We start from the raw sequence: 72089 nt of genomic DNA on the forward strand, positions 1-72089 counted from the left end.
GGGCACTCGAGCCCAGTCTCCGATAAGAAACAGTAGAGATGACTTTGATTAAAAATACAGATAAAATAGTGCAAAGGAGACGGGATGAGGGTAAATGGAGCAGAGAGCAGGAGATATTCTGTCCCGTGGAACCCAACTGTCCCAGCAGCACAGGGCTCCGCAAAGCAGCTGTAGAACTTGGTGTAAGTCACTCTTGAGGCAGCCACAGCATTGGGGTCCCAGGGCTGTCGTAACAAAGTACCACACACTGGGTGGCTTAACCATCAGAAATGCATTGTCTCACAGTTCCGGAGGCTAGAAGTCTGAGATCAAAGTGTTGGCAGGGTTGGTTCCTTCCCAGTCCTTTGAGGGAGAATCTGTTCCATGCCTTTCTCCTAGCTTCTGGTGGCTCGCTGGCATCCTTGCGGCTCCTTGGTTTGTAGATGCATCACCCTGTCCTCAGCCTTCATCTTCCCACAGCGTTCTCTCTGCGTTCAGGCCTGCATCTGTGTCCAAATGTCCCCTTTTGGGCCCACCCTAATGACCTCATGTTAACTAGATTACCTCTGAGAAGACCCTCTCTCCCAGTCAAGTCACATTCACAGGTCCTGGGAGTTCGGGTCTTAATGTCTTTTTAAGAGGACACAATTCAACCCCTGGCAGACATGGAAGTTTGAATCCCAACGTGGCCACTTTACTGGCTGTGTGGTCTTGGGAAAATTACTGGCTGTGTGGGCTTGCAAAAACGTCTTCATGTCTCTCACCCCAGGAACCTGTCTAAAAGGGGATGAAGAGCACCCTTGGTAAAAGGATTAGCACAAACTAAGCGCCTAGTAAACATGGGTGGCTACCAGGTACTACTGCACACAACAGAGGTCAAGCCGGCATCACTTCTAATTCAGAAATGCAGACAGAGGGGCCACTGACAGGCCCCGATTTGACTCATCTCTTGTCTCCACCCTCCACCCCGGGTGCCTAGCCCAGTGCCAAGGATCTTAGGGACTCGGTAAATATTTTCGGCAGCTTATGACTCTGTAACTCAACTTAATGTTAATTTTCAGCCACTATTCTCCCAGGGTGAAAGAAACTGACACTGTCAATTTAGGGTTTCCCTCTCCCTTTTCCTAGGGTTGTGGCGACATTTTAGTCAATCACATCAGGCCAGGACCTAGAGCAGAGGCCTGGAAGCTGGTTTTTATTTCTCTGGCCCACCGGGCTACTGATGGGACCCCCCAGGATCCTGATTGGTCCTGAGGCAGCAGGCCCCATAGACCTTGCTCCCCTCCGAATGCCCCCCAAGGTCTGGCTGGGCTCTGGAGCAGCTCCAGGCCGCTCCTGGCACAGGACCCCTCTGTGCCCTGAGTGTCAGGCCCAAGCTCCGAAGTTTCTCTGGGTCTGTCTGAGGCTTCTCTCTGCAGCCTCCCCTTCATGGGGGCTCCCTGTTTCCCTCAGGCCTCTGCCTGGGAAGGAAATGGGACAACCCTGCCTCTGGAATTCCCAAAGCTTTTGGAGGACCCACAGCCCACCCCACCCCATCCCACCCCTTCTCTCATTAGCTTCCCCATCTACCTCTGCACGCCCAGCCAGATTGGAGGAATCTTTTCGCTCTCGTTACTGTATTTCCCCAGACATTTTGGGGATGTCCCAACCCTCTCCATTCCCTTAAGGTTTTGGAAAGCAAAGCCAGGAAGACACCTGCCAAAGGCTCTTAGGGTCTTCCTCCTGTACTTCCCCTCCCCAGGCATGGACCCAGACCAGTCTATTGCCTCAAAGGGGAAATACCAAGAAAAGAAGGGAAAAAAAGTTAATATTTAAAAAACATTATCCCAGCTTGTTTTGGTGGAAAAAAAAAAAAAAAGAAACATGAACACATGGTACTTAGGGGAGCTCTGGGGAGATCCTGGGCCAGCTTCATGGGAAACCTCTCTCCTGAGGTGCTATTAACACGTGCTCCCCCCCCTTCCCCCGCCCCCACTTTCCCACCCAGAAGTCTGAGCTCCTGCTGCAGCATCGGAGGGGAGAGTGCGCCGGTCCCGCTGCCCCTCGTGGGCCCACAGGTTCCCTCCCCTGCCCCCAAGCGTGCCTGGCGGTCCTAATGAGCAGCCAGCCCTGCTGCCTGGTATGATTACAGTTAATATTTTACATGACTGACCTCCTTCCTCCCTGGAACCAGTTCTTACTCAACCTCTGCAGCGAAGTGAAAGCTTTGCCACCTACTGTCCAGGTGACCTTGGGTGACGCACCCGGCCTCTCCCAGCCTCGTTTTGCTCATAGGTAAAATGGGGATACGAACACCCACCTGCGTGATTGCTGGGAGGATTAAGTAACATGACCTAAATAGAGCCCCAGCCTGTGGCCTGACAGGCGGCGGCTGCTGCTGTGAATAACTGTGGTTGTGGCCTCACCTGTGCAGAGGGCGAGGGGGCCGTGCCCACAGTGCGGACTCTGCTCGAGGACCTCGCCCCGCAGAAGGGCAGGCAGGAACACCCACCCCTGCCTGAACCACCCCCGATCGAGACCAACGATGGTTCACTCATAGCTAAGCACTTGTGGCAAATCAATTATGAGCCTGGCATTTTTAAAAAATATATGTTTACTGAATTCAGAGAGGAAGGGAGAGGGAGAGATAGAAACATCAGTGGTAAGAGAGAATCATTGACCGGCTGCCTTCTGCATGCCCCACACTGGGGATCGAGCCCGCAACCCAGGCACGTGCCCTGACTGGGAGTCAGTGACCTCCTGGTCGATGCTCAGGCTCCTCCCTGAGCCCCACCGGGCGGGCGAGCCTGGCATTTTAATACACCTGAACGGGGCTCCACGGGGAGACAGACACATCAGAATAATAATGAAATGGGCTAAAAACAGCTGGGTTTAAAGAGCTATGGAACTTGGAGGGAAATCGTTTGCTTGCGGTCATTCCTTTACTCATGCCACCTTCATAGCCATCTGTGTTTCCAGATGGGATTTAAGGAACCTGACCCAAGAGGTCCTCTGTGAGCTTGGCCCCGAAGGCTGTCACTAGGCATAGCAGGGAGGACAGAGGTTCTCCAGGCCAGGGGACAGGATGTGTAAGGGCGTGGCCGTGTGGACACACCAGATCCAAGATGGTGCTTCTCCAGATAACTGCACGCCTTACACCAGCCGTGGGCAAACTACGGGCCCGTTTGAAATGAATAAAACTAAAAAAAAAAAAAAAAGACCGTACCCTTTTATGTAATGATGTTTACTTTGAATTTATATTAGTTCACACAAACACTCCATCCATGCTTTTGTTCCGGCCCGCCGGTCCAGTTTAAGAACCCATTGTGGCCCTCGAGTCAAAAAGTTTGCCCACCCCTGCCTTACACCCTCACCTCTTTCAATTTTCTGTCAAATGTCATTTTCTCAACAAGGCCTTCCCCAACCACCAGTGGTCTCCTGGAGCCGGCTAACAGCAGCTCTCGAAAGCTGATGGTTAAATTTTCATGGAATCTGTGAGCCAGATCATATATGTAGTCACTAAGGAAAAGTTAAACTGTGTAAACTTCAAATTTAAAAAAAACTGTAGTAGAAACCAAGATTTAAAGTACCCCAAGTCATCACTTCTTGATTATTTTATATTTACCATCACCTAGGTTATTTACATCTACTGTATCTGTATAGTAGATTCATATAAAATGTTGTGCTACTGTGCACTTCTTCCCAATTTTATGTTTAATGATGTTACATTCATTGCTTGCAATCTGTCGTGACTGGCATATTTACACCATTGCAATTGGCCATGTTACAAATCAGGTCAACCCTCACCAACACCCCCCTCCCCCACCAGAAAATCGTTCAACATTTACAGCACACCCCTCCCTGCTAACTACCCTATTTAAAATTGCAGTCACTTTCTCATTTCCAGTCCCACTTATTCTATTTTTTTTTATAGAACTTATTGCTCTCTAACATATTGCACAGTTTGTTTAGGATCATTATTTTCTCTCACTGCATCAGAATGTAAGATCCAGGAGGGCAAAATTTTTTTCCTATTATGTCCTTCATGTATTCCCACAGCCAGAAGAGTGCCTGGCACCTCGCTGTTACTCACAAATCTGTACTGAATATTAATTGTTGGTGATATAAATGTTGGTGAAGGCTGGAGTCTCTGTGGGTAAGACTGGTGGGAGCAGAGGCCCCTCCCACCCCCTTGCCTTCATTCGGGGTTGTCTTCCTAACAGGCAGGCCAGTCTGACTTGAGGTGGCCCTCTTTCTCCTCCTCCCTCTGTCCCCCTCTGTCCCCACAGTCTCCTTGCTGCCTGAGCCTGAGGGAGAGCCTGTGTAAATGTGTTCCTCGAGGGCCCCACTCTGGGGATGTCTCTTCACGCGGCCAGCTCCAGTCACTGGCCAAACTTACTCAGCATGACCCGGAGACCAGTGCTCCGCCACCTCCAGGGCAGGGGTTCCCTCCCAAGCAGCCCTGGACTGGCAGCACCAGCAGCGCCTCATTGGAAATGCCCATCGCAGGCCCCACCCCAGACATACCGAATCAGAAATTCTGGGAATGAAGCTTCGTCTGTTGGGGTTGCTATAACAAAATGCCACAGACTGGGCAGCATACAAACAACAGACGTCTGCGATCAGAGCACCAGCAGGGCCGGTGAGGGCCTCTCCCGGGCTGACTTCTCACTGCACCCGCACATGGTGGGAGGGTGGGGGAGCAATGTGGGGCCCCTGCATAAGCTCACTGATCCACTCCAACCTAATACCTCCCAAAGGCCCCTCCTAATAATATCGCCTTGGGGGTTAGGTTTCAACGTAAGAATTAGAAGGGGACACCCTTAGGCCCTAACAGAGGACCAGCAGTCTGTTTCTGAGGTTTCAGGGCAGGAGATTCCGATGCATGCTAAAGCGTGCAAACCACCCATCTAAGCCTTAGAGCAGCGGTTCTCAACCTGTGGGTAGCGACCCCTTTGGCGGTCGAACGACCCTTTCACAGGGGTCGCCTAAGACCATCCTGCGTATCAGATATTTACATGATGATTCATAACAGTAGCAACATTACAGTTGTGAAGTAGCAACAAAAATAATTTTATGGTTGGGTCACAACATGAGGAACAGTATTTAAAGGGCCAGAAGGTTGAGAACCACTGCCACTCTAAGGCAGTGGCTCTCAACTGGAGTTGTTCCTGTGGGTCTCCCCCACCCCCCACTGGAAGGCATTAGGCGCCTGGAGACATGCTCCGTCATCACAATGCTGAGGGTGGTGGTATCACTGGCATCCAGTGGGTAGAGGCCAGGGATGCTGCTAACCAGCCCTCCTACCATGCACAGGGCAGTCCCCTCAGCAAAGAATTATTGGCCAAAATGTCAGTCAATGGTGCCAAGGTGGGGAGCCCTGCTCTGAGGCACCCTCACCCCCCACCTCCATCCAGCCTTCCCTTCCTCATTTCCTACCCCATTTTCTCAGCATCCAGCAGCTTATAATAACTGACTTGCCAAGCTCAAACAGTCAGCCATGAGGAAGACAGATGAGACTGGAGACCTGCTTCCTGCAGGATCCCTTGGCCATGGGCTACAGACACTTCAGCGGACCTTTACACGCCAGTTTGTAAAGTGTTACGTTCGGGGAGATATCAAAGAGCTGCTCCCAACCAACGCTTGGAACATCAGGGAGGACTTCCTGGAGAAAGTGGCCTGTGTGCTGAGACTTCAAGGCAGAGTTAGAGTTAATCACGGGAGGGGTGGATAAAGGACAGTTTTCACTATGGAGCACTTTCTCTGTTTTAGCCACCGTACTGAGTATGTCACCAACACTATCTCATTCAACCCCTGAAACGCCTTCCAAGGTTGATACTCTTGTTATCTCTATTTTACAGATGGGGACGCTGAAGCCTACAAACACAAAACAATTTGCCTAAAGCCACATATCTAGGACACATTAAAGCAGGATTTGAAACCAGGGCCATAGATTCCAAAGCCTGACCCAAGGTGATTGCTGTTTACACAGGGCAGTGACTGGGAATTGTTTTTTAAACACAGTGAAACCTTGCATTATGGGCCGGATTGTGTCCCCCTAGAATGCATATGTTGAAGTCCCATCTCCAGTAAGCTGGACTATATTTGGAGATAAGGTTCTTAAAGACATGACTATGTTAAAATGAGGTCATTAAGGTGGGCCCTGATCCAATATACTGGACATTTGGACACAGAAAGAGACACCAGGGATGTGCACGTGGAGGAAAGACCGCATGAGGACACAATAAGACGGTGGCCCTTGCACGCCAAGGGGAGAGGCCTCGGGAGACATCAAACCTGCTGACCACGGAATCTGAGACATCTAGTCTCCAAGACGTTGAGGCATAGTCTCCAAGACTTTGAGGCAATAAACGTCTGCTGTTAGGTCTCCCAGTCTGAGGTATTCTGATCTGGTAGCCCTAGCAAAATACTAATACCACACACCTGTTTCTCCTTTGGGGCCATTGCTTTGATGGTGGGGAAACTTCAGGCCTGTTAATTGTGTTTTGTTTTTCTCTGCTGCAGAATGAAAGATCTGGCTCTGACCCACTGCATCTCTTGCCTCAGGGCAGCTGCTGGACCAAAGCTGCTAGGAGACTATTTCTCTTCCTAGCTTTTGTAAGAGCCAAAATGTATTGAGGAGATTGTAGAGTGTGTCCTAGTGTGGGGGGCGGGGAGGGGGGAGACATGGGAGGGCCTTACGTGGTAGAGGCAGATTCTCCGAGGTGAAGAGGTGATGGCAATCTAAGGGTGCCACCAAGGGGCACCCAACCTCATTTCCTTGTAGCAATACAGGGAGTGGCCGTTGGGCAACGGACTTGGCTGACCAGGCCTAAATGTTCACGCAACAGAGCACTGGACCCTCAAGCACAGAGCATGGGCACTGCAGCACCTGCCGGTACAGATCCAAGACTGCGGGCAGGATCCACAAAGAAGTGTTCTCTGCGCTGGGGCCTTAGAACTGATATGTTCCCCGATAACTTGGATGCATGTAGTCCCAATATAAGCTGCGATTGTAGCTCCCATCAGCTCAGAGAGTGAAGGGCCCATGTTAGACTGAGCTGAACTTAAAGCTAAAAGGAAAACAGCCCTAACTGGTTTGGCTCAGTGGATGGAGTGCTGGACTACAGACTGAAGGGTCCTGAATTAGATTCTGGTCAAGGGCACATGCCTGGGTAATAGGCTTGATCCCATTGATGTTTCTATCTCCTTCTCCCTTCCTCTCTGAAATCAATAAAAATATGTTTGGGGAAAATAATAAAAGGAAAACAACGTGATATTTTTTCACACCCAAATGTGTGCCTTGAGATTCAAACTGACTATGCATTATTTCCAGACTTAGGCTCGGCAAAGCTGAAAGCACTTCTGTCAGCAGGAGAGACAGTGAGCCAAGGAGAAGGAGGAGGAAGCTGCCCAGTGTTTTTCTTCTGGCTCTGCCGCTGTCTCCCGGCTCTGTTTTGTCTCCTGACTAGACCTAATTATGCTTGTCATCTGCATCAGAAGGATGGGGCTGAGATTAACAAGTTAATGTGGGTAAAAGCTCTTGGAGCTCAGTAGATGAAAGGAGATCTAATTAGCAAGGCCAGCAATGACCGCAGGCAGGGCGGACTCACCCTGAACTCACCAGAGAGCTCGTTATAGCTCCTGGGAGGGGCTTCTGCGAATCCCACCCAAGCCTTCAGCAGTGGGACTCAGAGTCTTCCACATTTTCCTCCATTATTCTATGACTCCTCCTGGGTGGAGGAAAAGATGTGTGCACTTCTCTACTCTGACTGAGAGAAGGAAAAGGTGCAACTCTCATCCTTTTCATCGCAACCCAGGCCGATCTGCATGAATACACAGTGAGGCAAGCGGTCATTGAGTTCCACCGTGGGGCGAGAGGGACATAGGTTCAAATCTCGACTCTGCATTTACTAGGTAGTAGACCTCTGGCAAAACATCCACTCATCTCGAGACTGGTTCTTCCTTTGCCCAAATTGGAATAATACTTCCTGCCTCAGAGTTGTAAGGCTTAGATTTGTTTGCTCTGGACCCCAATAAGAGCGTGTTTTTATTAAAGTTAATAATACCGCCTGGCACATAATAGCTGCTTAAATTATTGGTTGGATTGAACTCTTTTATTCAACAAATAGTTACTGAGCTATCTGTTATGCACCGGAGAAAATGGGCACTGCGTTTCCCAGGGGTACAATGAGCTGTAGACACAGTTCTGGCCTCACAGAGCTGAGGTGTGTATCAGATGAAAACCTCCATAAACTCACAGATTCCTTCGGTGCCTTGCTTCTGCTCTTAAAACACACGGCTTGAGAACTTTTTAAAAATAAAAATACTAAAGCCTGCTCACAAGAATGTTTGCCTGGCTCTGGCCGGGTAGCTCAGTTGGTTAGAGCAGCGTCCTGATAGCCAAGGTTGCGAGTTCCATCCCCGGTCAGGGCTCAAGCAAGAATCTACCAGTGAGGGCATGAATAAGTGGAACAACAAACGGATGTGTGTGGGTTTCTCCCTCTCTCTCTCTCTCTCTCTCTCTCTCTCTCTCTCTCAATAAAAAAAAAAAAAGTTTGCCTAGAAGAAAAACACGTTTGATTCTACTCTAAGAATTAAAGGGGATGGTAAGTTTAGAACACCCCAAATTAGCCAAGAATTTTAAAGTGAAAATGCTGGAAGAAGTCTCTTAACCTTCAAGTCCATGGTGCATTATCCCCAGTTGTTGTTTGACCTGTTATGTAAATGGGAGCCTGGCGCAGTGGAAATAAGGGAAGAACTTGCCCTGTTCCCGAGACTGTGAGAAAGACCGGTTCCTACCAGCCTTCAGCACTCACTTATCACCATTGCCCCTGAGCGCAGGCTTGTGTAAATATTTAGTGCATGGCTGTCTCCCCATCCTGCCCCAGGGTGACCTGAGGAGGGCAGGGGCCCTGATGGTGGGGTCCCGGTTGAACCTCCAGAGCCTGGTGCTGCCTGTTGTGCCTGGGCTCATGACAGGTGGGATGCCCTGAGATTCTCCTGCTGCCACCCTCTGCAGCGGGACTCAGCACTGCTTGACCATATGGGATGTGAGGCATGGCAGGGTCCTGGCTTGCTGGCATTCTATAGCTAGTGAGTGGCAGGGCCCCTCAGGCACACAGTCAGGCTCCAGAGTCCTCTCCTCATGGTCGCCTGCTGCCTGGACAGATGTTTGTAGACAAGACAGGTGGGTGGGAGGGGAGCTGGCTGAGGAGATAGGTGCCTGGGTGCAGCAGGGGTCACAGTCCAGGCCTGTGGCTGCAGCTGCGAGTCCAGACCTGCCCTGAGAACAGAAAATGTGCAGGCTGGTCACTTTACGGATTCTCTGGACAACCTTGGGCAAGTTACCTCCTATTCTGAAACCTCAGTTTCCTCTCATGCAAAATGGTGATTTAAAGAAACAAACCAGGAGATCAAAACTATAATAAATATCGCCTCACACCCACGGGGTGGAGGGGGTCATTGGGGGAAACAAACAAACAAACAAACAAATAAACAGAAAAACAAAGGGAACATCTGTAATACTTTCAACAATAAAGATAAATTTAAAAAAATATCACCTCATACCCTTTGGGGTGGCTGCCATAAAAAAAGAAAACAAGATTAGCAAGGATGTGGAGAAATGGGAACCCTTGTGCACTGTCCTTAAGAAAGTAAAATGGTGCGGCAGCTATTGGAAAACAGTTTGGCTGTTACTCAAAGAACTAAACATAGAATTATCGTGTGATTCAGCAATTCTGCTTCTGGGCATATAGTCCCCAAAAATGAAAGCAGGATCTCAGAAAGATATTTGTACACATATGTTCATAGCAGCATTATTCAAATAGCCAAAAGGTAAAAGCAACCTACAGTAAGTAAGTGTCCATCAAAGGATAAATGGATACACTAAATGTGGTATATACATACACTGGAATATTATTCAGCCACAAAAAGGAAGGACATTCTGATACATGTTACAACATGGATGTAACTTACAGACATGCTAAGTGAAATAAGGCAGCCACACAAAAAATACTATATGATCCTACTTATGTGAGGTACCTAGAGTAGTCACATTCATAGATACAGAAAGTAGAAGAGTGGGTGACAGGGGTTGAAGGAAGGAGAGAATGGGGAGGGTTTTTTTAATGGAAATATAGTTTCAGTTTTGCAAGATGAAAAGAGGTCTGGAGATTCACTATGTGAATGTACTTCACACCACTGAACTATACACTTAAAAATAGTCAAGACAGCCCTGGCCTGTGTGGCTCAGTTGGTTGGGCAGCATCCACTGCCCCAAAAGGTTGCTGGTTTGATTCTCGGTCAGGGCACATGTCTGGGTTGCAAGCTCAATCCCCGGTAGGGGGCGTGGAGGAGGCAGCCGATCAATGTTCCACTCTCACATCTATCTTTCTCTCCCTCTCCCTGCCCCTCTCTCTAAAAATCAATAAGAATATATTTTTTAAATGATCAAGATGTAAGTTTTATTGTATTTTATCACAATTTTAAAAATAAATAAAAAAACAAACAAATTTAGTTGGAAGGACTGTTGTGAGGGTTGCATGAGATAAAGTCTAGCACATAAACTATAATTGCATTAAGGGTTTAACCTTAGCATCTCCCTCAGACTCTGCACTTTAAGAGAGGGTTTCTATACCTTCAACCCTAAATAAGTGATGAACACTGCAAGACTTTTATCCAGTGTGGCAGGCCACCCAGAGAGGTTTATTGTTGGTGGTAGTTGGGGTTTTTTCTTTTTTTAAAATCAGGGAGAACTTTGGGTGCAATTGCCAACTTCAAAGCAGACACCTCTCACCACCCACAGCCCACAGGCTCAGTGAGTGTTTGAAACTAGCCTCCAGGCAGGGTAGGGCAAGAACGGGGCCTGATGGGGTGAGGTCCCATTTTTATGTCTCCGCCAGACACTGGTGCCAGTTTGCTACCAGCTGCTGGCATCTTTCAGTGCTGCCAATAAAAGGTTCAGGAATGCTCACCAAGCCAGAAATGCCAGGCCTCCATCCTGGTCAGCACCCAGAACAGCCATCTGTACTAAATCTTGCACTGTCTTCAGAGCAGAAACAATAGACTCCATTTAGGGAGCCCTGGTGTGTTGCATATATTATCTCATTCAATCTTCACAACAGCCTAATAGGGTGTGTGTGATCATATCCATTTTTCAGGTGTGAAAACTGAAGTTCAGAGAGGTGAAGTGACTTGCCCAAACTAGTAAGTGGAAGAAACTAACTTGAACTTAGGTCTGTCTAAATTAAGCCGCTCTCCGTTTCATTATGCTACATTGGGAATGAATGAATAAATGACTGAATGAATGAAAACTGGGGGGATTGCAATGTGCAATGCCTTTCACTTGAGGATTTCAAAATTGAGAATTCAACAATAATTTGTTGAATATCTACTCTGCAGGAAGCATGGAGTGCTGGTTTCATAAAGCCAGGCCATGGTAGCTCTTGTCTTTAGGGAGTTTGCAGCCAGTTGGGGAAACAAACATGTGACTAGTAATAGCTGACATTTACTAACACTGCTGGGCCAGCTTTCACAAGGGTTATTTTATTTAATCCATACAACTATACCTGTGAAAGAGGTACTATTATTATAACTCCATTTCTCAGATGAGGAGACTGAGGCTTAGATGATTGAAAAGCTTACCTACCTTACTGTAACTCAATGCTACGCAAAGTGTTGTCCTTGGACCGAATTGCTACGAAGTGAGTACAGAAATAGAGTAAAAATGTTTCGTAGCAATTTGATAGAGCAATTCTATGTCAGTTCAATGACATTATTCTTTTTACGTTGGCCTTGTATTTCATATGTTCATTTCTTTTTAGTTCATCTCATGTTTTTAAGGTAATTCACTTACAAAAGCATTAATCTGCAATGGACTGGGAGGAAAACAACTCCTTTGCCCCTGGTCGCTGGAGAAGCAATGAAACAGCTGGCATAGCAGGCCTGAGACTTGACCTAGACATTCTCTCTCCGGAGCCTGTCCCCAGGTAGAAAGATGTCTGCTGCCCCTCCAGGCTCCATATCTGCATTCCAAGGAGGAAGAAGGGAAGGTAAAGGGCAAAGACACAAACCAGCCTAGTCCCATGCCTCTTTGCGGTTTTTCTGTCCTGGCAAATTGATTCCCCCAGCTCACTGTCTTTGTTCTTGGTATTTCTTTTCTCCAGATACCAGCTGGCTTGCTTCTTCACTTCATTCAGATCTGCATTTGGATGGCACCTCCTCAGTGAAGAGGCTCTCTCTGGCCACCCTTCCAAAATAGGCCCACTGTCCTTTTACTTCGTGCTGTCGAACATTGTAGCCATTCCCCCCTTGTGCCTATGGAGCTCATTTCCCTAACCACCAGTGAAATGTGGTTAGTCCCATGGAGATGAGCTTGAACTATAAAATACACACAAGCCCGGCCAGAGTGGCCCAGTTGGTTGAGTGTCGGCCTGTGCACCGAAAGGTTGCCGGTTCAATTCCCGATTCCTGGTAAGGGCACATACTTAGGGTGCTCTCTAAGCATGTCCTCAGGTGAGGATTAAATAAATAAAGCCTTGACTGGTGTGGCTCATTTGGCTGGGTGGCAACCAAAAGGTTGCCAGTTCTATTCCTGGTCAGGGCACATGCCTGGTTTGTGGGTTCAATCTCCAGTAGGGAGTGTGCAGGAGGCAGCTGATTGATGTTTTGCTCCAGCATTAACATTTCCCTCTCTCCCTCCCCTCCACTCTTTCTCCCCCCTTCTTCTCTCTAAAAATCAGTTTTAAAATATACACTAATATAAACTATCTCAATAACTTTCATATTTATTATATGTTCAAATGATAATATTTGGATATAGTATATTAGGTTAACTAGAATATATCATTAAAATGCATTTTACCTGTTTCTCTTATTCTTTTAAATGTGGCTACTAGAAAATTTGATGTGCCTTTCATTATGTTTCTCTTGGACAGAGCTATTCTAGCCCCTGACACGGCTTTGCTTTATTTTCCTTCATGGGAGCGATCACCAGCAAGCACTAGATGGTATATTTATATTTTATTTGTTTATCATTAGCCTCTCCCACTGGAATGTAAACTGCATGATGTCAGGGATTTTATTTCCCGTCCGCCACTCTAACTCCAGTGCCTGGAACAGTGCCTGGCATAACATGAGAATTCTAGAACTGTTATATGAAAAGATGAATAAATGAATTTAAAAAACACACACCAATTTGACAAGAGAGTCTCCCAGACCCCTTTCACCTTTGTGGTTGTATCATTTTGCATGTTTGACAATTTGCTTAAAATCAAATTTTTGTGAAAAGTAGAATGCATGTGTGTACATTACCTTTACCCTCAAGTCAGTATTTAGAAATCCAGGCTCTAAGAGAAACTGCTTAAGCTTTCAAATATAGAAATCTATACTAAGGGGTTGTTAATTAGCCTCAGGAATGTCAAAAATTATTATTCATTGCTTCAGAAAGAGCCACATTCCAGGTAGCTTAGCCAGAAAGACTGTACAGCTCAACTTGCTTACAGAAGGAGGTAGAAAAATCAGCCAATTTGGCCACATGGACCTTGGAGCCGCTCTCTTCCAGCAGGACTTGCATGCCTGCCTGTCCGCGTCAGGGGTTGGTCTATCTTGGAGTGAATCTTTCATCCAGGGTGCTTTTGAGATTGCCCCTTCCTGCCCCTCCCTCTTAGAACTGATTATGGGTTTGTGCCTAACTTGCTAATAAATACAACTCTGGCAGGATTTGGTCTAAGATCCGCTTTTGTAAATAATAGCACATCCGCAGGTAGCTCGGTGAGGGGGTTGGATGTACGCCCCAAATGGCCCCCATCCACCTCTGATTGCTGGAGGCCGCTGATACTTATGGAAAGAAACTGATGGCTGTTAGACAGGCTGTCTCAGGCCTGTAAGAGACGGTTAGACTCTGCATCCTAGGGGCTGCTCCTTCGTCCATGCTTCGCCTTCAAGCTCTCCCTCCCAGCAACAGCAGCCTGACACCGCCCAGACGCTGCCTGTCTGCGCTTTAGCTGCAGGGCTTCTGGTCTCCTCCACACCTGTCCCAACACGCTGCTGCCTGGGTGGCAGGCAGCACTCCACAGTGTCAGAGGCCAAGGTGGATGGCTCAGTCTGAGGCAAAATTTCAGAGGCTGCCTCATTCCCACCGCCAGGCCTCTGCCATCAGCCTGGGGCCTTCGTTCCTCCTTTGGCGAACAGAGAACTTCAGTTTTTAGAAACTCGGGGTAGGCCCCAACCCTGGCTCCCAGCCCAGGGGCTACCCACCCTTTGCTATCTCAGGGTATTGCAGGCAGAACCAAATGCACAGCCACACCAAGCATTGCCCGGGGACTGAAACAATAATGTTTCTCACATGCACACACCATATTCCGTAAGCTTATAGATGAATAACATTCATTTGGGTTGTGTTACTGACTCCATAGAAACCTTCTGTCAATCCTTGAATCACTAGATCCTGGAGGAACCAACGCTATCCCTCGGGGCCCCACACTGGAAGGCTGGGTACTGCTGAGCTTATAAACCTTTGAGCTGGAAGAAGAGTTTGAAAGCACCAATTTTTAAATTGAGGAGGGGGAAATATTGTCTTTTCTAAACTATTCTTTTTCCAATTTTAAAAAGAGAAAGAGCAATAAAAGTCCCAGAAGTCTCTCTACATGAGCAAGTATGCAGGGGGCTGACTTACCCAGATCTGAGTCAAGATGCCTTGTTACATGTGCTCCACAAATGTCAGCAGGCAACGTACCCTTCAACCTGGGCCCCACGACCTCTCCCTCTGGAGGAGTCATCCTTTACCCTACCATTCGACAAACATTTATGCACACCCACTGTGTGCCAGGCAGAAGGATGGCAGGCCCTGAGGAGAGAGTGGCACATAGCCAGCCAGCTTCGTCAAACCGGGTCACAGAGGCAGCATGGCACGGCTGGCAGCTCCAAGAGTCCACTGTGGAGCCTGTGACCCCGAGACCAATGTGGCCAATGAAAGCTTTCCGTGCGAAGTGAGGTCTCAGGTGACACTTGAAGGTAGGTGGGTGGGTGGACGAAAGAGTTGGGTGGGGCCAGCAAGGATGGCGTATTCCAGGCCAAGGGAATGGCACGCATAAGGAATAATTATTACAACCCACAAAACAGAGATCTAAGTACTTCTGCATGTCTACCACCCTCCCAGGTAGGTATTATTATTTGCTCCATCTTGCAGATGAGAACTCTAAGCACAGAGCAGTTAAATAGCTTGCCTAAGGTCACAGAGCTAGCAAGTGGCAGAGCCAGGATTTGAGCCCAGATTGTCCTGAACCAGAATCTCTGTACTGTCTAAGATATCAGAAGAGCAGAGAACAGAACAAAACAACAACAACAAAAAACAGTACGGCCGGCTTCAGTTCCATGCTGTGGCCGACTCAGAGGGAAGGCTGAGGAGGCAGGAATGCTACCTGAAAGCAGTTTGGCACTTTTTTCTCCCATCATGCCGGGCTGGCTGTGTGCCTTGCTTCCCATGGCCACTTCCAAACCATTTTACTCCCTTCTCCTTCACTGCCTTCCCCTGAAGTTTATTTCATCAGACTTTGTCCCACGCCTTCCTGATGGCTGCCCACCCTGTCACCCCTCCCACTAATGAATTTAGCGTCCTCTTGTTTCCTTCAATCGCCACCATTTTTTAAAAAATTTTATTAAGTTATTACATATGTGTCCTTATCCCCACGTTACCCCCTGTCCCCCACACTCATGCCCTCACCCCCCTGGTGTCTGTGTCCATTGGTCAGGCCCATATGCATGCATACAAGTCCTTTGGTTGATCTCTTCCCCTTACCCCCACCCTCCCCTACCTTCCCTCTGAGGTTTGACTGCCTGATCGATGTTTCTCTGTCTCTGGATCTGTTTTGGTTCATCAGTTTATGTTGTTCATTAATCACCACCATTCTTTTTTAAAATATTTTTAATGATTTTTTTTAAAGAGAGAGGAAGAGAAGGGTCAAGGTGAGAGTGGAACCTTGATTGGCTGCCTCCTGCACGCCCCCTACTGGAGACTGAACTGCAACCCGGGCATGTTCCCTGACCGATTCAAGCAGCAACCTTTTGGGGCAACTGAAGCACACGGGCCAGGGCACCACCATTCTTTTCGTAATGAAATTTTTTCATTATATATTTTATTTAGGCCACCCTTCTTGGTGACTTCAAAATTCAGGTGGCTTATCCATCCAATACCAGAAGGCTGCTTATTCTCACACTGATGGCCTTTCCTCCTTCCTACCTAGCTGTCTTCTTCCTTAGTCAGATCCTTTCAAGCTGTTAACCGCACTAAATACAGCCCCTCCGAAACTTCAATCCCACAGATCCCGGTCTCTGTGCATGCAGCACGCTCTCTCTGGTCCTCCAGTCCAATAAGTTTTCAGCCTCAGAGGAACCTTCAATGATTATGAACCCAGCACTTTCTCACCAGTCACCTCACTCTCATCTCCCTGGGCTCAGATTCACAGTTCTTTCTCACGGTCACTCCCCTGCAAACTCCCTCCGACAACCTCCCCCGGCCCCCCAGGCTCCAACCTCCCACCACTGCACCCTCACAGCTGCGCTTTCTTGCAGAATCCACTGATTCTGATGATGGGATTCCTTTTATCTTGACGGGCACAAATCTCAAGTGGGCACACTCCACGGACTGGCACGGACTTCTCCGTTATCTCCACTTCCCACTCGCTCCAAAACTACTGCTCACCTCTCTCTCCTTGAACTTCCCACCTTGCTCCTCCCCTCACTCTTAGCTGACAGAGACACAACCCATAGAAACTGCCACATCTCTCTGATGAAACTTCCACCATAACTTGTGCCATATCCTGAGCCTTCCCCCAGTTTCACCGGGGGGCACCTCCCTGCTCCCATCTCAGGGTGCCCAGATAGAGTCCCCTCTTGCCTTATCTTGGGCAGCACTTCTCTAAGTATCTCTTTTCTTTCCTGCATTAATTCCTTCCTTCCTTCCTATTGGATCACTCTATTTGCCCTCCCTCCTCCTCCTCAGAGTGTCAAGGTTCTCGAACAGAAAAGCAAAACTAAACAAACTTTTCTTAGCCCCACATTCCCCTCCTGATATGGGTCTGAAGCTCTACCCTATTTTACTGCAAAATCTCTTAGAAGTGGTTATCTATAGGCCATCTGCCCTCCCCTACCTCCTATTCTCTTTTCCACTCCCTCCCTCTGAGCTCTGTCTCCCCTCCCTCTGAGATGACTCAGGGAGATGGCTCTTGGCCCAGTGGCCGTGACCTCCAGACGACTGGACCCAATGGTTGCTTTGCTGTTCCTGCTGGAACTTTGCAGGAATATCACACAGTTTGCCAGACCCTCCTTCCTGAAGGACTTTTTTTCCCCCTCTTGTTTCTGTGACACCAAAGTCTTCATTTTGTTGGCTGGCTCTCTCCTCCTTGACTTTAAATATTGGAGCTCTTTTCTATATTTATTCTCCCACTTGGTGGTTCAAGCCCACAACTTGAGTACCATTTTAAACCGAGCTGCAGTGTGGCAAGCTTAGAGAGAGGTGTTTCCTTGTCCTCCAACCTAAGCAATCACCCCACCACCATCACCATCACACACATGCATCTGCCATCACACTATCTTATTATGTATTCTTCATAGCTGGCAAAGAAGAAAAACACCACTCGTCATTTTTATATTTATTTGTTTACTTAGTGTCTGTCTACCTCCCTCCCCCATCTCCACTCTAGATTACAATCTATACTTTTTCCTGTTCACTAGCCTAGAAGAGTACCTAGCACTCAAAAGCATACTTGTTGCATGAATGACTGAATGAACGAATGGACTATAAACTGTGTTCCACATTCCAAAGTCTGGAATCTGTCCCTGTAGCTAGGTGTACTGTGAGAGGAAGCATGAGCAATTAAGAGAACAATTTTTCAGATAAAATATAAAAATGCATTTCAAATAATTAGGGCTAAGAATGTATTGGGTTTTCTGGAAAGGCATAAAAGTCAAGGAACTATTACATAGAACCTATCACAGAAGGCTGTCTGATCCTCACAACAACCATGCAGGGTACCGATCATTATACACCCCGTTTGCTTATGGAGAAACAGGTTCAGAGAGGTTAAGTAGCTGGCCCAGGGCCACAGAATTGGAAGCAAGACCTAACTCAGGAATGTTTAATTCCATAGCCTCTGCTTTTGACCATCACGCTCACCCGGCCCCCCTATTCCACCTCCTCCAGCTCCAGGGCCCTCGGCCGTAAAATGACAGACATGCTTCAGCGCTCGTGGTAAGGGCCGCAGGAGATAGTGCGCCTAGAATCCTTCAGCCAGTGCCCGACACATGGAGTACACTCATTACCTATTCGTCGTTATCAGTACCGGTGTTGTCTAAAGTTACACAGTTCGTGAAGGGGGAGAGTTAAGACATGAAAACTGGCAAACTCCAAAGCCTATGATTTCCCACCCAGAGTTGGATGAGAACGAGTCAGATCTGCTGTGGAAGAGAAGATCCTCAAGGATGGACGATGCTCAGAGGCCCTCCCAACTCCGAGAGGCTATAGTTTCTGCCTTTATCTTCACGGGCCAATAGCCATTAGAGTTAGGCTGCAGAGGGAAGGCAGTCCTTCATCTCCCTCTACTTCTGAGTGGCTGTGGCATTATGGGAGCACGGATGAGGCCACCTGGTATGATGCTCATTAGCCAAACCCAGCTGGGTGTAGACATGACTCCTATACCATCTTGGGTGAGCAGGCAAGTTTCTTTATCTCCTGAGGCCTCAGTTCTTTTGTCTATAAAGTGGCGATAATAATATGACTTATCCCCATGGATGGGGAGGATTCAAAGGGTTAATACGCATAGAGTACCTGTCTTGCCTGGCAAATGGTACAGCAGCCTCCTGTGTGGTGGGTGGTTAGGGTGGCTATCCTCACCCGAGCCAAGGGAGAGCAATGCACTGTTTAGGGGCCCCGGGCAGCCATGTTTCTGCAGAATTCACCACCTCTTGTTGGGCCTGTGGGATCTGTAATTGGCTGATGAGAATGTGCTTACACATGTGAGAGCCAGGACGCGAGAAGGGCCGGATCCCTGTGCAGCACCTCCAACAAGGCAAACAGGTTACGGTGTTCCTGTTTTGGAGCCGCAGAGAAAGACCCAGGGCTATTTTTAGCTGCGGTAGGTTTGGGTGGTGGGGAGGGCACTGGGGCCGTGTTTGTTACATTACGTTTTTACATAATGCAGTCACCCAGCTGGACGGATCCGTTTCAGGTTGTTTTTAACATTAATCAGAGAATGTTATTTTTTCCCCAAGTTGAGATCTTCGGTCTTACTGGGCAGCAAACATACAGTACCCGACACACAGAGTTAGCCTAACAAAAATAATTCCTTTGTTCTATCAAGTTTCCATGAGGTATCCTAAAAACAGGAAAAAAAAAATGGCATAACTATAGCATTGCCTCTGCTTGAGTAAGCCTTTCTTTTAGGAAAAACATATTTTGAGATTACACTATTGTATATCTCGTGCAAATAAACTTTGGAAGAATGTTCCCTGATTCAGGAATGAAGCATGGGCAAGGCCTTCTCCTGGAAATATTTCCAGTTCTTTCAGATGCAGACAAGATGTCTATCTTTCTCCTGAGATGACAACAAGCTCGAAGGGGTAAGGGGGGTGGGGGAGCACAATTACAGCAAGGGCAGATTATTTGGGTTTGAGGAGTTAGAAACACAATGCATATTGCTGAGATGTAAGAAATGATGCCCTCCCAAATCAGACCCAGCAATTCACTTAAGAAACATTAGTGGGTCTGGCCAGTGTGGCTCAGTGGTTGAATGTCAACCTATGAACCAGGAGGTCTCAGTTCAAGTCCTGCTCAGGGCACATGCCAGGATTGCAGGCTCAGTCCCCGGTGGGGGGAGGGGGTGTGGGCGTGCCAGAGGCAGTGATCAATGATTCTTTCTTCATCATTGATATCTCTCTCTCTCTCCCTCCCTCCCTCCCTTGCTCTCTGAAATCAATAAAAATATATTAAAAACAAAAACGGTAGTTGAATGCCTAGGATGGACCTGCCACTGGACATACAACAGGGAACAAGATGGATTTGGCCCTTCTCCTAAGGCAGCTTATAACTCAGAAGGGAAAATAGATAAGAAAACAGTGTGACGGGTGCTCTGATGGAGAAACGACAACTTCCAAGTTGCTTAATATTCCTGAACTTCAATTGCATCATCTCTGACATGAAACTAAGAATCCCTGTTGACGATGGGAGGTTAAACGGTGCACATATGATCAAAACAAACAAAAATCCTCCTCCCAGGTCCTCTTTCCCACGCTCCAGAATGAAGAGCGGCCTAAGAAAGAGGAAAACATGTGGCCCAGAAGTAAGAAGTTCCAGCCTGAGAGAGAGAGAGATGCAAGAAAGGCCCAGGCTGACGGGGACGGGTCCCGCGACGACAGCTGGACACCAGGCCCAGATGCCACCTGTCCAGGTCAGAGCCAGTGGGAAGGCCCCAAAGAGGTTGCTCTGAAAAGATGAAATTGATAACATGCCAAATGTGTTTGAAAATATTTAGAAAACATTTTATGCAACTGCAGACAGGTTTGAGGTTGAATGAGAGATAAGTACACAGAAAATCAAGCACGCTTAAAACATAAGAAGATACTTCCAGGGGAAATAAAAAATAATTATGCAGGAAAATAATGCTAGATGGCACAGCTGTGAAAATACTGATGGGGCATAGATGGGAGAACAGGGGAAATGTGTCTGTAAGAGTGTTGTAGGTGGGGTGGTGAGTCGATGGCAACGCTAAATCCTCATGTTCTAATGGTGGGCACCCAATAAATAATGCCTAAAACCGAGAAATCACAAAGTAGCAGGATAAGCATGTTATGGAGAGATATGCAAGTGAGTAACAAAAAGTCTGCTCACATGTTACAAGGGGTTACAAGTCTGGACCTTGGGAAATTGCATCGCGTGGGGTTGGGGAAAGAGTGGGGAGCAGGGAGGTAACTAGCATCCTTTGTGTCAAAGCACGCAGTACTTTCTGACTCTCCATGCACATATCACTTTGATCATCATAAATCTAAACTTAAAATAATAGCGACACAAGAACAGGGAGTGCTGACATTCCCGGCTGTGTTTGTGACCAAACACAAAAGCCATGTGCACATCACATGAAGATTTTTCTGGGAAAGAGCTGCCATCACATGGTGGGCCAGGCTGGCTGGCCTTCATATTATGTCTCAGATTTGCGAAGTTGACTTGTTGGTAAAAACATCATTTGCTTAAAAATGGGAGTCTCCCCCCTCACACCCCCCACAAGGTTGTTGACTGGGTCAGACGAGAAAAGGCACGTTCTCAGCAGAGAGCTCTGTAAATCTGGCACGTGGCCCTCTGCTCCCCACCCTCTGTTGTAAGTGTATAATGATCTCCAGCGGGGCGGGGCTTCCTCTCTGCTTCCCCTTCTACCACTGCCTTAGTCATCTCTGGCTGCCGGAAGAGAATACTGTCGACTGGACTGGATCGCTTCAACACATCTTTCCCACAGCTCTGGAGCCTGGAAGTAAGGGACCAGGGTTTGGTCTGGTTCTTGGTGAAGGCTCTCGTCCCGGTTTATAGCCAGCAAGCCATCTTCTCATTGTCTGGTTACGTAGCAGGTGTGTGTGTGTGTGTGTGTGTGTGTGTGTGTGTGTGTGTGTGTGTTTGTGGAGGAGGGAGGTTGAGGGAAGGGGAGGAGAGGGATGGGATGAGGAGGAAGGAGGAAAGAAGGGAGATGGAGGGAGAGAAACAAAGGAAGCTCTCTTGTGTCTCTTCTTATAAGGGCACTAATCTTATCACGAGGACTCTTCTCTCATGATCTAATTACCTCCCAAAGGCCTCATCTGCAACAACTACCACACTGGGGACTAGAGTTTCAACATATGAATTTGAGGGGCAGCGGGCGGTTTACAAACATTCAGTCCATAGGAATCACCATCCTCGCTGGATGGCTGGGTTGTCAGATGTGGTAGCGAGTCATCTGGGACCATGCCAGAAGGAGCCACACCTGAGGATGGTGAAGCAACAAGACAGCAGGAGATGTGACCTGCTGTCTATCCCCCAACTTCTAGTTTATTCAATGAGAAAGAAATATACTTCTGCTGTGGCCGGTTTGGCTCAGTGGATAGAGCATCGGCCCTTGGACTGAAGGATCATGGGTTTGATACTGGTCAAGGGCATGTACCTCGGTTTCAGGCTCGATCCCCAGCCCCAGTCAGGGCGTATGCGGAAGTCAATCAGTGGATGTGTCTCTCTCACATTGATGTTTCTTTCTCTCTGTCTCTCCCCGTCCCTTCTACACTCTCTAAGAAGCAATGGGAAAATATCCCCAGGAGAGGATTAACAAAAAAAAGAAATACACTTCTATCTTGTTTGAGCCCCAAGCCGCCATATAATATTCTAATGGCCCTCTTAATCTCATTAATATGCTGAAGTAGTAGTTCTAATAGTAACAATTATCATGGTGTGCTAAGGAGGGACACCTGTCTCCAACCTGAGACACTGAAGTCCCGACACATATGCAAGGCTGAAGGCACCACTGGGCACCCAGGCAAAGCGAAGGCTGGATGTTCTGGGCACAGAGAACAGCATAGACACCAGCACTGAAGATGCAGACACAGGGCTGGGCAGAGACACCAGCACTGAAGATGCAGACACAGGGCTGGGCAGAGACACCAGCACTGAAGATGCAGACACAGGGCTGGCGGACAGAAAGAAGTTGAGGAGGGAGCAGGAGAAGGAAGTCGCAGAAGTGAGGCCAGTGAAGTGAGCGATGTAAAGGCCTCGCAGACCACAGTAAGGAGTTCGGATTTTCATTCCAGGGCAATGGGGAACGACTAAAGGAAAGATGATTTTTAACTGATGGTATTTGTGGTGTGGAGAATGATTGGAGATCAGAAAGAATGGAGTCAAGGAGACCTGTGAGGAGGCAGTCTCAGTAATCTGAGCAAGAAACAAAAGGGGGCCCTAGCCGGTTTGGCTCAGTGGATAGAGTGTCAACTTTTGGACTAAAGGGTCCCAGATTCAATTCTGGTCAAGGGCACATGCCCAGGTTGTAGGCTCGATCCCCAGTGGGGAGCGTGCAGGAGTCAGCCAATCAATGCTTCTCTCTCATCATTGATGTTTCTATCTCTCTCTCCCTCTCCCTCCCTTTCTGAAATTAATAAAAATACCTGTAAAAAAAAAAATAAAAGGGGCCTGGACTATGGCAGGGGCAGTGGGGATGGAGACAAGATGACAGATTTGAGCAGACTTAAATGACAGGAGGTGGGATCAGCTGATTCAACATGAAGGCAGAGGGAGAAGAGAGTTGAGAGTTAGGCCCAGGGTTCTGGCTATGAGCCTGGAAGGAGGACCGGGCCAGCCATGAAGGCAGGGCAGGGGAGGAAGAGAGGGTTTGAGGAAGAACCTGGAAGATGCTGACCTCAGTCCAGACATGCTCAGTGGAGGAGCCTGAGAAACATCCAAATGCTGCAGGTCAGGGCGCAGCTAGATACTCAAAATCATGGCGGAGGCTGCTGTGGATTCGTGCTCCCTCTGGGTTTAGTCTTTTCGAGCATTTTTAAGAAATGGACCAGGCCCACTTCTGAGTGGTTACTTTCGGTTGGTGATGGGGTAATCGCCATGTACAGCAGAGGAAACTGAGGCCAGAAAGATCCAAAACCCTCACTCCACAAACTAGAGGCTTAGTTCCTTACTTTTCTTTTCTTAAAATTTAAATCTACATCATACAATTAGACTCAACCCTGGATCTTTGCAGAACTGCTCCTCTGTACCCTGAGTGCGTCCTCTAAGTCAGCCACTTACTCACCAGCAGCAGCCGAGGACCCAGCAGCTGTGCCTGGACGGGCCTAGGAGCTGCGAATTCAAAAGATGAAGAAGGCAAAGTCCCACGTGAAGGACTTCTTTTACTGGACGGGCTATTCTGATTGGGGAAGACGAACCGCCACCTAAAGCGAAAGATAAATACTACAATGAAAACAAAGCGAGTACGATCGAGAGTGACAGGGAGACACTTTAAACTGGATGACCCAGAAAGCCTATCTGAGGGTGTGTTGTGAATAACCAGAGCCGGCCATGCAAAAATCTCCAGGAGAAGAACATGCTCGGAGGGAGGGACCTGCCGGTGCAAAGGCCAAAAGGTGAGGCTGAGCTGAGTGTGGAGGTGGTGAGAAGCCCGTGTGGCCGGAGTGGGGTGCACAGAGAGCCGCAGGAGAGGGGCTCAGGGAAGGGGGTGGCAGCCAGAGCAGGGCGTCTTGCAGGTCAGAGCTCGGATTTTACCCTAAGCACCATGGGAAGTCATCAGAGGCTTCAGCAGCAGAGTCACCGCGGTGCTTGTTGACATGACCAGCGTCTCTGGCTGCTGCCTGGAGGGCAGATCTGGGCCAGGGGAGCCGGCAGGAAGCCGGGATGCAGAACACAGCTCCTTCCCGCTCTAACCCCACCTGTGCTGTCTTTCTTTGCAGTCTCCACTTCCTCGTGACAACCCTGAGAGGTAGGAGTTAATACGCCCAGATGTCAGTGAGGGTCCTATTTGTATACTTTCCACAAAGCCCGCCACAGTATGGGGCTTGCAGCTGTCCCTTTAATAACATTTGATGTTTGATTAATAAGTTAAACAACCCATTGATTCCATGTCTTCAAAGAATCGGACAAATCAATTAAAAGGCCTAAAAACAAAGGCCAGACGGAGCAGCTGTTGGCCGGCCATGGTCAGTTGCTTGACCGAGAAGGCCTGTCAAGCCCAATTAATGGGGCAAAGCCAAGGGTTCCCAACGACTCAGAGTCCCCACCGGCCATGGCTCCCTGTCGCCAGTGTTCAGCCGCATCTCTGTGCTTCCAGGAATCTGAAGGAAATTAAAACACCCTTTTCCAAACCTAGTTATTTTCAAGTGTTCAGTGTTTGTTGCATGAGGTTGGATGTGGATCAGAAGGGCACATCACACTTTATATGCTTCCTCCCGGATTCACTCCTTGACGCAGGCCCTTAGGGCTTTCATCCCAAATGGCCTGAATCACCCAGAAGCCCGGGAAAGGTGTGGTCATACTTCCTGTCCTAGCTCCTCGGTTCCTGGGCCAGGCGGAGACATGGGCACCCACCACCGATCACTGCTACGCTCGCATAAAAGGCTCAGAGTGCCAGAGCCGCCTGGCCCCCGCAGCGCCTTCTGGGGAACCCCCACCCAGCCTGTTGAACGAGTATAAGATGCCATGGCCTGATGGTCCAGGATGAACCCCGACCCAAAGGGTTTCCTACATGGAATGGCCTTTATGTTGCAACTCAGCATGAAAAGATGAGTGCAGTCAAATTTCTCCCAGAATTTCTCCAGAGATTTGGAACTAGAAGCAGAGGCTGATAGTCTAAAGGCCCTGGGCAAGGAGGAGAGGCAAAGTGGAGCTAGTAACTGTGGTGGGCCATGTGTGGAGGGTGCAGAGGATGGGGCGGGGGTGGGAGAGAGAGCAAAAGAGAGAGAGACAGAGAGACAGAGACAAAGAGAGAGAGAAGCAAAGTCTAGAACCATGCTGTATAATCAGTAGCCACATGTGACCATTTAATTCTATTTAAATAACTTAATCAACTGATTTAAGTTACCTTGTTTAAATTCGAATTCTTTTATTTGGATAACATTAGAAATTAACATTTCAGCTCCTCAGCTGTGCGACAGTTACGGAACATTTCCTTCACCACAGCCAGTCCCAGTGGACAGCGTGGGTCTAGGAGACCCGCTGGGGGAGAGAGTCAGGAGTCTTAGCTCCAGGGTTCAATGCCTGATGCCAAGTCACTGAAGTTCAACTGCCCATACCTCCTGCCCCATATGCCATGAGGTAATTTGCATCCTTATAATTTGCATTCACCACCTTACTTCTCCCATCACTGCCTTTTTCTAGAGCTAGAGTGGATTTTAGTTCTTATTTTAGCTTTTTCTATTCAAAAGAATTTGAACTAAGAACATACATTGAGTCCAGCCAGTGTGGCTCAGTAGTTGAGCATCGACCTATGAACCAGGAGGTCACAGTTCAATTCCTGGTCAGGGCACATGCCCGGGTTGCAGGCTCAATCCCCAGTGTGGGGTGTGCAGAAGGCAGCCAATCAATGATTCTCTCTCATCATTAATGTTTCTATCTCCCTCTCCCTTCCTCTCTGAAATCAATAAAAATATGTATTTTTTTAAAAAAGAACATACATTGACTGATATTAATAATAAAAATAATAACTACTACAATTTATTGAGCGCTTATGTGTCTGAACACTGTGCCTTGGCATTTTACATGCATGTTTTTATTTATTCCTCACAGGAAACTCATAATATAAAGTTTGACAGCTGAAGACACATTTGGCAACTGAAGACACAGAGAGGTTAAGCAAGTTGTCCCAGGTCACAGAGCTGGCGGGTGGTAAAGTGGGAATGGAATTCGTCTTTCCTCTTCAATAACTGATGCATAGAAACTTGGCCTGGCTTTTAGGCATGCATGAGGCTGTGAAGAGTGGCAGATACCTGCGCTGGGGCACGGTAAGGAGGAACTAGAGGCCTGAAGCTTCCTTAGAGATCTCCGACGCTGGGACCCCTTCTTAGGACAGCTGGTCTGGTTCCAATCACCGCTCTGCTCAGGGCTTTTCTCTCCACTAAAGAGCAGGAAGCTTGACAAGTGACAGGCCTTGGGCACAGGCCGACCCTGTTGAGAAATAGCCCGTCAGGAGCAAAAACTGCATGTCCTGTGAACTCGGGGACCTGCCAGCAAAATCCCCTGATGCCGGAACTTTGGTTAGAGAGCCTAAGTGGTGTGCTGACTGGCACTCGACGCCAAGTCTGTGGGGGGCGGGGAGTCAGCACATACTTCTCCGCTGAACTCCATTTCCCATTCGGTTTGGCAGCTTGTTTTTTGTGAAATAAGGCCAATCCAAGAACTCCATGTCAACATCGCTTCTTTTACGGGAACCACAAATGCAGCCTCCTGGGACCTGGCTCGATCTCTGGGCAGACAGCAGAAACAAGTCCTTTTGACTTTGCAATCCTAACAGCCTTCCCAGAGCTACCTACTTCCTTGCCTTCTCTCCCCCACTCCCCCCTCCTCTCTGAGGAAGAAAATAAGGGCCAAAGTTTGTGGGCTGCAGCACCCCAAGATTTACTGTTGGCAGGGAAAGCTCCGGAGCTGGCCAGGCTGAGGGGGTTCTCTGGACCCGCCATTGGCTTTCCCTTTCCTGTGCTTCCAGGGCCTGAGGTTCCTTCCTGCCTGCCTGTCTCCCTCCGGGACCAGCTGGATGAGTAGGCACGGCCTGGCCCCATCCCCTCATCTCCCTGCCACAGCTGCCCTGGCGCTGGGACTCCTGCGGGGGGGGGGGGGGGGGGGGAGGGGGGGTGCAAAAGGTGCTGTGGCATCCAAAATCCTTTCCCATCAGTGACGAAAAGCTGACATGCATGCGTCAAATCTTCCGCAGTTCTTCAGAATCGCTCTGTTTTGGGGAGAGGGGCCCTGTTTAGCTGCTCAGCACTTGAGATCCGCCCTGACTGGTTTGGCTCAGTGGATAGAGTGTCGGCCTGTGGACTGAAGGGTCCCAGGTTCGATTCCAGTCAAGGGCATGGCATGTACCTTGGTTGCGGGCACATCCCCAGTGGGGGGTGTGCAGGAGGTGGCTGATTGATGTTTCTCTCTCATCGATGTTTCTAACTCTCTATCCCTCTCCCTTCCTCTTTGTAAAAAATAATAAAATATATTTAAAAACAAACAAAAAACAAAAAAACACTTGAGATCCCAGCAGGGGTGGCGATGGGGGTGAGGGTGGGAGGACAGGAGGCATATTTTGAGAAAGAGAATAATAATGGTTAGCGACCTGTGAGCAGTTACAAGCGGATTTGTGGGCAAGGGGTATGTACTGATGGGGCGTGTGAGCAGCGGGGTTTGCAGGTCCAGGTCCTCAGCCTGAGAGAGATGGGAGAAGCTTTACATGGCCTGTCCCCTGGGGCATGGGATGGCCTGGCTCGGGGTCACCTTTCTCCAGGAAGGCTTCTGCAACCCCTGAGCTGCGGGAGCACGGACATGTGGTCCTCCGTGTGTCCCGTCACCATCCTGCGCTTCTCTCCTTGGTGGCTCTGACCACCCAGGCACTGCCTCCTCACTTCCTGTCCTTCCCACCTAGACTGTCCTCCTCCCTGCGGGCTCCTGTGCACCCAGCACCCTGCGTGTACATCGCGGAGGCTAGCCAACACCTCCACTGTGTGGAGTGAATGAATGAGCGCTGGCTGCTCCTTGCAGGAGCCGGCGAGGGGCTGGTGGGGCTATCGGGACTCTTAACTAAAGTTGAGGCTCTGATCAGGGACAGCGTAGGAGTTGGGAGTGGGCCTGGAGTGCGAGTCTGGCTCCAGCGCTTACTGGCTGTGTGCTTGGGCACGCTGTTCGACCCCTCTGCGCCTCCTTTGCTTCTTGTGTGAAACAGAGATAAGAATACCTATCTCATGTTTTTTGTAAGAAAGAAATGAGTTAATGTATGTGAAGCCCTTAAACAGCCTGATACAGTGTAAGCTCTTCATAAATGTCAGCTTAGGAACTGTGTAAAAACACTAGGAGAGTCAGCTCCAAGCTGTGAGCATCTGTTGCTGACTTCTGTTCACACCTCACTTCCTGTTGCTCTAAAGTGCTGGCCCATTCGTGCCTCAGGGCCTTTGCGCCTCTCTTTTCCTTGCCTGGCATGGCGTCCCCAGGTATTCACATGGCTTCCTCCCTGACTGCATGTAGGAAGCATAACTTCCTCAGACGCCTTCCCTGTAGGCCCTGCCTGAAAGCACGCCCTGCCCAGCTCGGGTTTCATCATGACGCACTTACAGTAGAGAGCCCGATGCAGAACGTGTGCACCACTTTATCTGAGTTTTGTTATGTCCACAGTAAAAAGCCATCTCCCTAAAGACAGGACCTTTGTTTTACTCACTATATCACTAGGGTCTTCCATTTAGCAGGTGCTTACATGTAGTTGTAGACAGATAGATGGATGGATGGATGGTTGGATGGATGGACGGATGGGCAGACAGACAGATGGATCCACTGACCTCTTCTGGAAGACTTCTGTGTGTACTTTCCCCAGCCTTCCACTCCTTACTCTCCCAATCACATACCCTCATGTGCAACTCTTCCTCCAACTCCCACACTCAATGCCCAAACTTGCCCTCTGGGTCCCTCTCCCCGCAGATGGCTGAGTTTGCCAAAGCCGTGCACTGCTCAGGAGGCGGGGTTCCAACAAAAGCAGGGGGATTTGCTGACTAGTCCAGAAAGATCAGCTGCCAGTGTCAGCTGTTAAGAAACACAGTGAACAAGACAGACAGTCCAGTGGGAGAGACAGATGAATAGAGAGACGATGACATCGGCATTGGAGCTGGGTCAGAGAGAAGCCAGGGAGAGGCCCGAGGAGGGGCCGTAACCCACACAGGGGGCAGGATCCCCAATAGACCCCAAGGAGGCTCCATCACAAACCCTCATCCTAAATAGAATGCGGATGACACATGGCGAGGCTGCCTGGTTTATCCCGGGCTGGAAAAGCACCTGGAGCGCCCGAGTCCTATGAAAACGAAAGCTTTTTATCAGTCACAGCAGCTCGGATTTGATATCATCAGAGAAATATTTTCAAGGCTGCGGGGAAGGGCAGGCAGTGTGATTAGCAGTGAGTAGAGAAACTCCTGTGTTTAAAGGCGGAGAGAAGTTGGGCTCCAGATGCTGTGGGCCCCGAATTGGGAGGAGGGGTGACTCTTACATTTCTGGCTGGGAAGGGAAAGTCCCACCAATCTTGTTCAACTGTAAGTCCCATTCTCAAAGACCGTGTTTCTAAAATGTAAGTTTTACAGTCCCAGAAGACTCCCGCTGGTCAGATTTCTTGATGTGATTTTCAAGATAATTTTCAAAATGAGAGTGTTATGGATTGAGTTGAGCCCGCTCCAAAACCCACATGTTGAAGTTCTAACCTGCAGGACTTTGGAATGTGACCTTGTTAGGAGATAAGGTCTTTACAGGGGTAATCGAGTTAAAGTGAGGCCAAGAGGGTGGGCCCTAATTCAATAATGACTAGTGTCCTTCCAAGAAGGGGAAATTTGGACCCGGACAGACACAGAGGGACGGCAATGGGAAGAGACATAGAAAGCCGTCTGCAAGTCAAGGGAAGAGGCCAGGGAACAGATCCCTCCGCATGGCCCTCCTGGGGAGCCAGTGCTGCAACACCATTGATTTTGAACTCCCAGCCTCCAGAACTGTGAGACAACACATGTCTGTTGTATAAGCCACCAGCCTGTGTCGCTTTGTTCCAGCACCCCTAAGAAACCAATGAAGAAAGAAACAGCAACTCTTCTTTAGACCAAGAACAAAGGACCCCATCCAGGTCTTTCCTAATCATTGGTGAATTCAAGTATTTCCCAGGACAGTTTAGTCTCTCTGCATATATTTATATGTATGATGGGTACAAGACAGAGAGTAACCAAGACACTCAAATGCTTTTTTAAAATATATTTTTATTGATTTCAGAGAGGTAGGGAGAAGGAGTGAGAGATAGAAACATCAATGATGAGAGAGAACCATTGATCAGCTGCCTCCTGCACGCCCCACACTGGGGACCAAGCCTCAACCCGGGCATGTGCCCTGACCAGGAATTGAACCGTGACCTCTTGGTTCATAGGTCGATGCTCAACCACTGAAACACACTGGCCGGGCCGACATTCAAATTCTTGAAGAGTGTTAAGCACATAGATTTCAGTTTAGGTTAAATATTTATTGATCCTATCATGTGCTAGGCACTGGGGTGGAGACCTAGAAAGTACAGTCCCTGCTTTCAAGGAACTCACAATCAGGTAGGAAAAGCATGAGTGTGTAATTAATTACACCTCAGAGAATTGAGCACAATAATTGAAAGGCATATAGAATGGCCCAGCCGGTGTGGCTCAGTGGTTGAGCATTGACCTATAAACCAGGAAGTCATGGTTTGATTCCCAGTCAGGGCACATGCCCGGGTTGTGGGCTCGATCCCCAATAGGGGGCGTGCAGGAGGCAGTGGATCAATGATTCTCTCTCATCATTGATGTTTCTAGCTCTCTCTTCCTCTCCCTTCCTCTCTCTGAAATCAATAAAAACCTATTTTAAAGGCATATGGAGTTCAAAGGTAACACGAGGAAGAAGTGACATCTCAAGGAAAGGGGGCCATTCAGACAGGCTTCTCAGAGGAGGGTCTGAGCTGAGTTAAACCTGCAATCTTCTCCTCAAGGTGACAAATCAGTGAGACCTGCAAACCTACAAGTCAGTGAAGCAGGTGGCACTTATACATTCCATCTGAGTATGGTTTCGTGTCAGAAAAATAACTTGTGGGTCATTGCAGCATTCTTTAAATAACAAAAAAAATCAGAAGCATCCCAAATCTTTATTAATAGACAGTGTTAAGTAAATGATGGTCTGTTCACACAATGGTCACAGCCAGGGGAAATTATATTCCATCATGGAACAATCTCCAAGGGGTATTGTTAAGTGAACAAACGAGAATACTGCACATAGCATGACACCATTTATGTTGTAAACGGAAAGATATAAAAATAGTTACTTATATTTATGAATGCATAGAAAGATCTCTGAGAGAATAGGTAAAAACTGATAATATTAGTTGTCTGGAGAGATGGAGGAGCAAAGTCAGGGGGAGAGGGAGAGGGAGGAAAAGAGAGAGAGAGAGAGAGAGAGAGAGAGAGAGAGAGAGAGAGAGAATTCATTTAATCTTTTACAACAAAGAAAGTTTTTAAGGCAAAAACAAACAACTTTTAAAAATATCTCTGGTACAAATGGCTAGTCCACCTCTCTGGGACGGGGCCCTGAGCCCTGTGCCTGACCTGACTGTTGAAGAACTCATCTCCCAGAGAACTCGCTTCCCACTCTTCCTCGTGCTGTCCACCTGCCAACGTGGCCCGGCCCCAGCCCCCACAGGCAGCTGCCTGCTGTTTGCTTTGCGAGATTTGTAGCTAAGACCTTTGCATTCTATGGCAGGCAGACTTGACTTGAAATCTCAAACTTTTCACTTACTAGCTGTGTGACCTTGACAAAAGAATCCTTATTCTCTGAGCCTCCGTTCTCCCACCACGGGGTGATGGTGAGAGTTCACTAAGACAATGCCCGTTAAAGCCTTAAAAAATCACAGCTTGGAAAGAGATAAACAACAGGAATCTGCTGTTGACTATGTTCAACTTATCCCCATTGACATCAGCCCAGCCTCAGGTTACCCTTACCTGTGCCAGCTGAACTGTCTACCTCATCTTAAGTGACTGGACTTCCCCAGTTTTAGTGAAAAGTTATATGAACTCAAACCAAAAGGAAAACAACAATGGAATTTGAAGATTTGATCAGGAGTTCTCATTTTCAATAAATCATAAATTTCACCTTCTCCCTGTGTCCTCTCCATGCCCCCCCCCCCAAACACACACACACACACACACACACACACACACACACACACACACACCTGAAAGCCACAAGAAGGCTGGGCAGACCTGTTCCCAAGGGAAGAAAACCCAATATGACACTATCCAAATGTGCAAATTTGCCATGTCTTTTATCCGAGCATTCATCAAGAAGCTTCTTTAAAATAATGCTTGAGCTAAAATAGTCACCATGTATTTATAGAATAAATGCAATTCCCTACATATTTACTCAGTCATCGTGTTATTAGAAATACTAGAACAGTGGATTCATCATTTCCAGCTCCCCAGCATCTGAGGCTGCTGCCTGTTTTAGGGATTTCTCTCATCCCTTGAGTTCTGGGAAGAAGCAGGGACCGTTTCTCCTCCACAGAAGCCAAAAGAAAGCAGGTGTGTGTGTGTGTGTGTTCATCTCATTCCCTGGCAGCCAGGGCTCCAGCCTGGATGCTGGGCTCAGCCATTTGGATGCCTCCACCCGGAACTTTATATCTGGAGCAAGTGGTACAAAGACAGGAGGGTGGCCCGAGATGATCACAGGCACAGGATTTGGTGTCTGGCAGCAGCAGCAGCAGCCACAGGTGGTAACCAGACATTCCCTGGGGCAGAGCCGGGGCTGACTTCTCAGCTGCCCAGTCTACCTTGGCTCCTGCCCATTTCCCACACCTGGTTCCCTAGCCTTCCTGTTGATTCTGTGAACCATCCAATATCCTTTCAATAACTTCCTGTTCTTAAGTTTACCAGAATTGGTGCCTACTTATTTGTAACCATGAACCTTGACTGAAACTAATCACTACAAATTACTGAGCAGCAATGAGCTAGGAATCATTCTAAACTCTTTACATGGAGTATCTCACTTAACCTTCATGAGAATGGAACCTGTTATGCCCATTTGACAGATGAGAACATTGAGGCTTGCTGAGGTTAAGTAGCTTGCTCAAGATAAACAGCTACAAAAGAAGCAGAGTCAGGATTCAAATCCAGATCCATCTGACTCTGAGATCCTCCTTCTAATCAAGTCCCCAAGTAACTGTGGATTGGTTTACTACTTATTCAAAGTGCCTTGGACCTTGTCTCATGTAATCCTCACAAGCCCTTGAGGTTGAAACTTTTTTAAAAATATGTTTTTATTGGATTTTTAGACAGAGAGAGAGAGACAGAGAGATAGAAACATTGATGGAAAAGAAACATCGGTCGGCTGCATCCTGCACACCCCCTCCTGACCAGGAATTGAACCAGTGACTTCTTGGTTCATGGGTTGACATTCACCCACTGAGCCACACCGGCCTGGCAAGATTGAAACTTTTAATCCCTATTTTACAAATGAGAATACTGAGATGAATGTCTCAAGTTGCTCAAATGTCTATCATCGGTCTTAAAACTGCACATACCCTTCAATCTGACAATTCCAGGCAATTCTGGGCATTTATCCTAAGGAAATAATCAGAAGTATGATCAAAGACTGTTAATTGGATTGCATTTTTTTTTTCAGGGAAAAATTAGACACCAACCTTATGTTCAACAGTCAGGAAACAGCCAAGTTAGGGCATATCTTATGATGGAATATTATGTGGTCATTAAAAACCAGGCTGTAGCAGCAGGTCAGAGATTGCTTGGCCAAGGGGTAATGTGGGGGCTGACTTCAAAAGAGTATTCAGGCCCTGGCTGGTTTGGCTCAGGGGATAGAGCATCAGCCTGTGGACTGAAGGGTCCCAGGTTCGATTCCAGTCTAGGGTACATGCTCCGGTTTCAGGCTTAGTCCCCAGTAGGGGGCATGCAGGAGGCAGCCGATCAATGATTCCCTCTCATCACTGATGTTTCTATCTCTCTCTCCCTCTCCCTTCCTATCTGTAATCAATACAAAAAAAAGAAATTTTTTGAAAAAGAGTATTCAGAAACTTTGGAAAATGATGGAAATGTTCTAACTTGATTGTGGTAATGGTTACATGAGTACGCACAGTTGCTGAAACTTATCGAACCATACACTTAAAATGGGTGCATTTATTACACCTCAATATATTTTTAAAACCTCATTTAGAAAAGATTTTTATCAAAGACAGTATTCATAAATATTAAGTGAAAAAGTTTACAAAACAATATTTATAATACATTTATTTCCATATGTGTTACATTCATAAAGAAGGGATAAGAAGGAAATATACCAAAATAGCGGTTTATTGTTGGGTGATGGGACCTTCTTTAGACTTTTTTGCATTCTTTAATGATCAGAAGAAAAGAACACTAAAAATGTTAAGGACCTATGTCACACAAATATTAAACAAGAGAGAGGAAGCTAAAAATGAGAACTTGGCAGCCAAGTTAACTGTGCCTTCTCCCATGCCTCAGAGTTTTTACCCTGGGCCAGGACTTGCCGTATTGCACATTTTGGAAAATTGCCTTTAATACATGTTCTTGCCTGCTAGGAACTTGAACTCTACACGGAAGGATACCGAGGGTGTGATTGCATCTGGTTAGGGAAACCAAGAGAGGCTTCACGGAGGTGGATTCTATAATGAGCCAAGAAGGAAGATGGGCCCACATCACGCAAGGACTGGGGAAGGAGGGTCAGAGAGTGGCATGTCTGTGAGAACAGTCTTCAGTGCAGACTGGGGGAGTTATGTGGAAGGTGCTGCTGGGTGGTGAGGCGACAGGAACAACTGGAGGCACCTTAGTGGGTGGGGGAGACCTTGAATGAGACCTGAGCCGTTGGGCCCAACAAACCCCTTTACAGGACAGAGGCACCCACAGCTCGGGGCTGCATAACCCCCGTTCCCAATAGAGATACTCTGAGTTATGACATAAATATAGGAAAATATACAATATGGTACTAAAAAATCTGATTTAGGGCCACTTTAGGGGACACAGAGGATGGATGTGCTTATACCACAACTAGTCCAGACCTTCAGAAAAACATCTAGAGGTAGGTGTTACTCAGCCACCTCTCCCCCACACACCATGGGGACCCCAAAGGCAGCATCAGGGGCTCCCTGGTGGAAAGGGAGGGTACCCACATGTGCTGAGCATGACTAAGTGCCAAGCAGTGTGCTCCGGGGAATGGCATAGAGCATAAGGTCAGTAAATCGCTGTGAAATTAATTATAGATACTATTCCATCTTTAAAAGAAATGGAAGAGCAGAGGTCTGTGTATTTTAGAGCATGGACTATGGAAACAGAGAGCTTGGCTCTGAACCCGGGTTTGCCACGTCCTGACTGTGTGGCCTTGGGAAAGTGACTGAACCACTCTGTGCTTTGGTTTCCTGTATCTATTCAATGAAATCATGAGAATGTGTGCCTCCCAGGGTTGTTGTGAGGATTAAATGTGGAATCAGACAATCGGGGTTGGAATCCTGGCTCCATCATTCATCAGCTGAGTGACCTAAGAACAGTCACTTGCTGTCTCTGAGTTTTAGTGTCTTCATCTGTAAAATGGGGGTAAAAATACCCTATTCACTGGGTTGTTGTGGGACCAAAGGAGCTAATATATGAGAGACACCAGAAGATCAGTTACGATCCAGTCTCTCTCTCTCCCTCTCCCTGTCCTCTGGCCCACCAGATTGAAGAGTTCTTTAACACCTCTATAGTGAGGGACAGGTTATAACTGGAGATAGAGAACAAATCAAATTAAATTGTTGGGAGGGTTTAAAATTATCTTCTCCTTTGTTTTTTGTTTTTCTCTTGGCAGTGGGAGGAGGGTGTTGAGTATGGAGGGTGTGAAAGGCTTTGGGGAAGGGTGTGGGGAGAACTACAGGGAAAAGCCCCAGAAAGGGTGAGAAAGACGCTGAGGACATTAGGTATGGCCAGTCCCAAGCAGGGTACCAGCCCTCCTTTGGTAGAAAGGGAGGGTCCCAGCATGTGCTGAGAGTGACTAAGTGCCAGGCATTGTGCTCGATGTGAAGATACAGTCCTGAGAAAATCCAGGCTTATGGTAAACATTAACAGGAAAATAAAGCTCTATAATCCAAATACTTATAACAAGATAACGAAATAGCATAGAAAACAGCATGATTAATACTACAAGGAGGTCACAGGGAAGGTGGTTTTTTAAAGGATGAATAGGAGTTCAATTCAGGGAGACAATCCAAGGAAGGGGAAATGGCGTAAGGCTCAGCACTGCTACCGTAAAAACGGTGTGAAAACCAGTCTGAGAGATGAGGCTGGGGAGGGAAGGACGAGGGGGCTCGATGACATCGGGGCATATTAGCCTTTATCCTGGCGTGATGGAAGCAAATGAAGGGTTTTAAATGGAGAACTGGTTCTAACTTCTAAGTTAGAAAGACCCTCTCGCAGCAGAATGCAAGGTGCCCCCGGTGGGAGCGAGCCTGAAGGCAGGATGCTGGTGGAGACACAGGCTCTGTGGTCCAGCGGGGAGGAGAAGGATCTACACCAGGAAACCACGTTTTCTCCACAGCTCCTCCAGCACGTGCAGCTTGTCCCACGCGTGGCACTGTGATCCTGGGCCATGTGCTGGGATTATCTGCATATTTGTCTTCCCTCCACTGCCAGGTTGGGAGCACTTTTCCCTCTCTGCTTCCCAGGGCCGGGGAGCTGGGTCACAGTTGGCACAGATGTGTTCTGAGGGTCATGGGGTCCAGGAAGAAGGGCATGGGGTGAACACAGCATGCGGTCGGGCTCATGAGTCAAACAAGACCTCCAGGCCGTTTGCTCACTCACTTCCCTTTCTCTATTTGTCCTTAATCAAACTGTGCAAAGAAATGTCTTAACTGCCTTCTGTATTGTTTTATGAATCAACAGTGGAGTCTAGCATGTTTACCAGCCAGAGCTGTAAGGAAATAACACATAATCAGGGGAGGAAAGACCAGCTGGTGGTGGCTGGATTTGCATGCATGCTTGTTTGTTTCCCCTCTCATAGGAGAGCTGAACGGGGTTCACAGAATAGGGCATTTTCCAGAGGTGAACCGGCCACTCCACAAAGGCACTCGCATGCAATGTTATTTTCCCCCTCACTCTTCCATGACCTTCCTTTTGCTGCCTTCGGTTGCATCTGCGTGGGTACAGACAGGGCACTTGCAGGTTAACTGGGGCCCTAAGGTTGCTACCACCTGACATCTGGGCCAACAGCTTATGTAAAAGGAGCCGATTCCAATAAGCACATGTCCCAGGCAGGAGCCGGCCCTCCACTGGCATCCTCCAGGCGCCTGGGAGCTGTGCACGGCCAGGGGCCAAGAACCAGGCAGTATCGTGCGCTGGGGCTGCAGGGAATGGGGGAGGTGGGGGTGGGGGGCGGTGTTAGCAGGAGCTGCCTCTGAGAGGGGCTGGGACATGTGGGCAGAGAAGCCGGGCGGAGAGAACTGCGAGTCCCGGGCAGCACCTGTTCCCGGGGAGTAAATAATACTTTGCCCTTGTGTCATAAGCCTGCCTGTCCCCCAGCAGGCATCCAGTTCATCCTTCATTGTGGGCTGCCAGCCTTGCACCAGGTTTCAAATGTGCTTTGGAAAAGAAAGCATGGGTCCTGATGGCTTCTGCTCCCTGCTCCGTGTCCCTCCCAAGCCCTCATTCCACAGCTGCTGCCCAACTGCAGGGCTCACGGGGTGGGCCTGCCAAGTATTTGGATCTGGTGCCTCCCCCCCACCCCGGCTCTGGAGAGAAGCGAGGTGACTGGGGCAGAGAGCCAGAGACTGCACTCGGCCATGGTCCCCGGAGGACAGGTGCTGGTGGCTGTGGAATCATCCCATCTCCACCCCCCTCTCCTTCCTCGCCTTCCCCCTTCCCGCCTCTCTGTTTACAGTCTATTCACAGGACAATATTTGAAGTATTCGAAATATGGGCGTCATAGCCCAAGACTGAATGCCAGGCCCATTGTGCAGAAGGAGAATTAGCAAGGTTAGAGACTGGGAAGACTAATCGGTCTGTTTGGGAATGAATCAGAGTTCATGATTGCTCTGTTTTGAAAGGACATCGTTTATTGGTTTGAGTAACAGTGCAGTGGTTCAGGACTCAGCTGCTGAGGGAAAACAGGCCTGGGTTCAAATTCCAGCTCGGCCACTGGCCCGCAGCAGGACTGCATTTGGGTAAATTCCTATGCCCCCGCTCATTGCATGTGTACGGGGAACCCCCTCACTCCTGGACACACGTAGGAGAGGATAATGACCTTGTCCATGGTGACGTCTCACCGAGTAAGATGCAGACAGTGTTTATCACGGTGCCTGGCACACAGCGAGCGCTCCGCCAAGCAAGCTGGTATGATGCCCTTGCTGGTGCCCAAAAGTCTGCACTGGGGCCCTTGCTGGAGCTCAGAGGACACAGCTGCAAACAAAACTGCCGCTGTGCAAACACAGCAGCGTTTATTATGGGAGCTCACCCCGGAAGGGAGTGAGTGTTATCTCTGTTTTACTGATGAGGAAATCAAGTCTCTGAGGGGTAGGACTAGCCAAATGTTAACAGCTAGGAAGAAAAGGACCTTGATCTTGAACTCAGTCTCCTACGCCAAGCCCTGAATTCTTTTGTCCTAGGCCAGTCCACCTCCCTCAAGGCAATTCCCACTAGATCTTGAGTACGGCATAAGCCTTTTCTTAAAAAATATTTTTATTGATTTCAGAGAGGAAGGGAGGGAGAGAGAGAGATAGAAACATCAGTGATGAGAGAAAATCATTGATCAGCTACCTCCTGCACATCCCCCACTGGGGATCGAGCCCGCAAACTGGGCATGTGCCCTTGACCAGAATCAAACCTGGGGCCCTTCAGTCCTCAGGCTGACGCTCTATCCACTGAGCCAAACTGGCTAGAGCAAGTACTGCATAGGCCTTTGATGAAGCAGCCCCTCTTCTGGGATGCCCCTTCCTCACTGCCCAGGCCTTTCAGCCCTCCATCTCTTCACCGGGCAAAATCCTCCTCTCCTCTGGGACCCAGCTCAGGAATCACCTTCTCCAGAAGCCTGTACTGACGCTTCTCGTGTGTCTCTGGTCCCTCACAGTATTGTAATAATTCACTAAGGAATTGTCTCCTGTGAGCCCCTTGGAGACAGGGATTGTTTCTCTCTCCGGCTCCACTGGAGCCTAACACAGGTCCTGACACATACCAGGTGCTCCATGGAAGCTGTGGACCTGCATTGAATTCACTGAGGCATGCCTTGGTTGTTTTGTATTCAAGAATGTTAGTAGCTACTATTGCCTGAGTGCTTATGATATGCCAGGCTCTCTGCTGAGCACGGATAGTATATCATTTAATCCTCACAGCAAAGTCATGAGGTTTGATCAATGACAGACAGATAAAGCTCAGAGAGGTTAAATAACCTGCCTGAGGTCACACAGCCAGTAAGCAACAGATTTAATCTCTTAACCACTGGGCTCTTCTATTGCCAGTGCCTCACTCAGTCCCTTGCACACATTAGGCGCTTGGTACTAGTTGACCAGTTGGATAGATGGCGTGGGGTAGGAGCTGGCAAGCTCTCCACAGACGTGCAGCACTGAGCTCAGGTTCATTGCCTTGGGCCCTCGTGAACCAGCTGTGGGGTGTTTTCAGAAGCTGTCAGCTCCCTGGGCTGGCATGGAAAGCCCTTCCTAATTCCAGGGCTCATTTCCATCCTCCCAGGGCAAGGTGAGGTCCAAGAAAGCTGAGGAATGCAGCTAAATTGTCTTTAACAAATTCTTTGCCGATAAGACCTGGGGGAGTTTCCAGATAGTTTCCTATGACTCTTCTAGCTAAAAAACGTTGGGCTAAGCTACAATGACTCAGCACAGGGAAAACCAGGGCCGGGGAAGGTTCCCAGGAAGTCAGACTGTGTGCACATGTTCCTCCAGTCAGGGCAGAACATCACAGGCAGCCCAGGTCCGCTGAGGCTCCTGATGGACAGCACGGACAGAAAGGTCTGACGAGCGAGCTCTGTGGCCAGGGTGAGAGAGGCTAAGTGGGGAAGCCCTGTCTTCCCTTCACCATGGCTTCTGATCTGTAAGAAACCTCAGCGGTGGACTTGGAGTGTGGGTCCCAGGTTAGAGTCTTAGCCAGGGAGGCAGCCTTTCTGAGGTTGGGGCTCCTTTCTGCAAAATGGGGAGAGAACAGTACCTAGTTCAGAGGGCTGGTGTGAGGTGAAAGGAGCACATGCCCACACAGTGCTGAGCAGGCGCCGCTGTTGTTTTGTGAGTGAAGGAAGGAAAAAACCTAGTGCAGCTCCGGGCACCTGGGGTGGCCAGGAGCCCAGCAGACTCCCCGCTGCTCACGGGCCGAGCGAGTCTGCTCGCTGGGGCGTCGTGACTGCCCCCGGGCTGGGCAGCACGTACTGTGTTCTCTGGCCAACAGCTCCCAACACGTGTTTTCTGCGGGCTGGTATCTGCAGGAAGGACTGTTAGCCCGAGCCCATTGTGTTTGCAGCAAGCGCTTGGCCTTGGCAACTGCAAGTGCATGCCCCCATGATGTTGTCCCGAGGGTACTGTTGCTCCCGAGGTCAGGCTGGGTCTGCTTTCTTACCCAGCAAGGCCTTGGCTTTGGGAAGTTTCTTCTGTGCACGTTGCACGAGGGCGCAGGAGCTCCTCGGCCCCCTTTCTCTCGTCCCCTCACCATTTCGGGGGGTGGAGGTGGGGAGGGCAGAGCCCGAGGCCAGCGGAAAATGTGTGCTCAGGTGGAGAAACATGTGTCATGTCTTAGATAATATCTCTCCTTCTCTGACTTTGAAATGTGTCCAAGGAAAGCCAAATAGCCTAAAATTGATAATAAATAGCCTGTTAAGTGTGGTTATGTCTTCTTGTCAAGTCAACAAGTATCTATTAAGTTTTTGATAGTGTTTGAAGTTTATAAGTGATTGAAGTTTGAAGCTGTAAGTTCATGAAGACTTAAGGGACAGAAAGGCCTACGGAACTGATGTTAACAGCTAAGAAATGAACGTCTCAGGAGGAGAAGTGACATTATGAAGATTACCAGCCAGCTGGGGGGATTTAAAACCAAGACCTTAGTCTTTGGTGTAATTCTCCCTCCTCCTCCTTCTCCTCCTTCTAACGCCACCCCATGGAGCTGCTGCTGTGGTAAAGGGCAAAAATTAACAATTAAGAATTAAGGGGAACACCTGCCTTTGAGAAATTTTCTGCCTAGGAGAGGAGCCAGCAGGTGAAATGATGAGCAGATGGTCCTCAATGGCATGCTCAGGAGAAAGAGCAAAGACGTTCATGCCAGACCAGCCATGTCCTGGTTCCAGATCCTGGGAAGGCCCACCACTCGCCATCTGCTCAATACGTCACCTAACCCCCTGCAGCCCGATTTCCACGTCTGTAAGACTACCTCTTAGGGCTTCTATGAAAGCGTTTAGTACACAGCCCGGCACATTAAATTAAATTTAATGGAATGGATGCAAATTAAATCCACATCCTACAAAAACGTCACCTCTTCCTCTCAGGCTTCCCTGTGGGTACCCTGTCATTTACAATGTGGATTTATATCTGTTTCCCCTTTAGTCCTCATAAGAGCCTTCCGAGATAACCAGGGAAGATTCTGAATAGATATTCATTAAATAAATGGCGACATGGGTGCATGAATAATAAAACTCACAAGCACAGGGCACTTACAATGTTCTTAGCACTTTACCTGTTTGGTGTAACTTATGTAACACACACATTATACCTGCACAGCAACTCTATGAGCTGAGAACTACAATCATCCCCATTTTACAGACAAGGAAACTGAGGTCCAGAAGGTATTAAGCAACTTGTCTGAGGTCATATAGATAGTCTGTAGCCTAACTGAGATTGAAGCCAGGTAAGCTGGCTCCAGAGTTTGGGCTCCTACCCAGAATGGTGTGCTCACTGAATGAATGAATGAATGGATGGATGGATGGATGGATGAAGTGAGGCAAACCTTATCTCACTGATACTGAAGCTGAGGCTAATAGGACATAACTGGCAGGTGCCATAATCAACTCAGAAGTAAAATGGCCATCACGTGGCAGATTCCACTCCCCTGCCCCCTTTGGAGTTAGGTGTGGCCATGTACAGATAGCACTTGCCGATGGAAGCTTTAAGACATTGCCACATTTCTTAGAAGCGTGCACTGAAATGAAGCCTCTTCCTGCCTGGGTCACTGAGGGACTGAAATAAGCAGCCCACCTGCCTACCAATGACAACACGAAGTGAGAAAGACGTTTTTGTTGTGCTGAGCCACTGAGTTGGGGGAGCTCTGTTATCACAGCAGAACCTGGCTTTCTCGAACTGATATAGGTGGACTAAGAAGGACAGCTTGATGAAATGCCTCATGCAACTCCTCTGCATTACCTAACCCCAGTCAACATGCACGCTCGGGAACTTCACCTGCCAGCGACTCCCCCGCCCCAGCTGAACTAGTCTCGAATGAATGAGCCGGATCATGTATGTCATGAAGGGAAGGCAGCTGCAGAATTCCAGCTCCTGACAGAACAGACACCGACAGCTTGCCTCTGCTGGTTTGACATACCAGATGCCCCCTCCCCAAAGTGCTATCTTGTGTCAGTTTTTCTCAATGAATAGAATATTGTAGAGACAGTGAGCTTTTTATAAAGCAATCCATAATTGTTGAGATTAGCAGCAGTCTCCTAAAGCTAATGATGTAAACTCAGGTTTAATGAACCAGATTTGTATTTGACTGATTAAAAAAAAAAACACATTGTAAAGAGTTTTAAAAATAATTAGTAGGCTTATCACTTTCTACTTGGCAGATACATTAACAATGAACCAACTGATACGCAAACTAATTTTTCAAAAACACTTTTGATTGGTTAAATGAACCCAACTAGAATTTTTAAAAGCCAGTTTCTATATTTAGAGAGTGTCCCTTATGTTGAACTAATGAGAGATTATACAAAAGAAAAGGGATCAAGATTTTACAGACAGAATTATTTATTTATCTTTTTATCAAAAATGTTTGGTGACAAACACCAAAATGTTAATATTGTCTAGGTCTAGATAAACTTTACATTTGCCCTTCTATTTTTTCTGCACCCTCTAAATTTTATTTATAGCTTTATATTCTTTATATTTTTCAGTAACTTCTGAATTTTTGTCTATACTGGTCTTATAATCAAATAGAATAATCAAGGTTTGATTTTTTTAAGTTACAGTAAAGTTATGTCTCCTTTCCTGAGACTGGCTATCTTCGGGGTGAATCTGAACGCTGCTGTGTTGTCTAGTGAAGACAAACCCAGAACCTCACCCGGTGGGGGCTGGATGAGAGCCTGGGGCACCCTGGGTGCAACCTCTCCATTTCAACTATGAGAGAGAACTGAGGCTCAGAGAAGGGATGTGCCCAGGGCCACACAGCTTGTGAGGGGTAAGCCAGAACAAGGACTCGAACCCAGGTCTATCTGATGCCAAAGTTCATGAACCTTCCACTGCTCCCCAGTTTTGAGGAGCCTATAAGCTTCTGTGCTTTGCATTGTTCCACCAGGTGCTCTTCTGAGACTCAGGTAGGTACAACCTCATCCCCCGGGGTTCCGAGACCATCTGCCATTTGCATTGTAGTTTACAGTTAAGGAATTTTAAAACGTATTATCTCACCTGAACCCATAGCAACCTCTGGGTCCCTCTTTCTACATTAGGATGCTTCCTCACCTTTATATATTCAGGATGGAAATTGTATGGCACCATTCATGTCTTAGTGCCTCTATTTCTTAACTGTGCAGTTTAGGGCAAGTGACTTACCCTCCCTGAACCTCAGTTCCCTCCTCTGTAAAATGGACATAATAATGTAAGTTGTCGAGGTGATCAAAGACAATACTACGAGTAGTATGCCTGGCCCACATTCCTTTTCATGTTGCAGCTTACCAGGCCTCCCACAGATGCATTTGACCAAAAATGTCATGGCATTCCCCTTTGTTCCCTCCTGTAAGGTCTTCTCCATGTCATAGGCTGGTGCCTTCTGCCTCACCAAACCCTGATCCTCCAATGCAGTGTCACCGCCTCAGAGAAGCCTGCCCTGACTCCTTCAGCCAAACTGAGTGCTCCCACTTTTGAATCTCTATTGGATGTGTGGTTCCTGCAACTCTTTCTTGTGTGTTAGGCTTGTCTCATTAACTGAGGGACTGCCTTTTCTTTCCAGCATCCGCTGTGCCACACAGAATCTAGGATGTTTCATAACTGATAAAGCTGGCCTTTAACTCAGGCTTGCAAATATTTTACACATCTATACCTAGACCTAGCTATCTAGGCACTAGCTGTGAAAAGCAAAGATAAAGAAATGTGTGAGTTAAACAGGTAGAGGAAGTGGGAGGGAGGTGGGAAGAAAGCTTGAGACTAGAGAAGGAGAAGGAGAATGGCTAAATATATTACCTCATTTAATCATCAGAACAACCCCGTTATGATTTCCACTTTACGGATGAGGAAACTGGGGCCTGGAAAGGTTAAGTGCCACATCCAAGGTTGCAGAGCCAGATTAGACCCTTGCTCTGTCTGATTCTGAAATTGGTGTGTTTTTCCTGAACAACTAGGCTATGTCCTCTTGCCAGGTGGTGTGGGTTATAGGTTAGGTGCACACACTCTGAGCCAGCTTTATCGGTTATGAAACATCCTAGATTTTTGAAGAAATAATTTTGAAGAAATAAATTTGAAGAAATAATATACCCTGCTCCTGCCATTTACTAGCTGTGTTGTGTGACCTCGGGTGTGTTATCTAACTCTAGGCCTCAGCTTCACCATCCATAAAATGGGAGTGATAAACAGAGAATGATCATTTACTGTAAATGTTATGAACATTAAATGACCTCCAGCAAGTGACACACTTAGAAAAGTCCCTGGGGCAGAATTCCGCCTTCGTGAGCATTAGCAGTGCTCACTCTGCCAAGTGCCCTACTAAAGGAGCAATGATCCTGGCAGAACGCAGCAGGTCCCAGAGGAGCCCACTTCCTCATTACTCCAGACCCAACTTCTCCTTTGCCCTCCTTCCCCAAGCTCAGGACCCAGGCAGGATCATATCATTACAGCAGAGGTTCCTGACCTTTTTGCAGGTGACTTCCAACTAGGGCATAGGTGGAGTTTTGATGACACGAAATAATATTGTAAAGAGCAAATCAAGACAAGCAAAACTCCTCCATATGCTCCATTTTACCAAGTTCTTCTCTTGGGTTTCCAATTCATACACTAACAGCACCCGTTTCTGCTTCACTTTCCTATCTCCCATAGTTTCTAATGTAGTTAGAAATTGCCTGGGAGCACACAGCTCCTAAATGGGAGAACTTGGATTTGAATCTATTCTAGACCATCTAATTACAGACCCCGTTCACCGCCTGGCCCAGAGGCCAGGGCAGCTTGCGTTCCCCGTCCCATGGGACTGTAGTAATCAGTGTCCTCCAGAAAGAAACTCATATCCCTGTCTGGCACCCTGATTTGAGGCACTCCTGCCAGGGCCTGGTGGCCAGTGGGGCTCATGCTCATGGGTCCCTCAGGACTATAACAAACAGAGAGAGAGTTCTTAGAAAGCCACATCCCCCAGGGCACTAGGAGAGGCAACAACCCAGGAGCTCAGGCAGTCTGTAAAGGAGGCCTATTAGCTAATCATCCTGACGGTGGCCAGAGGGGCGGGCTTCTAACTGCACACATTGCAGGGTTCACTGTAGTCCTTTCCAGAGACCTTGGAGGGCGGGGGCTGTCTTCACTCACCACTGTCATGCTCCAGAGCACGAGTGTCTCCTGGAGGGGAGCTTTCAGGCATCTGGTGCCCTGGTGTTTATGTCTGGTGCCCCAGTTTTTGTGACTGCTGCCTGGGGGACGCCCCTTGATGGCCTGGTCTGGCGGCTGGGGTGGGGCTGGCATTCCTGGGCCCCAGAGGACTGTGGCAATCCAGAAAAATGGTTCTTGGCAGGCTCCCCTCCCTAGGGCACTGCACAGACAGCAGCCTGGGGCACACCCTCGAGTTTTTCTTTGAAGGAGGCCTCTTTGCTTGTCCTGGAGCTTCAGCCTCAGGGACAGGCTTCAGGCTTGGCACGCATTTAGTGGCAATGGAGCTGCTGTGAGGGAATGCAGGCTGTGAATGCCCCCTTGGTACTCTCTGTCTTGCTCCAGCTTGCCAGTATCACTTAGAAAAGAGCTTACACATTTGTCTGAAGCCTCTTTTTTTTTTTTTTTAACAACTGCCACCCATAGGATACCTCCAGATCTCCTGGCTCTGGTGGCCAGGGGGCTTATGCTTGTGGTGCCACAGGAATGGATACATTACCTGTCAAGGCTGCTGCCAGAGTGTCTGGCTTTCAGTTAGCCTGAAACGAGGTGCTGAGATTCTCCCCTTTGCAATACTGACCGGTGTTGACATACCCTCAACTACTGGAAGCTATTTAAATTATGCTAGGCTGCTTAAAGAAGCACAGAGGTTAGAAAGACAATAGCTGAGACAAGGTTGAATGATAAGGTTCATTTCCTATATGCAGTTATTCCTTTAAGAATGGGAGAGTTGGTTGTTTCATCTATAGAACCCATCACAGGGAGTCAAGCAAAATTAAGTAACAAAGGAACATGTTCCAAATGAAAAAACAAAATAAAACTCCAGAAGAAACCTTAAGAAAACAGAAATAAGTAATTTACCTGGTAAAGAGTTCAAATTTGGTCATAAAGATGCTCACCAAACTGTGAATAAGAATCAATGAACAGCCATAACCAGTTTGGCTCAGTGGATAGAGCATCGGCCTGCGGATTGAAAGGTCCCAGGTTCGATTCTGGTCAAGGGCATGTACCTTGGTTGTGGGCACATCCCCAGTGGGGGGTGTGCAGGAGGCAGCTGATCGATGTTTCTCTCTCTTCGATGTTTCTGACTCTCTATCCCTCTCCCTTCCTCTCTGTAAAAAATCAATAAAATATATTTATAAAATAAAAAAAAGAATCAATGAACATAGTAAGAACTTCAGCAGAATGACAAATTTTAGAAATTACCGAAGAGAAGTTGCAGAGCTGAAGAATAGAACTAAACTGAAAAAATAGAGGGGTTCAATAGCAGACTCAAAGCAGAAGAAAGAATGAATCAACTTGAAGACAGGGCAGTAAAGCTCACCTAATCAGAGCAGCAAAAAGAAAAAAGAATGAATAAATGAAAATAGTTAAGGGACCTTTGCATCATAGGGCTCCCAGAAGGAGAAAAGAGACAGAAAGGAACACATATCTTATTTGAAGAAATAATTACTAAAGATTTCCCTAACCTGGGAAAGAAAACAGATATCAATTCAGATCCAGGAAGCCAAGAGATTTCTAAACAAGAATAACTCAAGGGGCCCACACCAAAACACATTATAATTCAAATGTCAAACGTTAAAGACAAGGAGAGAACATTAAAAGCAGTAAGAGAAAAACAACTTGTTATATACAAGGAAACCCCCATAAGACTACAAGCATATTTTTCAGCAGAAACTTGGCATGACATATACAAAGTGCCAAAATAAAAAAATCTAGTGAAGAATATTATACCTGGCAAAGTTATCACTCAAAAGTAAAAGAGAAAGTTTTTCAGACATGCAAAGGCTAAAGGTATTCATCACCACTAAACCAGCCTTGCAAGAAATGTTAAAGGTACTTCTTTAAGCTAAAAAGAAAAGATGCTAATTAGTAACAAGAACACATATGAAAGAATAATTCTGATTGGAAGGGTAAATATATAGTCAAGCCAGTTGACTGATCACTTGTAAAGCTAGTATAAAGGTTGAAAGACAAAAGTAGTAAAAATAACTATGATTACAATAATTATTTAAGGTGTACCTAAGATAAAAATACATATAATGTGACGTCAAAAACATGGGGGGTAGTAATAATGTTGAGCTTTGCAATGGAATCAAATTTAACTTGATATCAATTTAACATAGACTGTTATATGCATACAAATTGTATGTATTGTTATCAATTTAAAATACAGTATTATATAAATTGTTATATATAAGCCTCATGGTACCTACAAAGCAAAAACTATAGTAAATGCACAAAAGATAAAGAAATATAAGCATACCACTAAAGAAAGCCATCAAACCATAGAGGAAGAGAGCAAGAGAAGAAGGAAGGAAGAGAGAGGAACTATAAAAGCAGCCAGTAAATAATGAACAAAATGGCAATAAGCACAGGCTATCAATAATTACTTTAAATGTAAATGGATTAAACTCTCAAAGCAAAAGACATAGCCTAGATCAGTGGTCGGCAAACTGCAGCTGGAGAGCCACATGGGGCTCTTTGGCCCCTTGAGTGTGGCTCTTCCACAAAATACCATGTGCAGGCACGCATGTACAGTGCGATTGAAACTTCGTGGCCTATGCGCAGAAGTCGGTATTTTGTGAAAGAACCACACTCAAGGGACCAAAGAGCCCCATGTGGCTCACGAGCTGCAGTTTGCTAACCACAGGCCTAGATGAAAGGACAATTAAAAAAAAAAAAAGATCCAACTATATACTGCCTACAAAAGACAATTTAGATGTAAGGACACACAGAGACTAAAAGTTAAAAGCTGAAAAAATATATTCATGCAAATGGAAACAAAAAGAAAGCTGTACTTATATCAGAAAAAGTAGACTTTAAAACAAAGACTGTAATAAGAGACAAAGAAGAGCACTGCATATTGATAAAAAGATCAATTCAACAAGAAGATATAACATGTGTAAATATTTATGCACCCAACATAGGAGGACCTAAATATATTAAGCAAATCATAACAGACCTAAAAGGAGAAATAAACAGCAATCCTATCTAATAAAAGAGAAACATGGTAATTAGCGTACGACCGCTACCCTTCCCATTGGCTAATCAGGGCGATATGCAAATTAACTGCCAGCCAAGATGGCGGCCGGCAGCCAGGCAGCTTGAAACTAACATAAGGCTTGCTTGCTTCAGTGATGGAGGAAACCAATGTTCCCCGCCTGCGTTGCCGGCCTCTGAGCCTGCAGTTTGAAACACTGTAACAAATATAGAAACTAAACAAAACCCCAGAAACCTGCTTTCAGCGAGCCGGGATCTCAGAGCTGGAGTTATACATTGTTTTGATTATAGAACACAAACAAACCAGATACCTGCTTTCAGCAGCAGAAGCCTCAGAGCTGGAGCCAGAGCTAAAGCTGACCCAAAATAAAAAAAAAAAAAGAAAAAGAGGAGCAGTTGGGAGCTTCAGTCACCTGCCAGCGTGAAAACAGCCCTCAGCCCCTCACCCAGACTGACCAGGCACCCCAGTGGGGACCCCCACTCTGAAGGGTGAGTGACCAGCTGCAAACAGCCATCATCCCCTCATCCAGGCTGACCAGGCACCCCAGTGGGGACCCCCACCCTGATCCAGGACACCCTTCAGGGCAAACCAGCCAGCCCCACCCATGCACCAGGCCTCTATCCTATATAGTAAAAGGGTAATATGCCTCCCAGCACCGGGATCAGCGTGACAGGGATCAGCGCCCAAACCCCCTGATCGCCCTGCGGCTCTGTGTGTGACAGGGGGCGGGGCCACAACCTCCCTATCAGCCCTGCTCTGTTTGTGACAGGGGAAAGCGCCCCAACCCCCTGATCAGCCCTGCTCTGTGCCTGATAGGGGGGAGCTCCCCAACCCCCTGATCACCCTGTGGCTCTGTGTGTGACAGGGTGCGGTGCCCCAACCCCCTTCCTGCCCCCCCCCACGGGCTCTGCTCTCTGTGTGATGGGGTAGAGCCATAACCTCCCCATCGGCCCTGCCCTGAGTGTGACAGTGGCGACGCCCCAACCCCCTGATTGGCCCTGCTCTGTGGGTGATAGAGGGCGGCGCCCCAACCCCCTGATCTTCCCTGCTCTGTGTGTGACAGGGGGCAGTGCCCCAACTCCCCTATCGGCCCTACTCTGTGAGTGACAGGGGGGAGCTCCTCAACCCCCTGATGGGCCCTGCTCTGTGGGTGACAGGGGGGAGCTCCCCAACCCCCTGATCGACCCTGCTCTGTGCGTGACAGGGGGGAGCTCCCCAACCCCCTGATGGGCCCTGCTCTGTGCTTGACAGGCGGGAGCTCCCCAACCCCCTGATCGACCCTGCTCTGTGCGTGACAGGGTCAGGAGCCCCAACCCCCCTGATGGGCCCTGCTCTGTGCGTGACAGGGGGCAGCGCCCCAACCCCCTGATTGGCCCTGCTCTGTGCGTGACAGGGGGTGGTGCCGCAACATCCCCATCAACCCTGCCTTGAGTGTGACAGGGGGCGGTGCCCCAACCCTCAATCGGCCCTACCCTGAGCGTGACTGAGGGTGGCATCGCAACCTCCCAATCTGCCCTGCTCTGTGCATGACAGGGGGCGGCGCCCCAACTCCCCAATCGGCCCTGCTCTGAGCCTGACCAGGGGCTGCACCTAGGGATTGGGCCTGCCCTCTGCCACCCAGGAGCAGGCCTAAGCCAGCAGGTCGTTATCTCCCGCGGGGTCCCAGACTGCGAGAGGCACAGGCCAGGCTGAGGGACACCCCCTTCCCCCCCAAGTGCACAAATTTTTGTGCATCGGGCCTCTAGTCCTATATAAAAAAGGAAAATATGCAAATCGACCAAACAGTGGAATGACCGGTCACTATTATGTGCACCAACCACCAGGGGGCAGACGCTCAATGCAGGAGCTGCCCCCTGGTGGTCAGTGTGCTCCCACAGGGGGAGCGCCACTCAGCTAGAAGCCCTGAGCCAGCTCACAGCTGGTGAGCACAGCAGCAGTGGCAGGAGCCTCTCCCGTCTCCATGTCAGTCAGACATCCCCTGAGGGCTCCTGGACTGCGAGAGGGTGCAGGGGGGGCTGAGGGGTCACCTCCCAGCCCCCCATGCCCAGTGCATGAATTTTGTGCACCGGGCCTCTAGTGCAATAATAGTAGGGGATTCTACTACTCCACTTACATCAAAGAATTATATGAAACTACTATGAACAATTATATGCCAACAAATTGAACAACCCAGAAGAAATGGATAAATTCCTAGAAACTACAACCTACCAAAACTGAATCATGATGAAGTAGAAATCTGAACAGATCTATTATTATTAAGAAGATTAAATCAGTAATTAAAAACCTCTTAACAGACTGAGAAACAGCGATCAGGCTATCAATCCCCAGAAGGAAAGTAGGGGAGGGCGGGGGTAAGGGGAAGAGATCAACAGAAGGACTTGTATACATGTATATAAGCCAAACCAATGGACATGGACAACGGGGGGATGGGAGCATGAGTTTGTGTGTGGGGGGGGGGGGGAGGTTGGGGGTTAAAGGGGGGGATGAGGACACATTTGTAATACCTTAACTAATAATAATAATAATAATAATAATAATAAAAACCTCTTAACAAACAAAAGTTTAGGACCAGACAGCTTCACTGATGAATTCTACAAACATTCAAAAAGAATTAACATTAATCCTCAAATTTTTCCCCCCCAAAAAAACAGAAGAGGAGGGAACTCTTCCAAACTCATGAACATGAATGCAAATCCTCAACAAAGTATTATCAAACTGACTTAAACAGTCTATTAAAAGGATCATACACCATAATCAAGTGGGATTCATCCCAAGGATGCCAGGATGGTTCAACATATCAGTCAATGTGATGCATGAATGACATTAACAAAGAAAGGATAAAAAGATCATATGACCATCTCAATAGATGCAGAAGAAGTTTGACAAAATTCAACATCATTTATGATAAAGCTCTCAACAAAATGGGTGTAGAGGGAAAATACATCAACATAATAAAGGTCATATATGACAAGGACACAGTTAACATCATCCTCAATGGCAAAAGCTGAAAGTTTTTCCTCTAAGATCACTGACAATGATGCCCACTTTCAACACTTCTATTCAACATAGTATTTGAAATTATAGCCAGAGCAATTAGGCTAGAAAAAATAATAATAAAAGGCATCCAAATTGGAAAGGAAGAAATAAAACTGTCACTATTTGCAGATAATATGATATTATATATAGAAAACCCTAAAGCAGTGGTTCTCAACTTACTGGCCCTTTAAATACAGTTCCTCATGTTGTGACCCCACCATAAAATTATTTTCGTTGCTACTTCATAACTGTAATTTTGCTTCTGTTATGAATCATAATGTAAATATCTGATATGCAGAATGGTCTTAGGCGACCCCTGTGAAAGGGTCGTTAGACCGCCAAAGGGGTCACGACCCACAGGTTGAGAACCGCTGCCCTAAAGAGTCTATCAAAACACTATTAAATCTTAAACAAATTTAGTAAAGTTACAGGATACAAAATCAATACAGAAAAAAATTATGTGTTTTATATACTAACTAGAGGCCCAATGCACAAAATTTGTGCAAGAATAGGCACTGGCGTTCCTCTGGCACCCAGGACCTGAGCTTCCCTCAGAGCCCTGGCTTCATCCAGAAGGACATCTAGAAGGACCTCTGGTTTAATTAGCATATTATGCTTTTATTATTATAGATAATTATCAGAAAGAGAAATTAAGTAAACAATGTCATTTACATTTGCATCAAAAAGAATAAATAGCCGAAACCGGTTTGGCTCAGTGGATAGAGCGTCGGCCTGCGGACTGAAAGGTCCCAGGTTCGATTCCGGTCAAGGGCATGTACCTGGGTTGCGGGCACATCCCCAGTAGGAGATGTGCAGGAGGCAGCTGATCGATGTTTCTCTCTCATCGATGTTTCTAGCTCTCTATCTCTCTCCCTTCCTCTCTGTAAAAAATCAATAAAAATATATATATAAAAAAAAGAATAAATACCTAGGAATAAGTTTAACCTAGGAGGTGAAAGGCCTGCATATTAAAAACTATAAAAATTAATGAAATTTCTTTAATGAAAGAAATTAAAAAGACATAAACACATGGAAAGATATCTCATGCTCACAAATTGGAAGAATCAATATTGCTAACGTGTTCATACTACCCAAAGCAATATACAGACTCAATGCAATCCCTATCAAAATTCTAATGGCATTTTTCATAGAAATAGAATAAACAATCCTAAAATATGTATGGAACCATAAAAGTTCCCAAATAGCCAAAAGCAATCTTGAGAAATAAAAACAAACCTAGAGGCATCATGCTCCCTAGTTTCAATCTTCATTACAAAGCTATAGTAATTAAAATAGTATCATATTAGCATAAAAACCAGACACAAAGATCAGTGGAATAGGATAGAGAGCCCTGAAAGAAACCCATGCATAAATGATCAACTAATTTACAACAACAGAACCAAGGATATGTAATGGGGAAATAAATGGTAGTAAGAAAATTGCACAACCACACGTAAAATAACAAAACTGGACCACTATCTTACAGCATTCACAAAAGTTAACTCAAAATAAATTAAAGACTTTGCCCGGCCAGCATGGTTCAGTGGTTGAGCATCAACCTATGAACCAGGAGGACATAGTTTGATTCCAGGTCGGGTCACATGCCTGGGTTGCGGGCTCAAACCCCACTGTGGGGTGTGCAGGAGGCAGCCGATCAATGATTCTCTCTCATCATTGATGTTTCTATCTCTCTCTCCCTCTCCCTTAATCTCTGAAATCAATAAAAATATTTTTAAAAAATTAATTAATTTAAAACTTAAACATAAGACCTAGAACTATATAACTCCTAGAAGAAAACATAAGTGGTAAACTTCTTGACTTAGATCTTGGCAATGATTTTTTAAAATCTGACACCAAAAGCATACGTGACAAAAGCCAAAATAAACAAGTGGGACTACATCAACTAAAAAGCTTCTGCACAGCAAAGGAAACCCTCAACCAAATGAAAAGACAACCTACTGAATGAGAGGAAACATTTGCAAATCACACATCTGATAAAGGGTTAATATCTAAAATATATAAAGAATTCATACAACTCAACAGCAAAAATAATAATCCTGTTAAGAATGGGCTGAAACCCTCAGCACTCAGTGGATATCCTATCAGCCCTGGGACTGAAGGGTCCCAGTTCAATTCCCATCAAGGGCACCTACTTCTGTTGCAGGGGTGCGCGAGGGAGGCAATCAATCCATGTGTTTCTCTCACATCTGTCTCTTTCTCTGTTTGTCCCTCTCTCCCCGCCCCCTTTCTCCCTCCCTTCCACTCTCTCTAAAAAATCAATGGAAAAATATCCTTGGGTGAGGAGCAACAACAACAACAAAAAAAGTAAATAAAAATAAAATATTTAAAATATCCTATCTAATAATAGAGAAACATGGTAATTAACCATAACTTTGCTACCCTTCCCATTGGCTAATCAGCAAGATATGCAAATTAACTGCCAACCAAGATGGTGGCCGGCAGCCAGGCAGCTGAAGCGAACAGGAGGCTTGCTTGATCCAGTGATGGAGGAAGCCAAGGTTCCCCGCCTGCTGCTGCCGGTCTCTGAGCCGCAGTCTAAGAAACAATTTTGCAATTATAGAAGGTAAATAAACCCCAGAAACCTGCTTTCAGCCGTCAGAGCTGGAGCAAGCAGGACCGCAACAGTGTTACATTTATAGAACCCAAACCCAGATACCTGCTTTCAGCAGCTGAGGTCTCAGAGCTGGAGCCGAGCCTCAGAGCTAAAGCCAGCTCTCAGCTCCAGTGACAGCCATAGAAGGTAAATAAATCCCAGAATTAAAAAAAAAAAAAAAAAAAGTTAAAAAAGGAGAGGTTGGGAGCTTCAGTCACCTGCCAGCCTGAAAACGGCCCTCAGCCCCTCACCCAGACTGGCCAGGCACCCCAGTGGGGACCCCCACCCTGAAGGGGGTGTGACCAGCTACAAACAGCCATCATCCCCTAACCCAGGCTGGCCAGGCACCCAAGCAGGACCCCAACCCTGATCCGGGACACCCTTCAGGGCAAACCAGTAGGCCCCCACCCATGCACCAGGCCTCTATCCTATATAGTAAAAGGGTAATATGCAAACTGATCCTAACAGCAGAAGGACTGGGAATGACTGGTCACTATGACACACACTGACCACCAGGGGGCAGACGCTCAATGCAGGAGCTGCCCCTGGTGGTCAGGGCGCTCTCACATGGGAGGAGCTCTGTTCAGCCACAAGCCAGGCTGATGGCTGCCAGTATAGTGGTGGTGGGAGCCTCTCCTGCCTCCTCAGCAGTGCTAATGATGTCCGACTGCAACTTAGGTCTGCTCCCTACTGGCAAGTGGGCATGCCCCGAGGGCTGCCGGGCTGCCAGAGGGATGTCTGATTGCCATCTTAGGCCCAATCCCCTGGGGAGCGGGCCTAAGCCAGCAGGTGGTCATCCCCTGAGGGGTCCCAGACTGTGAGAGGGCACAGGCCAGGCTGAGGGACCCCCCTTCCCCCCGAGTGCACAAATTTTTGTGCACTGGGCCTCTAGTATATATATATTTAAATGGGCTGAAGACCTAAATAGACATTTTTCAAAGACATACAGATAGCCAATAGGTACATGAAAAGATGCTCTACCTCATTAATCATCAGGAAAATGCAAATTAAAACCATATCTGTTAGGATGGCTATTATATAAAAAAAAAAAAAGACAGGAAATAATAAGTGTTGGTGAGAACGTGGAGAAAAGAGAACCTTGTGCAGCGCTGGTTGAGATGTAACTTGGTGCATACACCATGGAAAGCAATATGGAGGTCCTCAAAAATTAAAAATGAGCTGGCAATTCTACTTCTGAGTATTTATCTAAAGAAAATGCAAACACTAACAAAAAGATACATGCACATGCACTGCATGTTCACTGCAGCAGGGTTTATAACAGCCAATATATGGAAACAACTCAAGTTCCCATTGATGGATAAAGAAATTGTGATATATATATGTATAGATTTATAGATATATATTATTCACTCATAAAACAAAAATTAAATTTTGCCATTTGTGACAACATAGATGGACCTTGAGAGCATTATGCTAAATGAATTAAATGAGACAGAGAAAGACAAATACTGCGTGATCTCTCTTATATGTGGAATCCAATAAATAAATAAAGCTCATGGATACAGAGAACAGATTGGTAGTTGTCAGAGGCAGGAATGGGGAGGGGGGAGGTAGGAGAAATGGGTGGACTGTTCTTTGGGTTTAATTTTTGTGCAGATAAATTGATTTACTTTTAAAACACCCACAACAGCAAAACCTGGGGAGGTGGAGTGGGCGGGGGGCCGGGGGGGGGTGGTGGAAGAATCTGATTTTCAAAATTACCACGTAAATAAAACATGCCATTAAATAAAACATGTCAATAAATAAAACTAGACATGCAAAATGTCTAGTTTCATAAATGTATACCTACCCCATAAGTTGTTGTGAAGAACCAGTAAAACTAGTAATTCACATCATAGCATCCAGAGGAAATACATAGTATTTTGTATTATGTATTTGTATAATGTACACGTTATATTGGCATAAATGGATGACTACTCAAAGCCAAGGATGAGGAGAACACAAGGTGAGGCATGCATGCCACGGAAGCTCTGGTACCACAGGGTTAGTTAGGGAGTTCTGGGTTGACACATGTCAAAGCACTTGACTCTCCCTGGTACCGCATGAGCCCGCCATACATGTTTTTCATGAATACAGAGGAGACAGACCTGTGAAATGCAAGGAGCTCCGCAGACTGGGGCAGTGATAACGGCGAGGAAAGGGCGGGTCCTTCCGGGGCCCATTTTACTGACCTGTGTGTCTTCCCAGATGGAATGTGTATTGTCCCTGCAGCAGGAAGGGATTGCTCTCACTTCCTGATGGACTCTGGGTGACCAGCCTCAGACAAACCCCCGGGTACTTTGTAACACTGTAAGGAACGAGAGCACCCAGGCTGCTGACGCATGAGGAATGCAGAGCGCCTGGCATATTAAGCACTGGCACTTGGAAACTTAAGACTCAAGATTATATGTCTGCAGCCTCCAACAAGGTGAACCCCTCCTGCTGGCTGCTGCCTCTCTGGCGCCACCGTCTGGTGTCAGCTGGGTGGCACAAGGCCTACAAAACCTGCCAGATCTCTGGTCTTTTTTTTTTCTTCTTTTTTTTTTAATAAAGTCTTTTTTTCTTTTCTTTATCGAGAAACTTAAGACTTGGGTACATCAAATAAAACCAATTTCTAGGGGCGGGGGGGAATCAAAACTGTCTGGACCATAGTAGAATCCAGAGGATCTATTTGTGTAATTGAAAAATTCTAGAGTTTCCTGCAGACCCGGAAGTGAATGGGACTGAATGACAGACATGCTCGGGATTGACTTATCAAGACAGAGTTCTCCTGAGAAAGGAGCCTAGAGGAAGAGGAAAGAAAGGGAGACAGAAATGACTCTTTCCCAGATGCTGTTGACCTTCAGGGATGTGGACACAGAATTCTGTCAGTAGGAGTGGGAATGCCTGGACCCTGCACAGAGGGGCCTTGTGCAGGGACCTGATGCTGGAGAACTCGGGAGCCTGCGCTCCCAGCGGAGGATATCTCTGCAGATGTGTGGCCCATGAATTATGACCAAACGAGGATAGTAACAAAGGAGGATTTTTCCAAACAATGATGGGAAGACACAAAAGCAATGACATCAAGGATTTTGATTTCAGGAAAGTCCAGCAAAATATGCATGCTTGTGAGAGTCAGTGTGGATACAATGAAGCAAATTACAAAGGTATGACTACGTCCATAACAAAAATTTCACTGGTACAAGAGATCAACAGCATGATGAACCTCGGAATAACTTCCTTATGAAGCGGACTGTCGCTACAAGAAAAAGTACTTATAACTTAAATCATATAGAAGGTATTAAAACATACAAAAACCTCTGCAGGAAACCAGAATCCTATTTTCTAATCAATTACACAAATGTATTTCTAATCTTATTAGAAAATAGAACGAATAGATTGAGGTTTCAGTCCAATCTGGCTGAACTTCAGAAGTTTCGAACTGAAGAGGAAGTTTATGAATGAAATCAAGTTGAGAAGTTTATCAACAACAGTTGCTCTGCTTCACCACTTCAGAGAATTCCTCCTACTGTCAACATCAACATTTGTAATAAATCTGAGGAAATTTTTTAAAAAGAAAAGTTCCAGGTGCTTTATAATTGATTTTTTGAGGCAAAATCTGCAATTTGTGGTCCTTGGTGTTGAGGTTCACAGGGCAAGCTAAGAAGTCTTCGAACCTTGAGCTGAATCCGGTAAGTTATTTGGCTTTTGTTAATCCTTACCCAAGGATATTTTTTCCATTGATTTTTAGAGAGACTGGAAGGGAGGGAGGCAAGGAGAGTGAGATAAGCATCAATGTGAGAGAGATGCATCTATTGGTTGCCTCCTGCACATACCCAATTAGGCTGAGAATCAAACCTGCAACCCAAGTATGTGCCCTTGACTGGGAATTGAACCCGAGGACCTTTGGAGTATGGTCTGAAGCTCTGACCATTGAGCACACTGGCCAGGGCTATCTGGCTTTTTTTTAATTCTTTATTGTTGAAAGTATTACACATGTCCCCTTTTCCCTCCATTGTCCCCTCCCAGCTTGCTCCTGCCCTGGCCTTCACTCCCCCCTCTATTGTCTGTGTCCATTGGTTATGCTTATATGCATGCAAGTTCTTTGTTTGAACTCTCAACCCCCTCAACTGCCACCCCCCCCCTTTCCGTCCACCCTCCCCTGCTTTCCCTCTGAGGTTTGACAGTCTATTCGATGCTTCTCTGTCTCTGGATCTATTTTTGTTCATCAGTTTATGTTGTTCATTACATTCCACAAATGAGTAGGATCATGTGATACTTATCCTTCTCTGACTGGCTCATTTCACTTAGCACAATGCTCTCCGGGCTTTTAAATTGGTTTTTCCTTGTCTGACAGTAGCATCAGCACCCACTATGCTTCTTCCTTAGCATAGTGAGCTTTATCCCCCTGAGAGGGCAGACACTCAGAGACTGTGGCATGTGCAGCAGCTCCAAGTTGCCAGTCCCCAGAAACATTCCCTTAATCTTTCCAGCAGCTCTGAATGCAACGCTTGGATGCGTGGGAACAAATGTCCCAGCATCTGCTTCTGTTCCTGGGAAAGAGCGGTGGCTCCTGCCCGGGACGTGGTCCACAGGCTGCGGCGCCAACAGAGGCCCTGTCGCAGGAGATGAGGGCTGTGGCCCCTGGAGGCATATTTGTGAGCGGCAAACACGCTGGTCCTGTGAATCCCAGCCAAGCTTTGTTACCTCAAAGTTGATCTCGAGATCAAGTTCTGGGTTCAAGTGTTCCAATCCATCTTCAGTAATAGGAAGTCTTCCCCCGCCCCACATGTGCTATGTGTGTATTTCCTGAGGGTGAAGAAATTAGAGGGATGAAGGGTTGTTAACTCGAGATTGTTCTGTTGGCAACTTGCCTACAAATGTGTCAGCATCATCCCTACCGGGCAGTTTTTGTGCCTTTGAGATTGAGAGAGACTCATGGATGATTTAGAAATAATAATAAATGCCCATGTGCAAATAACACTTCTCAGCATTCAAAAGCATTTCTGTGTTCCTTGTCTTGTAGTGGAGTGTATAAATGGCCAGTTTTATAGACCAGGGTTCAACTTTTAGCCCTGCTGTGTTACCTTGGGTAAGTTACTTGACCTCCCTGAGCCTCCATTTCATCATCTATAAAATTGGGATAAAAATGCCCTCCTCAAAATGTTGTGTTGGGAAGATTAAAAAGAACAGTAAATGCTAAACCAAATACCCAGCACACGCTAAGAGCTCAGTTAATGTAAGCTAGGGCTATGATTATTCCCACCGCAACTTGGTGAGGCGGGGCAGGCCTGCTTTACAGATGCAGCAATTAGAGCTCAGAGACATGGAGTGACTCATCCATGTGAGGGGCAGAGTCCCCTGGGGCTCAAACTCAGGTTCTCCAGGCGTTGAGTCCAGGCCCTTTCCTCACACTGTGTCCAAAGCGCCTGCCAAGTCTGCAGACACTCAGCTGAGGCTGAAACAACAGGGCTGGAGAAACAGGCACATTAGAGGGAGCAACACAGGGAGTGGAGGATCCACCAGACAGGCGTGAACTGGACGCTGAGCTCAGGGGCCTGATGACCCAGACACAGGGGTGGGGAGATTTAACTCCGGTCCATGGCAGGGAAAGCCAGCCAGGTTTGTGAGTCTGAGGTTGCTGGCATTAAAGGACAGAAGGCCTAACAAGTAGCCAGTTCAGGCTGACTCAGGGAGCAGCACAGTGACATGACAGGCCAGAGGCCGGAGACAGGGAGACAGAGGAAAGCTCAGAGACAACAGAACTGGAGGGAAGAAAACTCCACTGACAGGCTCCAAGATAGTATGGACTGAGGGTGGTACATGCCTTTGGAGTGTGGTAGGTGAAAACTCTGCGATACGGTCAGTTGAGATAATCCTTTAAAATTCCTTCTAATGACCAAAAAAAAAAAAAAAAGAAGAGTGTGTTTGTTTAGTAAACCCAGTAATAATCCCCTCATCTGCCTCCAAGTTCAGAGTCAAGTAAAGTGAGCTGGGGGAAGCAGGATTTGATCCCAGATGCTCTCGATGTCCATGTGATGTGGCCATGTGATGTCCATGTGTCCATTCAGTAGAAGTAGCCAGAATCTCTCTCCCAGACAACCTGGAGTCTTGGAATCTTACACTGGAAGGTAAGATTTTCATATACATTCTACTAATTTTCTTTCATCTCTGACACTTCTATTATAGAGAAAAGGCAAATAGCAATATTAAAATATTCCTTCTAATGAATTCCCTTTTAATGTGTACAAATTTCATGCACACAGTAATAATAATAATAATAAAGGAACAAATTGTGTGGTGGACCCTTGCAATGCCACCCAGATCCCCCTCCAGTGAAGGGCTTTTAGCACCCGCTACTGGAGCCCAGCCAGCAGACAACCTTCAACCGTGAACCCTTCCAGGGATTGCTTCGCTGCGGAAGCCCTTCCAGGAGCAACCCACAGCCAATGAGTCATCAATGCCAGAGTATAGATGCCTGGCTCTCTCCACACAACTCTGTGGAAGGAAGGCCATTCTAGCTCCAAGCCCTCCCCTCCCCCCTCCACACACACACACACACACTCACACGCACTCAGCGGAAGCTGTGGTCAGGCCTGCACTTGGTGTGAGTGCTTCCTCTGCATCTGCTGCTCCCTCCCCGCACTGCCTCGCATGCCCATCCCTGGCCATGTCCCCTGAACTCCACCTCAGAGGACACTTTCCAGGAGCAACATTGTGACATATTGGCTCCCCCAAGAGAAAGGTCTGGGGCCCATCAGATACAGCTGGTTCCAGGGGCACAGGCTGAGTTGGGGTGCAGTGTCCCCTCTTCGGTGGCTGTGCTCTCTCTTGTGTTGACTTCACGTTAGGATACATGGGTCCCTGCAGCCTTCAATCCAGTGTGTGGGGAGGGGAGGGGGGCGGAAGGCATTTTACCAACAACTCCATAAAAGTTCAAAATGTACTTCTCATTGAACTGATTTGAGTCACAAGCTTATTCTCGGGCCAATCACTGCGCCCAGGGAGGAGAGAATATGCTGATTATCTTACGCCAGAGTCACAAGATCCCCTGGCCGAAGGGATCCAGGCAGCCTGCTCAACAGACCAGACTGTGTGGGCCAAGGGTCAGGGAGTGGCTGTTCCCTGAGCAAGGCATGGGTTCTGGGACCAGAAGAAAGGAAAGCAGACACCATGCAGGCAAACCCCACACGGGCCTGCCCCAATGTCGCCACCAGGAAATCGGTCTCCCTGCTGCTCCCGTTCCCAGGCCAGGCAGCATGAGACCCTGAGCCCCCTTCCACCTGATAGGCCTGTATGCATTCGATTTGAAGAGCTTCGTTCTGCCCTCACCTCCAGGCTGCTCCCCTTCAGGTCCCATTTTTCCACCTTTTTCTATATGACTTGGCCCTGAGCCCTCTCTCCTCACGAACATTTTCTTCTAAGAACAATTTATCTTCTGTCTTTCCTTTCAAAGTGTGCTGCCCAGAATGAAATACAACACTCCTAGAAGAGTACAGGGCACTCACTTCTCTCCTTCTAAGTATTGTGCTTCTATGAATGGAGTCCAGGACCAAAATCACGAGCTTTTCGTGGTGGAAATAAAAATCGACTTGTGCCCCGGCCTGTTGGCTCAGTGGTTGGAGCACCAGCCCTCAGACCTAAGGGTCAAGGGTTCAACTCCCAGTCAAGGGCACGTACCTCGGTTGAGGTTGCCCAGCCCCGGTAGGGCCTTGTGGGAGGTAACCAATGGATGTGTTTCTCTCACCTTGATGTTTCTCTCTCTCTCCCCCTCCCCCCCTTCCACTCTCTCTAGAAATCAATGGGATGAAGATTTTTTTTTAAGGTGACTTGTAACGATGTTAATTGTTAAACACCCTATTCGCCAAGTTGCTCTCCCCAGTTCTAATGCTGTCACCCATCTTCTCATTCCAGGTAGTTGTCAGTTAGATTTTTTTTAAAAGTATTGTAAAACAACGAATCACCATTCTCTCAGTATTGATGGGATATTAGACCTCATCTTACTTTGGCTCTACGTGCAGGTGTATAAAATTATATGCGTGAGAATAGCACCGGATCAGAGTCCTGGACCCCGGTCCTGAGCGCCAACACGCACGAGCTGTGTCCTCACCGTTGTGGGTCACTAATTGCTCAGTCTCCTCTGTGCTGTATCTAAAATGAGTTACACATAGCTGTCTCATCTGAGTTGTACATATCAAAATCAAATCTCCTGTATGCATTGAAAACCATGGTATATATGTGTATCTCTCTGCGTGTGTACAGCATAAAATATTTTACATTATAAAATGCATTAAAAATGTCACAATAGAAAATGTTTTTCTTACTGTGGGTCACAATTTAAAAATCTGAAGAAAAATACTACTTCACACCAGGTGCTCCAAAGCATCCAGGCCTATATGTGTCTCATTCCCATTGTACACACAGAACACAGGCACATGCACATGCACTCACACACACACACACGCACAGAAACAAAGCTCACGCCTATTACATGTAAGTTGTGTTTCATGGAACACAACTCATTCCTATTGCATGTAAGTAAAAGATAACAAAGTTAAATAGCAAGCATGATCTTATAACTCTTCAAACACAACATACGGTAGAAAAGATATCCCAAAATAAATAACACAAAACCCCCAAATACTGGTCACAACCTACTCCTTGATTTCACAGCCCATAACGATCGCAACTCAGTCTCAGAAACATGGGTCTGGTAGAACAGAGAGATTCCAACGGAAGGTGCTGAATGTGGCGCTGAGGAAACTTCACCCGTGGCATGAAAGCCCAAGGGGGGCGGGCAGCCAGTAAGACCGAGGAGGTCGGAAAGCTCCCTAGAGAAACTGACTCTCCCTCTACAAGTTGGAGGATGAATGCGAGTTGCAGAGGTGGGGTGAGAGGAGCCTGCCTGCTCGGAGGGGAAACAGGCCCGGCCTCCACCGCACACGCACGTTTTCTCACTGTTTCCTGCCTTCAGTATCATGGCGAGATGAGGTCACTGTACTGAATGCCTGCAAGATAAAAACGTCTTTATGGAAATAGCTCTATTCTTCACAAAAATATTAAGTATAGAAAAATGTATGCATGGACACAGACAGTGGGGTGGTGAGGGCCTGGGGTGAGGGGCAGGGGTGGGCTGGAGGGGACCGATGGGGGGGAAAAGGGACATATGTAACATTTTCAATAATGAAGATTTTTTTTTTAAAGAAAAGAAAAATATATGTACACACAAATAAGCAAAAAAAATTTCAAAACTCTTGAAAAGGACAAAAAACAAGGTGATTATGAGCAAGATACTGATGGGTGGGATGAAATTCAAGGGTATTTTCTCACACTTCCTTAGGGAGTAGTAAACTAGGCCTAATGTATCTAATTGCTCACACTTTACTTTTAATCTCAGTGGAAACAAAACTGCTTAAATTGCAAAGGTGATAAAGCTTTGAAAAACGTAGACAGGTGTGGTTCCTGGCTCCAGAAGGCTCCGCTCTCCGTGTGCCCGCCCTCTCCCCTCCCCTGGGCCTTGGCATTACTCACGCCTGCAGACCAGGCAGGGCCCAGCTGCAGCGCCTCAGAGCGGAGACAGGACAGGCCTATAAAAAGCACCTCAATGGTAGACCAACCGCGTTCCAGCTGACTCTGCCTCCCTCCACTTTCCAGCCCTCTGAATGGCCTGCTTCCTGATGCTGGCCTCTCTCTCTTGTGCCAGGACCTGGCTCCTAACCCTCACCCCCTTTGGCGTGGCATTTTAGCAAAGGTTTTCCTTTCTCTGCTTGGCTCCAGCCTCTGCCTCCGTGGCTTCCTCTCAGCATAATCCGTCCACACACCTGCAATCCAGGTATTGCACCAAAGGCCCTTGGAAACCAGCTGATCTGAGAAGGGGCACGCATTGTCATTCATTCATATTATTATTATTGAAGAAGGCCAAGGATCCAATGGGCACAGAATGGGCTAATTATGAAGGAGCAATGGGGGCAGGGGACATGTGAGGAAAGCAGCAGGTCTGAGCAGAGAGAGAAAGAAAGAGCAAGCTCAGGCATCCCAGCAGACAACATGCAGATGGAGGATTTGAGTAACAGGTGGAAGCAGAGAAAGGATCCCACAAAACAAAGCTCTTTCCTACATCAAAATGTTGCTGCATTAGGCTCCAGCCGCCCTGGCCTTTTGGTTGCTCCAACACAACAAACACCTTCTTACCGTGGGTGGTTCCCTCTGCCTGGGCCGGCTGGCTCCTGCCTGCCTCCTTCCCACTCATTCTACCAAGTCCCTTACGGACCCCCTACTGTAAACTCTCATCCCACTCCTTCTTTCCTGCGGTGGCGGCGGAAGCCTTTAAATGGAAGGGTATTCATTTCTCCATCCATCTCTCCACCCATCTGACCATTGATCTCACAAATATTTTTGAGTGCCGACGACTTTCCAGCCACCTCTTCGTAGTACAGGAAGAGCCTGCCATCACACCACCATCAGAGTTTCCTCCAAGACTGGAGAAAGTATGTGGAGGAATAAAAGGCCAGAACAATAAAGGAAGGGGAATAAAAGCCATCAAAGCAAAACCTACACCTGTGGCATAATTTGAGAGAAGGAGCACCTCGCTAATGAATACCAACTACAGAGAGGCATTTGCTGTACATTGCTTCATCTTCCCAATGAGTGACAGATAGCACTTTCTCATTTTACTAAAGAGAAAACGGAGTCTTGGAAAGTTGAGGGAACTTGCCTAGAATCATGCAGCTCTAAGTGGCCCCAGATACAAACCCAGCTCTTCCTGAATGCAGGGCTTAGTACTCAACCTTTTGCCTGATGTCCTTGTCATTCAGCCCTTGCTGGGAAGGCTGCAGCTACAAGGGGGCCTTGTGGTGGCCAAGGAGATTCCACGAGAGCCAGCCGGGTATTGGACAAATCAAATCTGTGCCCTCATGGTCCTCTGTGTCTGCACCCTTGCGGGGGAACCCCACACTGCTGACCTTACCTGCCCTGACTCCTGGTTGCGTTCTTTGCACAATGAGTCAGCGCAGCCCTCCTGACCTTGGGCTGTACTCTAACTCTAATTAACCTGACCACAGCCACAGTGGCTCAGCCAAGAGGGCCCATAACCCTTCCTCAGACGCCCTGCCAACTCTAGATGAATAAGCACCTTGCGTGTAACAGGTGTAGGTGTTCGTGCTTCTGTGAAAATCTCTATTGTCTGTGTCCTCCTGTGAAATAAACCTGTGCTATACCCTGCTAATTGGTAAACTACTGGATCAAAGTCTAATTCGACTTTGGTTCCTGGTACCCAGTGTGTTACCTGGATAGAGCAAATGCCCATGGTGCATTCAGTGAAAGGTAGCACCAATCAACACGCAAACAATGAGTAAAGCTAGAGTCATTCAGAGCAAGAATGACGCTAATGAAAACCATTGATGTGTCCCACTATATCAGAAAGATCTGGATTCAGAATAACTTCTATTCACTTGACAGATACTCATGGAACACTTGGTAAATGTCAGTCATTGTACTAGGTGCTGGAAGGACATCACTGAAAAAAAAGATACAGTTTCTAATGTCATGGGGCTTACAGACTAGTAAAAGAAACCAATTATTTTTTTAAAATCATTGATGGGGGAGGTTGAAGAGGGCATAGAAGGGAAAATGGTGATGGAAAAAATAAAATACAAACCAAAAAAATCATTGATCAAATGACAGTCATTGGGATCAGTAGTACAGAGAAGCATGATACTATGCTGATGAGCATCCTCAGGGGCTCGTCTGGTCTCAGGGAGCATATTTTCCTATGAAAGGGATACTTAGAACCCAAAAGATGGACAAGACTTAGCCAGACAAAGAAGAAGGGATTGCTGTGGCATCAGGAACAGGAGCAGGCCTATGTCGCAATCGCACCCACAGGATGGAGGAAGGGGACCTGGTGACGCTGGGTGAGGCAGAGGAGGAGGAGGGCCAGGTCATGGAGGGCACTTTGAGCCATGCCAAAAGATTTGACTGTTTTAGTAAAAGAAATGGGAAACCACTGAGTGTGTAAGCAGGGGAGGAACATAATTAGAGTTGTGGGTTTTTTTAAAACCTCCCTGGCTACTATATGGAAAATACATTAGAGAATGCAAGAATGGATGGGGGCAGGGTGTGTGTGTTGCGGGGGGGGGGGGGGGGGGGGCGCTGGTTAGAAGGTTTTGTCTTCGTTCAGACAAGAGACTCTGGCGCCTGGGATCAGGGTGCTGGCAGTGGAAATGCAGAGCAATGGAGAGAAGTGAAGGTCATTGGATTGGCAGGGCTTGACGACTATCCAATCATGTAGCGGGTGGGGGTGCAGGGAGAGGAGGTGTCAACAGTGACACCTCCCAGACTCCTTCTTGGGTATGGAGGTGGCAGGTGGTATCATCCTCTGGATAGGAAACCAAAGAGGAGGAGCCTGTGGCAGCTGATGGATTTATTTTAAACGTGATGAGTTTGCAGTGATCCACAGACATTCGGATGGCGATGACAAGTAAGTGGTTGGATGCCTAAGTCTGAGCTCAGAAGACAGATATGAAATAGGAGACATAAATGTGGGAGTGGTCGCCTGGTAGGTGTCCTGAGGAGCTGTGGAGTGGATGAGCTCACTCAGGAGGGGCTAGAGTGACAAGAGAAAGTTAAAACTGACCGCAGCCGAAGTCTAGAGTCATGTTTTCCTGACACCGTGGTCATCAATAACAAAGGCTCAGGGAGAGCCAGGAGGTGATCCCTCGTGCCCAGCATTGATTCTTCCGTGTAGGGCTTAGAGCTTACAGGATCAGCAATGGACGAAGGTCAGCCAAGCAATTTGGCAGCAGCTCAGGGGGCGGGAGGGAAGTGCACACTCTCATCTCGATAACCCTGAAATCAGTCCATTCCCCAGAGGGGCACTATGGGGAACTCGACACTTCTCTAGGGTATCAGCCTCCATGTCACCCTCCCTCCAGTTCCTCTTCTTGCAATTTTTGCAGCACTGAAATGCTGGGCTCCTACAGGGTTGGTCCAAAAGGTGGGGAAATCCAATTTCTCAGAAACCACAGTGAGTCTGGCCCCTGAATGTCAATGCTTGCACCGAAGAGCTAACCCAGGAAATCTAGTCGGTTTAACGTGGACTTGCCCACAGTCAGCACACCATCCTGTTGTCAGACCTCATGGAAGCTGAATTATGTTATGTAAGCTCGGTGAATTTATTACAAGCTATCTGTCAGGTTAATAGCACGAAACCAAGGAGGAAGCCAGATTCTTGACTGAGGCAGACTGGTTGACCCAGAGTATGACTCAGGTGCCTCTTCCCTGCAAACTCCCTAGTAAAATGCTACGGCCGACTGAAACCAATAAATGTCATAGGAAGATTAGGGTGTACCTTAGAAGTGGCAGTTTCCAAAATATAAATTGCAAGAATCTTGATACACACCCACACATATATGCACATGCATACCTATCTATGCACACGCGCACATATATAAGGTGTCCCCAAAAAATGTATACTCACACTTTGAATAATTATAAAGGCAATGTTTATTAAAATACATTTCATTTTCAAAATTGAGCGATCAGCTGTTAAAGGGTGCATACATTTTGGGGAGAACACCCTATACACATACACATCTGTATCTATGTACATACCTATAGGGTCATGTAGAAACATACAAATACTTTCCGGAAATGAGAAAAGCATTCATGGGAATGAAGGCCTAGATTCTAACTCTGCCCCATACCTAGCCCTCCTTTGCACAATTTACTATAATGCGTGTTTGTGTGTGCACACACATGCACTGTCCAAAGAAGCAAAATATGTTTAAAGCAATAACAAAGGTATAGTAAATGGTCTTTTTCCCTGTGTTGAAAGCAGCACTTGGCTCAGTTCCTAGGACATTTACTGGAGTGGAACAAGGCTCTCTGAGGAAGGTGGCATCAGAGCCAGGCCTAGAAGGTGGCCTGGGGCTCCAATCGCTGGGGAGTGGATGGGGGTGGCGTTCCAGGTGGAAGGGAACCATGTGAGCAGAGATGGAAAAGGATAGTAGGAGCCGTGGGAAGCATCAGGTTTTCACTAGAGCATTGGGTACATCAAGAAAGAAATGGTGGTGGGGGGGGGGAGGGGGGGGTTGGACATGAAGAATGCAAGAGGCTGTAACATCCGGCCAGAACAAAATTTAAAATAGTGATGTTGATGACTATCTATTGACATAGAAAGATGCCCACAATAAATTTCTAAGCTTATTTAAGTCAGTGACAAATTGACATGTATTATATAATCTCATATTTTGTAAACATAAATATACACACCCATACCAGGTATATGTGCAGAGAAAAGCTCTGCAAGGAATACATCCAAATACAAACATTGGCTCTTTCGGATTGGTAAAATGACAGATGGCTTGTTTTTCATTCGATTTTGTGTATTTCATATTATTTCTTACCACGAATAGTATCTTGTGTTTTTAAAAGGCCATGGAGGTTGGTGGGGGGGAATCTGCCTCTATCAATCAAAATGTCCATCAAAGTATTTTCCTGAACAATGAACAGAGTCATCCGCCTGGGAGCTGGGTAGCCCGCAGTACAGGTCACGGTGATCTGAACAAGGAAGGAAGCCACCGGAACAAGGATACAGTATTTCCCTCTGAGGTGTCTAGGCCAGTCCGCCCTGGCCTGTGAGAGCCCTACAGTCTGGTTTAGATGAGGAACGCCAAGAGTCATGAATCGGGCTGAACACCGGACAGGCCCCTGTGCCGTACGCGGGCTGAGAATACCTGTTATCAGAAGAGTCCTGAGGCCGCCTGAGACCAACTGAAGGCTGAGAAGCAGTTAAAATCAGGGCTGTGGGTGCATTTGACATCTTGCTCCCTGGCATATCATCAGTTTGACACAAATAAACTCTTATCAAAATTCAAAAAAAAATAGAGCTGTGAAAATGAAGTGGCCCATAGTGCCGTTGTAAACTATAAAGCACTTTCCAGGTTAGTGCTTGTCAGAATCACCGTGCACACCCTAACCCCACCCTCCCGGGGGTTCTAATCCATCCACCGCAAATAACGCGCGAGGCTCTTACCGGGTGCCAGGCGCCGGCCTGCGTGTGGTAGGCCCCGCAACGACCAGGACCAATTCAGAGGCTCAGACCTTTCCCATTTCGGTTCCTTGAAGACGCTGGCCCTGCTTCTCCCTCCCTCCCTTCTTCCTGCTCACTTCCCTCTGGCTTCTTGAACGTGAGCTTCCCTGTAAGTTGGAATTTTTATTGGTTGTTTTCTGTGCTGTATTCCCAGGACTGAGAACACCTGCTTGGCCCGTAGTAAGGTCTCAACAAATAATTATTGAACAATGGGCTTCACGTGGGCTATGCCCTCGACCAGGAACGTGCTTCCCTGGCCTTTTTGCAAGCAGCTTATTCTACTGAATCTGTCTTTGCCCAGCTCAAACACCGCTCTCTCTGAGGGGCCTTCTGGAATTAGCCAGATTCCGCTGTTAATTATTCTCTTGGTACTTTGTAGTTCCCTTTTTAGCACTACCATCACTGTAATCACATAATTGCATAGTCTATCTCCCCAGTTAGTATAGAAACTCGGCGAAGCCCGGGACCAGGCTGGTCTTGTTTATCACCATATCCCCAGTTCCCAGCGTGGAACCTGGCCCGTGGGAGTCACTCGATGGATGTTTGTCGAGTGACCGGCTGACTGAAGGAATGTATACAATTTGATGACCACTGAGTCCTCGCTGAAAGAGGGGTTGTTGTCGTGGTTATTGATGATGATCGTGGACAGCTGGCAGCAGCACACATCCCAGAACCAGGTGAAGCTCTGGGGCACTTTCTGCCACTTGGTGCTGTTTCCGAGAGTAGATACAGGAAACTGGGGGATGAGCTGTAATCACCGATTCATTCGACAAACATATACAGGCTTTGTTAGCTGAGGTACAAAAATGACTAAAGCCGTCTCTGTTTTGTTTTTTAATACAGTGGGGCCTTGACTTACGAGTTTAATTCGTTCCGAGACCGAGCTCGTTAAGGAGCTCGTTAACTCAAATTACTCTGTCAATTCAATGCAAAAAATCTGCTGAGAGAGCTGGTATCTCAAAAAACTCGTTAGTCGGGACACTCGTAAGTCAAGGCCCCACTGTGTATTGTTATTGATTTCAGAGAGGAGAGAGAGAGAAACATCAATGATGAGAGAGAATCACTGATTGGCTGCCTCCTGCATGCCCCCTACTGGGGATTAAGCCTGCAACCCGTGACCTCCTGGTACATAGGTTGATGCTCAAACACTGAGCCACACGGGCCAGGCAAGCAGTCTCTGCCTCTGAGAGGCTTATCGTTTAGTGGGGGTTACAGACCTAAACTTACAAAGTCACTGCCATGTTGGAGGCTGTGTTAGTTTTCCAGGGGTGTCATAACAAGCGCCACAAACTAAGTGGCTTAGGCAAGTGTTGTTACACAGATCAGTCCAAGACGGAGGTGTTGGCGGGCCAAGCTCCCCCTAGCGGCACCAGGGAGGATCTGTCGCGGCCTCTCCTACTGGGGTGTTTCCTCGGCTTGCTGCAGAACTCCAGTCACCTGGTGTTCTCCCCGAGAGCATGTCTCTGTGTCCAAGAGCATCTTTTTATAAGATTACCAGTCATATTGGATTAGGGCCCACCCCAATAACCTCATTTTCACTTGATTACCTTTGTAGAGACCCTGTCTCCAAATAAGGTCACATTCTGAGGCACTGAGGGTTAGGACTCCAAAACGAGTTTTTTGAGGGACATAATTCAACCCAGAAGGGAGGCACTCCGAGAGAAGTCTGCACAGGATTCAGTGGGCGGCAGGAAGAAAGAGACCACGCCAGTGGGGTTGGGGGGTGGGGGAGATGGAGGTGGGGAGGTGCAGAAGAATGCTGGCCGGAAAGACTTCCCAGAGCAGGTAAACCTTGGACTGAGTCATGAAGGGTGACCAGATATTTTACAAGCAGCCTCGGGTGGGGGTGGGAGGTGTATTTGGTGCGGAAGGGGTAGGATAAGGTGAGTAGGAACCAGATGATAAAAGGCTTGGTGTAACCAAAGTGTTGTTTCAGAATGTCCCCCAATCCTCCAGCCTTCTGAAATCATCGTTTCGTTCAATAGTCAAATGGAAACAGCGGCCACACCATGAATAGCAATAGTGGGAAGCCTGATATCCCTGGGGAGCTGGTGTGGTTCTGGTGGGGAGAGTGCAGGTCGGGGAGGCGAGACTCCGGACACATCACTGCTCTCAGCCTCTGCTGCTGCTGCAGTCTGTCCTCTGCATCCCCGATCCTTTCTGGGTGCAAATCGTGTTCCACAATCAGGGCATGACAAGCTCACAGTGCAGGCTCGGGAGAGCAAAAGGGCAGCACAGAATAGAAGCAGCTTATTATCAAACACTACCCAAGCTGCCCCCAACTAAAGGAAAGTTCTTAGCAGCTAACTTTATCTCCTTAGGCTCCTGTGACCCCACCTTCTCTGACTAACCAGTTAGAAGCTTTAAAAA

This window comes from Myotis nattereri, assembly GCF_964212035.1.
Source record: "Myotis nattereri genome assembly, chromosome: 3".
Lineage (NCBI taxonomy): Eukaryota > Metazoa > Chordata > Mammalia > Chiroptera > Vespertilionidae > Myotis > Myotis nattereri.